Source organism: Polyodon spathula, chromosome 34 (assembly GCF_017654505.1).
Source record: "Polyodon spathula isolate WHYD16114869_AA chromosome 34, ASM1765450v1, whole genome shotgun sequence".
Taxonomy (NCBI): Eukaryota; Metazoa; Chordata; class Actinopteri; order Acipenseriformes; family Polyodontidae; genus Polyodon; species Polyodon spathula.
In genome coordinates, this window is record NC_054567.1 from 5,860,211 (window position 1) to 5,932,299 (window position 72,089).

Here is a 72,089-nt window from a genome sequence, read left to right on the forward strand (position 1 = left end):
CAGTTTTGGCATAACAAATACATTGTTTAGTTTTTGAAACTCTTAGAAATGCAACGGCACGTTTATTTATTATAAATAATTAAATGTTTTTGTAACATTAGAAATGTTATCTTTACAAATAGTTATAACATAATATGTAATTATCCTTTATTAAAAGTGAAAAAAAGTTGTACATTTTAGTTTTGCTTCTCTGAGCTAAGACAGAGCTTATCACACCCCCTTGCTGATCCAGGTAGTGGCACAGGGTTAATCGGGAGAGTGGACAGAATGCTTCAAGGAGAATCTTGTGAGCCACAAAGTACCTCCAATAACGTAAACAAACATAGAATTCAACCAGACCTAGTTTCTGAGGGAGCAGAAAAGGCTATGGAAGAATAAACATGCACCAATTATTCTGCTCACAATCAGGTGACACCGTGACCTTTCAACTCTGCTGTCTCCACCTGCTCTTGTTCTTGTTGAAAGGTCACTTAGAGTTGCCAGATTTAAAAAAGGGGGGGGGAGGGGCGGGGGGTTAATGGGATTTAATTTTTATGATCGGGGAAAATTTGTATTTTTAGTTTTTTTTTAAATAATCTCGTTTAATGGGTCACTTGATTTTCATTCACCAGCTCTACACCCCCCTGATTCTGTTTCAGCAGCTCTACGCCCCCCTGATTCTGTTTCAGCAGCTCTACGCACCCCTGATTCTGTTTCACCAGCTCTACGCCCCCCTGATTCTGTTTCACCAGCTCTACGCCCCCCTGATTCTGTTTCACCAGCTCTACGCACCCCTGATTCTGTTTCACGCACCCCTGATTCTGTTTCACCCCTGATTCTGTTTCACCAGCTCTACGCACCCCTGATTCTGTTTCACCAGCTCTACGCACCCCTGATTCTGTTTCACCAGCTCTACGCACCCCTGATTCTGTTTCACCAGCTCTACGCACCCCTGATTCTGTTTCACCAGCTCTACGCACCCCTGATTCTGTTTCAGCTACGCACCCCTGATTCTGTTTCACGCTCTACGCACCCCTGATTCTGTTTCACCTCTACGCACCCCTGATTCTGTTTCACCAGCTCTACGCACCCCTGATTCTGTTTCACCAGCTCTACGCACCCCTGATTCTGTTTCACCAGCTCTACGCACCCCTGATTCTGTTTCACCAGCTCTACGCACCCCTGATTCTGTTTCAGCTCTACGCACCCCTGATTCTGTTTCACGCTCTACGCACCCCTGATTCTGTTTCATCAGCTCTACGCACCCCTGATTCTGTTTCACCAGCTCTACGCACCCCTGATTCTGTTTCACCAGCTCTACGCACCCCTGATTCTGTTTCACCAGCTCTACGCACCCCTGATTCTGTTTCATCAGCTCTACGCACCCCTGATTCTGTTTCACCAGCTCTACGCACCCCTGATTCTGTTTCATCAGCTCTACGCACCCCTGATTCTGTTTCACCAGCTCTACGCACCCCTGATTCTGTTTCATCAGCTCTACGCACCACAGTTCATTCATCAGAAAGCATCTGGTGCAGTCTCTTTAGTCCTCCCCTCCTTCTCTCAGGTGTGATGGACAGGTGTGAATACCAATCATACTTCATTCCATGTAGTTCACACCCTTTTGCCTCTACTGTCACCAGAGTAGGTGGAGGTGGAGTTCAAAGGTCTTATTAAAATTTTTTTTTTTTAATTGGTTTGCTGAATTTCTTTCATGACATCTTGTTTAACCTCATACTGCTGAAAGCTGCCCACTAGTTTGACCTTATCACCGGCTTCTGAAATGAAATTGTCTTCTGAATAAATCAAAAGGAATCTTAAAAACACAGGCACAATTTAACTGAGGCCTAGGCAGTCCTAGGAATGCCTAATATTGTCAAAATGCCTATAATTGGGCTTTGCCTTTTAACTCTAAAGCTAAACCCACCTTAAATATATATATATATATATATATATATATATATATATATATAGAGAGAGAGAGAGAGAGAGAGAGAGAGAGAGAGGGATGATGGGCAAGTAAGAGACACCTACAGGTGAGATATTTAAGGTACATTACTCCAGTGTTTTCTTAAAGAGAAATTCAAATTGGGTGAATTAATGTTTCTTGAAAGGTTATGGATGTTTTATTACAAATAGTATCAAAGGTAAAATAAATATGACTAACCAAAGCCTGTGATATTTGACGGATGCTTTTCTTATATATTTACCTCAGTATTTCCTATTTTACTGTGGAATTTTATTGCAGAATTGGTTTAAAATACAGAACACAGCAATGTAAAACACACTCCTGCAATGTGCATACTACTCTCTTACTGGGATTCTGCTGTATGCTGGTCAGGGTTGTTGGTTCAGTCGCTGGCTGTCAATCTGTCTGCTATTAAATTCTCTGGCAGCATCCACACTTACACCATCTGTTGTGGAATATTATTTCAATTGTACAAATAGGACTTTTGTGACTTTAAGGTTAGCATTAATATGATTGTAACAAACAAAATGATTCCATCAGTCTTACCTGTGGAGTGCTTGCATTCATTACAGACATCTAAAATGTGCAGTTTTGAAAGAACCACATAGTTCTATTTTGAAACACAATGGCTGGTAGTGTACCAGCTTTTCAGATATTGTTGCACTATCTTGGTTATTTCAATTGAAACTGCCCCCACCACTTCCAGAACGTATTTCCTGCCATTAACCAGCCAGATGCTGCCCTATCGACGGGAATGATTTTAGCCAGTAACTTGCTTTGACCCAGAAGACACTGAGGTGAAATGCCCTGAAAGTGTAAGCCAACATATCCTGAGAGAGACTGAGAGAATTCATTACCCTAAGAGAATACCAGATACCGGGTAAATCATGTGTGCTATAACGTCTCTTATGAAGTTTACCATGGTTAATGAAAGTCCATGTGTGCTATAATGTCTCTTATAAAGTTTAGCATAGTTAATTTGCGGATGGATTTGGTAAAATGCTTGGAGAATCTGTTTCTGTTTTGTTCACAATGGGACAAACAAAATGAACTTCACACTCAATGATAAGAAGTTCTGAGGTAAAACTGTAAGATGTCGGAACACTTAAACATTGCAATGATGCAACACAGTTAGAAAGCACTGCCATTCTGTATCCTGGTTATGTGCCCTATTAGAAACATGGGAAGCAATTTGTTTGAAGAGGACAGAGAGAATCAGCAAAGTGGAAGAGCACTTCTTATTCTATAAACAGCTAGTCTTTGTGCACTATGAACAGGAGAGGAGGCCATGCATAAAGGATGCAGCTGGTCCTACTGCTGAACTCATTCCAACCCATTATCTGTCAAGAGCATTTCAAAATGTTATCAAGTACCATTATCTCTGCAAATATCACAGATAATGTTTATACTAAGATGACCTTTATCCTACATATTTTTTTTATTATTTTTTGGACAAGCCTGGTGCCTAAAATAACTATGCAAAGATGTAATTTGCTTTGTCAGCTTTTATACCCCCCAATAAATAATGTGCAGGGGCCGGGGTCACGGCCATGTGTTCCAAAGCAGTCGGTTTTGAAGTTTACTTTGTAGCTTGAGAAATACAAACCAAATCGGTGAAATGAGTTATTTTAAGTAAAGGTAATTAAGAATTAGAAATGAATGACGCAAACTAGTCATATACATTTCCAGCACGTCACACTGTGCAGCAGTCTAAACTGTCTTTCATTTTCAAGTTGGATACAAAAAAAGGGGCACATTTTGGCCGCTGTACCGACACATTGTGTCCACTTGTGAAATCAATTGATCATTCGCCAATTCTGAAAAATGTAGGCCTAAAGGTACTTCTGAGACAATGATCTATTCATGGAGCAAGTGGCATGACAGGGGTACAATAGACAATGAAAACTGAGTATGTGTACGCCTGTCCGTGTTTTAAGTACACTGTTCATTTTCCAACATTTAAACATGTCTATGACTTCACTCTGTGTTATTTTAACTGATCTAATTCAACTGCAAATGGTGACTGGTAGCCACCAACATTTGTATGGTAATTTTTGAGATTAGTAATATATTTTCTGTGATAAACAGCCCTAGTAGCACTTGAAAACAATGGATAATTTTCACAGATTCAGATAAATTCCTTCTAGTCTTCTAGTGTATGGTTATCATGGAGATAAATATGAAAAGTGTGTATATCCCCTTGCACCTACAAATACAGCTCAGATTAAAACTTTTAAATAAAAAGACAACACTTTGCATAAGATTCACATTTATTTTTCAAGTTCTAAGACATTGTAAACATGCTTTTAACACTTATTGGTCATATATCCCACAGGTAGTTAAGCTACAGTTCAGTGCCCACAGACATTCACAAAGCCATCATTCTGGGATATTAAAAAACAAACAGTGTTGTTATACAGAACATTGATTTCAAAGGCAGCAGTGACAACATATACAGACAACCCCAAAACCACACCCTACATCAGTGCAGAAACTGAAGCAATGAAATAGATCTGCTTCAATGTTTTATTGAAATACGTTGTGTGTTGAGCATTATCTTCCACAACTGTACATTCAGCCATCGTAGAATTATGAAGCAGGACATAATGTTTCCCTGAATTTTACAAGGGAACATGAGAAATCCTGACATTGTTGGTGCTGTTTAACTGACTTAAAAAGACACACCCCTTCCCTGTGACACATTCTTCAAAGAACCAATCAGCGTACCCGTAACAGTTTAGAAAATAAATGCTGGTCAGTCAGGCTGTGTCACACGAACAGGTTAACATGTTTTTAAATATTTTTAAATGTAATTTCATCACGAGTGACTGAACTGCCTAGATAAGTTAGAAGTCTTTACAAGTAGTGGTACGGAGAGCAAAGCTTTCAAAAGCAATATAGTATTTGTTACTTTCAACAAAGGTTACTGACAATTTATCTAAAAAGACCTACTTCGAAAGTGCCAATTGACACAATGAAATAAAAATGATTTAAAACCCGTTCTAGAAATGTTTGAGTGATGCGCCTGCCTGCGTGAACCGAGATCACTACAATATATATATATATATATATATATATATATATATATATTAGCAGATTACATGTGTGGAAGTATCATATATGAACAACATCATACACACCATATACAACAAACGCAGTGAGTTACACACACATATTCTCATTTGTTGCAGCTGAAGGGTTTGGTGTAGTTTCGAGTTCAATTTCAGTATCTGGACATTAGGCAAGGTATATGTATGTAATATTTCATTCAGTTTACACAACATAAGGAAATATGAGCTGACAGCAGTATTGGATGAGGTAGGGTTATAATGTGCTTTAGAGAGAAAATAATGTTTCTACATTTATGTATAGGGAAAGCTTGATACCAAAATTAACAGGAGGTGAATTTGACACAGGAGTTTCAATAACAGTGAAAATTCTCAGCATTTTTCACCTGATCTCTTTGTGACAATAAATAAAAAGATGCCACATTAGAGGTAGTTTCGGAGTTGAAATAGGAATCAATTTACGCATCAACTAGAACAACACATTCCACAATTAATAATACCGGTAATAATAATAATAATAAAAACAACAGGCAATGTCAGCTGACCTGGGACTGCATGCCTGAGCGCTCATTTGTACACACATTGTACTTCTTTCATTAACTTTTAAGGAACATCATGTACAATCACAGAAAACGGCAGGACTATTCAGCAAGACTAAAGAGGGAATTCTGTTAAATAAAACTAGAAAGCAATGTATCTAACGAAATTGATCTAGGGCAAAATTTGAAATGTGACAATTTTCTTTTTTTCTTTTTTTAATAAAATCCTAAAATCAAAACAATGGACAATTAGCCTGCGATAAGCTAGATTTCACTCATTGACAAAATGACAGTTTGTTTGGGAATTCGGTCCGCACCGAGCTGCACAGACTCCTATAATAAACTTGCATCCTGGATTTGGACTGCGGTTCTGATGTTTCTTAAACAGTGCATGAAAGAAGCTATCAACCCAAAGCTTTGCTCCCCAGTGGACCAGTACAAATACAAATCCCTGAGCTACAAACCCACCCTGCAAGCAAGGAGGCATGGGCCCACTGGGAACCAGCCATGGGACTCTTCAGCAATGTAGCATTACTTTGTTTTACACATAATCTTATACATTCAGTTCAATAGTTTTAATATACAGCAAGTCTGCCCCCCTCCCCCCACACACACACTTTTTTCTGCCCTCGGCTACATGTCAGGAATGATTGCTGTTTACCATCCTGAGAAAAACAAAGAGATACATCTTCACAGTCACCCAGCTTTAATTAGCAAATTAATACAACAAAAACGACGACAGAAATAAAACCCTTCACTTAACAAATGAAAACAAAAAAGTAAAACAAAGGAAATAAAGCAATTCAAGTTTAAAACAAGTCATGGATTTGAAGGACCGGATTGTGTAAACCCTTAAGTTAAAATCGCAATTCTACAGTACTTCTGCTTGTACATTCTTGAAGCATGCAGCTATGCAAGGACACTGGAAATCTGTTCTACAAAGTGGCAGCGGAGGCTTTCGTAACACAGTGAAACATCTTTAGCAGCTGTAATGCCAGCTTCATCTTAGCGACCATGTCTGTGCATTAAAGATGTGCATTTATCATTGTCTGGTGCAAACATTATAATTGTAAACACTGTGCTGTGCAACTCATCTTCAAAACTCAATATTTCCTCTTCCCTCTACTATCTAGACCTGTATTATACTGTTCATAATAATTAGCACAAACCCTTGGCACCCAAACCTGAAAACACATTTTATTCCCATTGTGAAATGTTAACCAAGTTTTTCTTTATAAACCTCAAGACCTAAATACCCTTCAAACCCATTTTAATAAGAAATGCCTACAACGTGACCTAAACGTCTCCAAATCTAATCTATCACTACTTAAACTACTGTACTTCAGCAATACAATACCTGAGTAAGAATGCAACACAACACATTCACTTTACCCTGTTCAAAACACAAGTCATAAAAAGGACTTAAGAAAGTATAAACAAAAAAAACAACAAACAACTGGTAGGAACCAGTTCCTCTGCATAGTGTACATGAGTGCAACATGCCTTCTTATCTACCTCCTTGGATTCACTCAGGAGCTGGATACACAATGTTACTGTGAACTTGGAAATGCCTGCTTTTTACCGATTCCTAAAAAGAAAGGCCTGTACCACACTCTATTCAAATCATCACTGTGATTCATGAGGTTGCAAAGCACAGCCATACTAGAACAGGACTAAAGCCCACCTACAGTAAGAGTCTGAAATAAAAGGACGACAGCAGGGCTGAAACAGTATTTTAAATGCATACAAGCCTTTGCATTCTTTCAACAAGGTCATTCTGCAACAGCACCACCTTTAAGAACATACTTCACTTCTGTTAGAACACGGGGCATAGCATTTTCTAGTTGTGGTTAGGGAACATCTTTTTCTTTTTGTCTTGTGGACCCATCAAGTTTTTTTTGAATACTCGTATTTATTGGTCCCATTTTGTACTCTGCCTTTCTAACAGCTCAGTGAGGTAGAATTGCACATGGAGGGATTTTGCATTTGAATTCTGCAGTGAAACTGATAACAAAACTACCTTGTAGTTCATTTTTATTATTATTATTATTATTATTATTATACAGCATTAATAACAGGCAAACTAATAAAACAACAATTGTTACCCATAGAGTAATGATTTCAGGAACTCAAAGGATTTTCTTTTAAATGAGATTGTAATTTTTAATTAGGTTGTAATAAACAAAGTTTTTTAGGGCAGTTTATTTAAACAAATTAAAATTCTGATCAATCAAAAGTAAAATTTACTTGGGGCGTCATTCGGCTTTGTTTGGTTTTCCATACAGACCAAAAGTAATTAAAAGGTGCAGCGTCCCCCAAATATTATTGACATATTTATTTTAAATATCTGTCTAGGTGTTGCCTGTAACATGATAAAAAGCAACACAAAACACCAAGCAGCTTCCTGAGTTAAAATACAGCTTGGAAACACCCTCCTGCTTGTGCGAGTGGCCTTCTTGACATGCCAAGAAGCTGGCAGTCTACGAAAGTAAAGGAAGCTTGTATCCCCACTGTTAGAACTACCGTCGTGGTAGGTAAACAAACTGGACATCTGCAGACACACATGCACTTCTATTGATCAGGACTGTGGCAGCTTGAAGCCTCTTTGTGTAAAGAGGAACGACAGCTCTTCAGAATGAAATCTTCAAAACTAGAGCACTTACTATTCCCTTTTGAAAGACAACTTGCTGTTTGGGGGGGGGGGGGGGGGGGGGGGGGGGGGGGTGGGGGGTTCAGCCAAGTGTACCAGCAAATGATGCAAAAGACAAATATGCAAACAACAGATAACATTAAACACATTCTGAATTGGTCGAATTGCAAAGATTGTAGTATCTTTGGCAAATAATTAGCTGAGCAATGGAACTAGCAGAGGGCAGCTTTCAAACACAGACCATGTGATAGCGGAGAACATACTTGACTGGGAAATGTTTAAAAAGCAAAATGGTAACCAAAGTAGCAGCACCATATTCCTGAGGTAGTCTTAACAAAAAAAACAATTCCAATATTTGTCTCAGCCCCTACTCAGAAAGAAATAAAAATCAAAAACAAAAATATAAAAGAATAACTAGTCCTAAAAATGGCAACACTGTAACAATTTAACACTGAACACACTGTAAACTGCAAGAACGATGCATTTCTGCATTGTTTTGTTTTTTTGTACAGAAGCATGTGCACTGTGTTGAAGATCATACATTCAACTCTGTCGTGAAATAAATATATAAGCAAAAAAAGTAAAAAAAAAATAGCTGCTTGTCACATTCCTGGGGAGCCCCCCGTCCCTCCACCTTCAAGGTTAATTGCGGCCGTCCATTCGTTCCCTGCTGGAGGCAGCGCTGTGAGGCAGAGGAACTGGAGGCCTGGAGGCCGGCCTCTTCACTCTTTGTTAATGCTGGACTTGCAGGAGTGCAGAACGGCTTTGAACAGGAGAGGCAGCTGCTCCAGGGGAACATTTACCATTTTTCCTAAGGACAGAAAAACACAGAATTAGCAACTGAGCTGACAAAAGTTACACACACTAAAGGACAACCTGCAAAACTGAACATTAAAGGATATCACTGCCTAACGCACATGAAAATGTACTATCCAGACTGTTGGCCCACATGGCAATTAAATTACAAAACAGGGACAAGCAGTAATAGGGAAGAGATTACAGTTTTTTTTGGCAGTAATGAGATTACTGCTGAATGACTGTTTCCTGTTTTTTATTAATTTAAAACACAGCTCTGGCCAGTCTACAGGGGTCGCTGGTGCGCAGTGAGCTAAGAACACCCTGGCTGACCTAAGCTCTCCCGCCCCGGGCGGCACTTGGCCAATTGTGCGCCACCCCCTGGGAACTCCTGTCCACGGTTGGCAGTGGAATATCCTGGACTTGAACCGGCGACCTCCAGGCTGCGCATCCTGCACGCCACGCGGATCGCCTTTACCGGAGCGCCACTCTGGAGTCGTGCTTCAGTTAGCTTTGAGCAGTGAGGGGAAGCGTGAACACAGTCAGTGCTGTTGCTCCCCAGCCTCAGTGCTCTCATTAGCTTTGAGCAGTGAGGGGAAGCCTGAACGCAGTCAGTGCTGTTGCTCCCCAGCACCAGCGCTCTCATTAGCTTTGAGCAGTGAGGGGAAGCGTGAACGCAGTCAGTGCTGTTGCTCCCCAGCACCAGCGCTCTCATTAGCTTTGAGCAGTGAGGGGAAGCGTGAACGCAGTCAGTGCTGTTGCTCCCCAGCACCAGCGCTCTCATTAGCTTTGAGCAGTGAGGGGAAGCCTGTACGCAGTCAGTGCTGTTGCTCCCCAGCACCAGCGCTCTCATTAGCTTTGAGCAGTGAGGGGAAGCCTGAACGCAGTCAGTGCTGTTGCTCCCCAGCACCAGCGCTCTCATTAGCTTTGAGCAGTGAGGGGAAGCCTGAACGCAGTCAGTGCTGTTGCTCCCCAGCACCAGCGCTCTCATTAGCTTTGAGCAGTGAGGGGAAGCGTGAACGCAGTCAGTGCTGTTGCTCCCCAGCACCAGCGCTCTCATTAGCTTTGAGCAGTGAGGGGAAGCCTGAACACAGTCAGTGCTGTTGCTCCCCAGCACCAGCGCTCTCATTAGCTTTGAGCAGGGAGGGGAAGCCTGAACGCAGTCAGTGCTGTTGCTCCCCAGCACCAGCGCTCTCATTAGCTTTGAGCAGTGAGGGGAAGCCTGAACACAGTCAGTGCTGTTGCTCCCCAGCACCAGCGCTCTCATTAGCTTTGAGCAGTGAAGGGAAGCCTGAACACAGTCAGTGCTGTTACCTGCAATGTAGCGAATCTCAGGCAGACACATCATGAGCTCTGGGAAGCGCTTGGGCTGGTGCGGATACCTGAACTCCGTGCAGTCCTGGCACACGTACCAGTAACGCTTGTTCAACTGCTCCAACTGAGACACATTCGTGAGGCCTCGGATATCTGCTTAGAGACGAAAAACCATTGCTACAATTAGCATGTAACATCACAAACGCTATCATGGTATATCATTTACTAACAGTACTGCTGAGTTTGCATCACTGGAATTTAGAGCTTAGGGAAGCATCACTCCCCTGTTCCTGTACTTTACATGTATTTAAAGTGTGTTAATCTGCCACCTTTTAGTGAGAAAGCTCTTTTACAGCAAATCCTTTGCACTTGTGCTCAAGGGGCATTTAGACCCATATTCCCTGACATTACAATGGAAAGTATAAGTGAAAAAGATAGGGAATCTTAAACACCCCCACTGTAACTATGTTTGAATCAATTAATACATGTCTCTGTATGTTTGTGCAACCAAAAAGGAAAGCATATATTTTATAAATCAGAAAAGCAGTTATATGTTCCTTAATTCATCAGTGCAGCATTTGCAGCTTCCCTGTTTGAGGTGCTGGTTTGCAAGGTGTGTGTAATAGAGCACCTCAGTAGAAAGAGAGAGGTGTTTCTATAGAGTGGTATCTATACACTGGACTGGATACGAATCCCTTCATTACCTTGATTAAGGAAATTAATGGCCTTCATGCAGGCATACTCTTCATTGCTGACCTTCAGCTGATTGAATTTCCGAAAGAGGTATATCAAACGCTCCATCACCTCGATGCCATCCTCGCTAAACCTAAACAAAGAAAAAGAAAAACTATTACCAAAAAGAGGCATATCAAACACGGCGTCACCACCGTGCCACCCTCGCTAAACCTAAACAAAGAAAAACTATTACCAAAAAGAGGCACATCAAACACGGCGTCACCACCGTGCCACCCTCGCTAAACCTAAACAAAGAAAAACTATTACCAAAAAGAGGCACATCAAACACGGCATCACCACCGTGCCACCCTCGCTAAACCTAAACAAAGAAAAACTATTACCAAAAAGAGGCACATCAAACACGGCATCACCACCGTGCCACCCTCGCTAAACCTAAACAAAGAAAAACTATTACCAAAAAGAGGCATATCAAACACGGCATCACCACCGTGCCACCCTCGCTAAACCTAAACAAAGAAAAACTATTACCAAAAAGAGGCACATCAAACACGGCATCACCACCGTGCCACCCTCGCTAAACCTAAACAAAGAAAAACTATTACCAAAAAGAGGCATATCAAACACGGCGTCACCTCCGTGCCACCCTCGCTAAACCTAAACAAAGAAAAAATATTACCAAAAATGTTTAAATAGGAAAACCCATATTGCCCTTCTTGGTGTTTTGCTACTCCCTATACAACATTAAAACACAGTGTACTTAAACCCCCTTAAAAGAAGTGTTTCACCCCTTTATTAACATTTAAAAGAAAATACAGTATAAGTTATTGGTGTAGCTGTATTAAGATCTGCAGCTAGGTTTAAAGGAAAGTTATTTGGGATTGTCCTGCAGGTGCAAAGCTGCAAGGACAGTCCTTCTAATGAACCAAGTGGAGAGATGCAGTCGGCAATAATAAATTCAACCTAATTGCAAGAATTAGCTACTTTTCAAAATTCATAAAGTATCTGTCCAAAATATTTCCATGTCTTTCTATTCTCATGTCTTCCTCCCTTCCACTCAACAAAGCTGGTTTGTTCATTTCACCCCAGACCTCACTCCTCCACACCTCCTCTCTACGTGGTGTTAAACAGCTCCGGCCCTACAACTGTAACACAGTATTCCACACGAGGGAGGAGAAAGCTGCATTGGAAAAACAGGGGCCTCCTTTTATCACAGCTGAAAGGAAAATAAAGCTAGCAGTGTTTCTGAATTAGTCTGAAGCAACGCAGGTAGTGAATTTAAGGACTACAGTGTCATGTTTTTGGCTTGTTTTTGGGTTGTATTCAGTTAGAAATTCTGTATTTATTTTCAGTGCAAAATGCTCAAAAGCTCTCATAACAGCCTTGTCTTAAACGTATTTCAAATAAGTCTTTAGCAGTATACAGTAGTAATCAGATAAACCAGACTGGACAGTTTCCCACTATATGAAGGAATGCAGCATTAAATCATTTCCAAACATACAGATTAGCTGGAGAAACAGAAGCCATAAATCTGATATAATATTAGGGGCAGAGGGTGAAAGAGATAATTCAGACATAATTTACCGTGAAAGAAAACATTGATCTAATAATTCCAAATGTATGTACATTTTAGAAGACAGCTATTGTCCTTGTTCCTGATACTGGTGTTCTATTAAACTTACACTGTTTCTAGTTTCTCCCTTGTACAATGCTTCCAGTGTAAAAGGCTTTTAAAGATATAGGGCCCTGTTCAGCCAAAGGAACATTTTCAGACAGGAATAAAACTAAAAACAACTGTTTACCTGCTCGCTCTGAAACAAGAGGGTTTTTATTCTTTATTCCTATTTTAAAATGTGAATTCTGCCTTTGCTTTGAAATGTATTATAATTACATGAGACACTGATAGGTACTTTTCTGTGCTAATTTTGGTTTTGTGCTCGTTTCACCATTTCTTGGATGTAATGTTTTGCATTGTTTTAGTGGTGTTTTGGTCACTCCCTCCTTAAAATAACAAGCCCAGCTGTTGTCCTCAGAGAATAGTTCCTTATGGTCACTTACTTGTAATCAGCGGGCCCTCATAATCACAAAAGTAAGAACATGAAGGAGCACTTGCACTGGTTCAGATATTTGTATAAAAGTATCATATTCTAGCCAATCACTTTGAAAGGACTATGCGAGGCTAGGGGTGTATGATAAACGCTGGGTGAAGACTGGGTGAAATGAAGCCAGTTATAGTGCCCCTCATGTACAGTGTGACAGGCTGAGCCCAATGGACACAGACACGATTACACGAAACTGTGAGAGAAAGGCTCATGTGACAATGAGGTGTGTTCCTGTCAAAAAGCAGCGTTACAGTTACCGCTAGCAGTTCAAATGGTCCTTCCAGTTGGGCATATTTGTTTATAGGCATAAATGTTATATCACTGTAACATAGACAAATATATACAATATTGTATAATGAAAGCTTACTTCAGAAGAACATGTACAGTAGAAAAACACTTTTTTCTTGATAACAGTATTTCCGAAAACTTTTGTAATTCTGTACGGTAACTGCAGTTGTATTAATTTTAAACAGCAGGACATTCAATTAAAGCTACGGACATCTGTTTTTAAATCACATGATTGAAGGTAAAAAAAATCCATGCTTCTGTTTTCTGCATTGATTTCTGACGGCTTGAGGTAAATTACTTTTCAACTACAGTAGAACCTGTCACATCTGACTGAACTGGTTCCAGGGATCCAGCGATATTTAAAAATATCCTCAGTGAAAGTCATTATATTACACTGCAGCTGCTTTATTAACATCGGTGCATTACAAACGGAACATCAGTACAACACAGTACGGGACAACACATATACTGTGAAACAAAGCACTGCAATACAGGATCTGGCCATTTACAAAACAGCATTGCAAAAACAGTTCTTACTGTTCTCACAGTCTATACAAAAGTAATCCCACAGGTTTTTGTTTTTGTTTTTTGCAAAGTGCGTGTTAACCTGAGGCTTAAACAACAAGAAAACGTGCACACCAACACAAACTGGCTTTAGAGGTTGGCGAGAAAATCTTGTTTCAGCTTTTTAATGGTACAGTATATATTAACCCCTCGTTTTCTTTTATTGAACAGGGTTAAACTGGCCAGGTATGGGAAGTGACAGCATGTAAAATGTGAAACTGAAATCCCAAACAAAGTCTTTTTTTTTTTTTTTTTTTTAATTGCTGCAACTGAAGCTATATTGTCTGCTAAGAGCTGAATTTACTGTTTTAGACCCAGAATACCGTGGCAGTACGGTTCAGTTGGTAGCAGCGAGTGTAAATGACACGTGCTGGAGGTCTGTCAGTTAATAGCGTGTATTGCACCTTACAGGACTGGAGATGACAGGTTCTACTGTAGCTTGGTATGGTGGGTAAAACATCAGAGGTAATTCGTACTGGCCACACCCACTCCTCGAGGTTCTGAGGCTGAAAATGTAATCGACTTTGCAAGAGCAGGGAAGTTTTAAATGTTCAAACTGCATCCACAAAGGAAGTAATGGAAAGCATGCCAGCCATGCAGACGTTGAAATATTCCCTTTAACTGCGTTCTTAATAATCGTATAGTATGAAGACTGTTGGTTTTTGCACTTTTTTGTCCTAAACTTTACATTTAAATGGATCCCTATAACCTTAAGTAAACAAATATAAAAAAGGTTGCTTCCTTTTACGACTTTGCTTTGAATGCGGAATGATACTTATGACCATTAAAAGTGGACTACGACTTGTTTACACTGGGCAGCAATATGTATATGTGTATTTATTCAGAACCATGTCTAGATGACTGCTATAAATACACTTCACTTTGTGAAAAGAGTGAATGGTCAGATAGCAAAAGTCAGACAGGGCATCTGATAATGTTGTTTCCTGAACATTACATCTTCCACACGCCTCTAGAATATCAACTGGTGAAACCAAATCCATCTTTCCTGAGCGTGTGGTCACCACTGAATGATGTGGTGCTCCCCTGATAGTGCGTTTCAGTGTCATGGCCAACGCAGTCATTATTCTGAGTCAACATGAAGCAGGAGGTCCTGATGAAAAAGCAGTTTTGCATCTTAAATGAATGTGAAGGGGACAATGCACGCCATTCGCTCACCCCAAAGAAATACAAGACAGATTGATGTGAGCCTGTGATAAGCACAATAGCATACTGTATATCATTAGATTTGTATCATGTCATAAGTCAATGCTAAAGATTAGCCAATTGCAAACATAAAAAACGTTTTCCAGTGAAAGTGCCATTGCTTGAAGATGCATTATTAATCACCACCTACTAAAACTGTGTTTTTTAAAATCTAGTTTTCTAATTCAACGTGAAACACACACTTAATACATACATTAAGAAACTGTGTTTTTATTATAAACATTGTCTCAAAATTGTATTTAGCAATTTAAAGAGCAATCAAATATATAGATAAAGATTTTTACTTGTAACGTTGCAATCAGCATTTACAAAACTCAGGTACAGTGTTTGTACATTGAGAAAGATGTTTGCCCTTCTACTGATTCCGTTTCTAAACTCAATTTGAATTGCCTGTGTTTACCTGTGCAGCTTGTTGGAGGAGGAGGGGTGTGTGTATTTGAATTGCCTGTGTTTACTTGTGCAGCTTGTTGGAGGAGGAGGGTGGGGTGTATTTGAATTGCCTGTGTTTACCTGTGCAGCTTGTTGGAGGAGGAGGGGGGGGTGTATTTGAATTGCCTGTGTTTACCTGTGCAGCTTGTTGGAGGAGGAGGGGTGTGTGTATTTGAATTGCCTGTGTTTACCTGTGCAGCTTGTTGGAGGAGGAGGGGGGGGTGTATTTGAATTGCCTGTGTTTACCTGTGCAGCTTGTTGGAGGAGGAGGGGTGTGTGTATTTGAATTGCCTGTGTTTACCTGTGCAGCTTGTTGGAGGAGGAGGGTTGTGTGTATTTGAATTTCCTGTGCTTGCCTGTGCAGCTTGTTGGAGGAGGGCATGTATTTGAATTGCTTGCCTGTGCTGCTCATTGGAGGAGGGCATGTATTTGAATTGCTTGCCTGTGCTGCTCATTGGAGGAGGGCATGTATTTGAATTGCTTGCCTGTGCTGCTCATTGGAGGAGGGCATGTATTTGAATTGCTTGTGCTTACCTGTGCAGCTCATCGTCAGATGGCGTGTATTTGGAGGTGACGGCACCCAGGTCTCCAAAGATCTGTGTGCTGTACACTGTGAGGCAGGACAACAGCAGCAGCTCCTGCCATGTGGAGCTAAGCAGGCAGGTGTAGTCTTTGATTGACAGCTCGCAGAAAAAGGGCAGCTTCTTAATCCAGGCGATCTGCCTGAAGAGCAGCTCATCCGCCAGCCGGCACAGCAAGGCAAAGAGCTCAGCCTGCGTCACTTTGTAGCTGTGACACAGAATGTGCATTATAAAACAGCAGAAAGTGCTTGATTAGTGGATAGCTTCGTCAGCTTGTATGGTCTATTATTATACCTAGATACCTTGCACCTAGATTACTTTGTTGGATGTATAAAACACAGAATGCTGCTGGTACTTTGAGCTACATTCTCAAAGTTTGTTAAAGGAAAAACACACCCAATATATATCATAAAATAAAATTGATTATGGCGCCCTTCATAGTGGACCACCATCACAAAGCACTTTACAAGATGCAGTAATACTCTTACTAAACCAGAAATAAACAATTCAGACATTTAATTAGAAGTGTTTCATTTTTGTTTAAGAATTGTATTGGGGTTTGTCCTTTCAGAAATACATTTTGGCGTATAAAGCTTTGAACTATATAGAAATGTACAGTGGCTCTCAAAAGTATTCACCCCCCCCTTGGACATTTTATTGTGTGACAACATGGAATCAAAATGTATTTAATTAGGAGTTTTTGCCACTGATCAACACAAAAAAAGTCCATAATGTCAAAGTGAAAAATAAAATATACAAATTGTTCTAAATAATTACAAATACAAAACAGAAAATAATTGATTTTGCATAAGTATTCACCCACTTTGCTATGACACATCTAAATAAGCTCTGGTGCAACCAATTGTCATTAGAAGTCATATACTTAGTTGAATGGAGTCCACCTGTGTGCAATTAAGGTGTTTCACATGATTTCAGGTTAAATACACCTGTCTCTGGGAGGTCCTACAGTTGGTTAGTACATTTCCTAACAAAAACTACATCATGAAGACGAAGGAACATTCAAAGCAAATCCGGAATAAGGTTCTTCAAAAGCACCAATCAGGGGTAGAATATAAGAACATTTCCAAGGCACTGACTATCCCCCGGAGCACAGTAAAGTCCATTATTAAGAAATGGAGAGAATATGGCACAACTGTGAATCTGTCTAGAACAGGCCGTCCTCAAAATCTGAGTATCCAGGCGAGAAGGGCACTAGTCAGGGAGGCTAAACTCTAAAGGAGTTAGTCTTGCATGGCTGAGCTGGGAGACACTGCATACAGCAACAATAGCACGGGTGCTTCACAAAACTGGCCATTATGGGAGAGTGGCAAAAAGAAAGCGTTGTTGAAAAAAATCCTAGCTAGAGGTTGCCAGAAGGCATGTTTGAGACTCTGAGACCAATTGGAAGAATATTCTATGGGTCTGATGAGACCAAAATAGAGCTTTTTGGCCTCAATGCTAAGCGCTATGTTTGGTGAGCACCATCCCTACCGTGAAGCATGGTGGTGGCAGCATCATGCTATGGGGATGCTTCTCTGCATCAGGGCCTCATGAAGATAGAGGGCAAAATAGATGCAGCAAAGTACAGAGAAATCCTGGAGGAAAACCTGTTGAAGTCTGCAAGAGACCTGGGACTTGGGAGAAGATTCATCTTCCAGCAGGACAATGACCCCAAACATACAGCCAAAGCCACACTGGAGTGGCTTAAAAACAAAAAGGTCAATGTCCTGGAGTGGCCCAGTGACCCAGACCTCAATCCAATTGAGATAATGTGGAAAGAGTTGAAAATTGTTGTTCACCAAAGGTCCCCATCCAACTTGACAGAGCTTGAACAATTTTGCAAAGAAGAATGGGCAAAAATTACAGTGTCCAGATGTGCAACGCTGGTAGAGACTTATCCAAATAGACTCATGGCTTTAATTGCTGCCAAAGGTGCCTCTACCAAATATTGACTCAAGGGGGTGAATACTTATGCAATCAATTATTTTTCTGTTTTACATTTGTAATTAATTTAGAAAAATATTGTAGATATTATTTTTCACTTTGACAGTGTGGACTTTTTTTGTGTTGATCAGTGGCAAAAACTCCTAATTAAATCCATTTTGATTCCATGTTGTAACACAAAACGTGGAAAAGTCCAAGGGGGGTGAATACTTTTGAGAGCCACTGTATATTCCATGTTGCCATGGAAACAAAGCTATATTGAAAATATATCCTTGTAATCTTGACGTACATATCTAGGTACATGCAAACAATATAAATAGAACAATGCATGGGTCAGAATATATTTACTGCATCACCCTACAGAATTAATTAATTTTGCTTCATGAAGTCAAATAAAACCTGCTGAATAATGTTACATTGATATATTCAATTACATATCGCTTTGTAGTTTTCCACATACTTAATGGAAAAAACTGACAAACTGAAAAATGTGACATTTTGAAATCTAACATACATGGAATACTGTATTACTATTATATGTCTTTTGCAATATAATTTTTTTTGTTTCTTTGATTACACGATGTAAATAAAAGATTTTGTTCAATCCTAAAATTCAAGGTGATGCCATAGCTGTACGTCTCGAGTTGATTTAGGGCAGTGATGCACGATTGGCGCTGTGCTTGAGCCACATGGCTATGCTATACCATTGTGGGATAATTAGAGCTGGCAGTTAATCACCCTTCTGCGATTAATGTGTAGATTTGTTTAGATGCATTTTTTTAACACGCATTAATTAATGTCTGTCTTGACCCGCTCAGCATATCTTAATTCATTCCCAGCGGCACTATTTTAATATACCTGAGTGCACGCAGCGCAGTAAGGGCACTTTCTATTTTAATATACCCGAGTGCACGCAGCGCAGTAAGGGCACTTTCTATTTTAATATACCCGAGTGCACGCAGCGCAGTAAGGGCACTCTCTATTTTAATATACCCAAGTGCACGCAGTGCAGTAAGGGCACTTATTTTAAATTCAGGATCTCTGTAAGCCTGTGAATCAAGCTGCATCATGTCACTACGATACAGGGTGTCCCATGTGAAAGCAGCCCTGTAAGTATTTCAGTTAGAGGTTGGCATTCAGTCCATTTTCACGTTGGGAGTGATATTCCTATATAAAGCATGTTTGTGATAACGAGTATTCCTGCACATGTCTGTGCTGCTCCATCATGAGATTATGTATTTATCATTTATGTGCTCGTTGCAATACATGTATTACTTACTGGCTGTTTTCAGTGGGACAGCCTGTATAACCAATGCTGTTGAAATGTGGGTAGCTACTGATTTTATTTCAATGACCACATTTAAAAAAATAAAATAAAAAATTAAAATGCTAATGAAAAACAGTTTATGAGTATATGAGGATAATGGACACCCTTTTAAAGGAACCTGATAATATACAGTTTAACTGGAAATGAATTAAGGTGCGTAAAACTAATTCCATTGTGGTTTAACAGTTGGTTCAAACAATTTAATGTATAATTCTGTGTAAATAAATATAAAACCATAAAGAGGGGCCAACAATATGAATCCAGAAATAAAAAAACAGGGTTTTTACGATGGGCTGTTTTTTGAATGATAATAATAATAATAATAATAATAATAATAATAATATCAGTAATATAACACATCTGAATGAGATGAATGCAGTAATTGTTTTTAATTGCTCGACAGCCCTTGGGATAATATATTCTGACTCATATATTATTATATTTATATAACTCTAACCTACTTATATAACCTTAATCTACCCAAAATGTAAATTTAAAAGGTTCCAAACATTTGAATTCATTAACCGCACAAAAAATGCTGACATTCTTTTAGTTTACAATTTCATTCCTGCTTAAATGACTATTGTCTATTATAAAGTGAAATGTAAGAACCACAGTGTTACCTGGGTTGTCTCAAGAGCTGTGATCATGTAATCACTTTGGCAACACAAAAAGCATACTTTGAAGTAAAAAATAAGAGCTAAAAAATGCTAGTACTAACAGACACCGTCACACACACACATACAATAACTTCAGAATCACCTTGAGAATACAAAACAACTGCAGAATCAAAGCCGTCGCGATTACAGATTTCATCATTTCAACCCTTCGTATCAGTGCTGTGCAACTGTGGGTCCACTAAACACAATAGGAAGCAAAGAGTCCCAACAAAGAGTGAAGATACTTACCCGTCTTCTATCAGCATCGGTGTGCAGAGAGGCTCCAGGTCTTCAGACGCCACTAACTGAGTGACTAGAGACTGGGCCTGGGGGTCCAGGCTGCGTGACTGCTGGGGCAGCAGGCCGGACTGTGCAGCATAGCTCAAAAGGTGCGGCAGGTACTGGTAGTGCGAGGACACTGGCATCCCAATGTACTGGTCCCTGAGTGCAGTGGTGTACCCATTCAGCTCCACTGACCTACTGGAAAAGCCAAGTCCACACATGTTAGATTCTAGCCACCACTGTATCACTGAATTACTTCATCTTACACAAACTTAGCTTCGTACGAATAAACCACTTGGTTCACAACTGTTGACAGGGCTCTCTTATAAATGGGTTTCAAAAAGCTGACTGGTGCTAAAACTAGACTTTAGTATGAATTTGACCCCAGTACCAACTTTTTATTTTCTTTCTTTTTAGTGCCATTCAGTTCTCTCAAGTGAGACTGCTGTATTATGTATTGGATTTGTTACGGGGGCTAGACTCAAAGCACTGACCCTGAGCTGGATTCAATTCCTCCAGGGTCCTCTAGGCCTGCTGAATTAGCCCCCTGCACTTTTCACTGGATTTGGCCCTATATCTAAATTGAAGGTTAACATCACTGTGAAGAGACGCAAGTTATTTGTGAACTGTGTGTGTGCATATTGGTTAAGGGTGCTGAGCAGGGAAAGGGCTGCAGGCTCGGGCTCGGAACACCTCAGTGCGACTCCCACCTTGATGATAGAGTGGAAACAGGTGACGGCTGGTTGCCCTCGGAAACCCCATTGCCTGGGGAGCTGTGATCACTGTCTCCATTATTACTCCAGGGTATGCTGGCCTCCTCCTCAAATTCTTGCCCAGTCATAATTCTCTCAATCTCCTCGTCTGTTATCTGCAAAGCACAAAGAAGGAGTCCAATTCAACCCTGTTTCCCTCCCTCCTCCTCTCAGGAGTAATTCAGTTAAACAGAAAACTCAAACTGGTGATGGTACAGCACTAGGAAGAACCACCTGAGGTGTGTATTTTTCATCTGATCATCAACATTATACTCTGACGACTGAACACTGTACATATTTGTATTACATTAAATATAATTCCAGTCTATTAATTGTAGTTAATCTAATTGTAATTCATATTCCCAAGTGCAGCAGTATATATCTGCAAGCCTTTTAATTTGTGTTTTTCATGTATGAAAAAAAAGCAAACATTTTGGCAAATTCTACTAACAATACATACTTTGTATATTGCAACAGGTCCCCAACATTTCTGGAGCAAAACAGGTTTTATTGGTGTGATTTGCCAGATATTTTGGTTGCAAATATTGATGGCTTTATAGTAGTTAATATATAGTAGCCCCGACTGGCTGGGAGGAGTGCCCAGAGAGCTTACACTCTTTTAAGAAGGCAGCAGAGCGAAAGTTTGCTGTGTTTACATCAAGGAGGAGAGCGTCCACTTCATGGAGCGAACAACTAGATCAAACTCTTCCACTCCAAAATGGTGCTCGTGAAGGCAGTGCCCAGGCGAGCTGTCAGAAGGAGTCGCCAGGAGGACGCCGGGACTTCACTGGGTCGGTTTAGGGGATCTGATCCCAAACTAGAGAGGTTTTGTAGTGCAGTAAGTTCCTGGAGCAGGATGTCTCTTCTAGTGAGGTAAAATGTTATTTTTAGCTTTGTTTGTTTTGTTTTCTTTATTAAGTCCGGTGCTAGGATTACCATTGTTGGTACCCTAGCGTTGGGCAGGTGTTGTTTATTAATTCTGCACGCCTGTGTGGCGTGTCAACACCCACTGCTCTATGTTGGATTCAGTATCATTCAGTGACGACCCAGGTAGGTAACATTACCCTGTCAAAGACCCCTTCCAATCCAGTTACTACACTGCAGTTTACCTAAACAGAGTAGATTATATGAACCAGACAAAGAATATATACACTAGGTCAGAGGGCAAGCTTTGTGCCCTGTAGCAATGTAACATAAAACTAAGAAAGATTGTAAACACGTTTTCCATTTTGAAATGGAGTTGTTGTCTTGTACTACCTGGCTTTCATAAGATACATAATGATGAGTCAGCACATACATCAAAAGGGACATTTAGTGAGCGGTTCCCTTTCAATGCATTAGAGGCTGTCGTGTACAGACAAGTCGCATGTTTCTTTAGTGTTTTCAGAATACAATGCTATTTTGACACTGGATTGTAGCTTCCACCCCAGTCAGCAGCACAAAGAACAATAAAACCTGTTTTATCTTGTGAAGTGACTGTCCCTGAAACATCTCTACTGGTTCCCACACATTGGGGTTTAATGATTTTATTCCATAGGGATGGGTCTCAGACACAGGTGTATTTGTATCTGCCGCAGATAGGATTATTAAAATAGACTCCATTCACTGAGTCACGTTTTTCAAATTAATTTAATCAATAACCAGGAGTGGGAATGATGGGTGAAGTGTTATTTAATGTGGTCACTGCGAGGTTGACAGCATGTAGGAGTTACCTGGACAGGTCCAATGCTTTTGTTTCTACCGCCTGGCATCCCATCTTCCCTGATTGCTGCAAAATAAGAAGGGAACAGGTAAGACAAGTTCCATAAGGGCTTATGATATGAAGATCTGAACCTATTTCTGAACTTCTGCAACAGTAGCCTCCCAATGTTTCTTTTATAATTTAATATGAATGTTAGTTCTATTTGCTGGGTTTTATTTATTAGACGTCAATGTAGAATAAGTGCTACTTAATTGTTATTATTAAATGTGTAACCCTGTTCAACAATCCATAATTCAGAAACAAAAGTGAATATGATGGCTCCTTCTTGTAGTTAGTATCTTATAGAGGGCACTATAATACTTCTGCTTGTGAGAGCCTGGGTCCCTCTAGTGTTGATCAGAGTGAACTCTCTACACAGAGCGATTCTCACTGCACTGTAGTCACTCCAGACGGGAGGACTGGAGCAGGAGGTGCTTACTTGAGCAAGGCCACTTTCAGATAAGATAAGGACACAATAAACGCTGTCTTCTAATGTATAGTAACACGAGCTGCTGTCTTTCACGGTGTACCCCTATGTTTACTGAGGTTTACCAAGGTTAAAGCATAGTGTAGGAAAGCATAGACAAGCAAGGTAACAAACAGAAAAGTAAAGCATAATGGAACACTATTGAAACCTATAGTAATAATATATGTTATACAAAACTACTGTGAAAATTGAAACTGGCAAACTTATGTGGAATCAAATTGAAATATGTTGGCCTACGGTAACATCCATCTAGGTTAGTTTAGAAGCTTCACAGAAAGACTACCCTGCTGAGGTCAAGGAATGAATACATTTTAGTGTCTTCTACTAGAACAGAATTATGAATGGGCAAATAAAATCTCATTAAAATCAAAGCCATGTAAACCTCAAAAGAACATATACACGGATGAAGGCTATATTTGCATCCTGAGCCATTGGAAAAAAAAAGGCATAATACCACAGTAGCGACGTCAAAAAGTGATAATGTTAGAGATAACGGATAACACAGAACGTCTGTACAGCATTGAAAAAAAACTGAACTGTACTGCTGAACCTCATCTTTAACAGTATCCATGTATTATAAAATGCATATTATATATGTGTACATAAAAAATAATAGATGGGCTTCTTCAGTGAGTTACAGGAAAACAGTTCACACAATAAGTTAAATGGAGTCCATCTGTGTGCAATAAAAGTGGTTCACATGATTTCAGATTAAATGCATCTGTCTCTGTAAGGTCCCACAGTTGGGTAGTGAATTGAAGACCAAGGAAACCAATTTGTGGAAAGGCACAGATCAGGGGAGGGATATAAAAAGATTTCAAAGGCATTGCATGTCCCTTGGAGCACAGTCAAGTCGATCATTAAGAAGTGGAAGGTATACGGTACCACCCAGAATCTGCTTAGAGCAGGCCATCCTCCCAAACTGAGTAGCCGGGTAAGAAGGGCATTGGTCAGAGAAGCAACCAAGAGGCCAATGACAACCCTGAAAGACCTACAGCATTCCATGGCTGAGATAGGAGAAACTGTCCATGCGTCAATAGCTGAGGTACTCCACAAATCTGGCCTGTATGGAAGAGTGGCAAGAAGGAAGCCATTTCAGAAAAAAGCCCATATAAAATCCCATCTGGATTTGCAAAAAGGCATGTGGGAGACTGAAAAGATGTGGCAAAAGATACTGTGGTCCGATGAAACAAGAATTTAACTATTTGGCCTAAATGCAAAGCTTTATGTCTGGTGCAAACCCAACACAGCACGTAACCCAGGTAACACCATCCCTACCATGAAGCATGGTGGTGGCAGCATCATGCTATGGGGATGCTTTTCATCGGCAGGGACTGGGAAGCTTGTCAGGGTAGAGGGCAAAATGGTTGGAGCTAAATACAGACAAATGCTTGAGGAAAACCTGCTTCTGTCTGCAAAAGACCTAAGACTGGGATAGAGATTCACCTTTCAGCAGGACAATAACCCCAAGCACACAGCCAAAGCGACACTGGAGTGGCTTAAAAACAAGAATGTGAATGTCCTAGAGTGGCCCAGTCAAAGCCTGGACTTGAATCCGACTGAGAATCTGTGGAAAGACTTGAAGATTGCTTTCCACCAAAGATTCCCATCCAACTTGACAGAGCTTGAACAATTTTGCCAAGAATGGGTGAATATTGCACAATCCAGGTGTGCAAACCTGGTAGAGACTTACCCCAAAAGACTCACAGCTGTAATTGCTGCCAAAGGTAGTTCTACAAAGTATTGACCCAGGGGGGTGAACACTTATCTACCCAAGACAATTCAGTTTTTAAATAACCCTAACCCTAATCCTCGGATTACTGCAAAAGATTTGACACAAGAATTTAGATAAGATGTTCAAGAAAGTCACGCGCGAACAATTCAACGATCCCTTAAAAACAATACACAAAAGAAAGAGATTGGAGTTTTCCATTGAATACTTGAAGAAGCCTGATGATTTCTTCAACCAAATTTTATGGTCAGACGAATCCAAAACATAACTTGTTTTCACCAAGAAAGCAACAATATGTTTGGAGGAAGAGAGAGAGAATTTAAAGAAAAGTTCATCGTGCCCAGTGTTAAACATGTTGCAGGTTGTGTGATGGCATGGGCTTGTTTTTCTTCCTTAGGCACTGGCAACCTTTGTATTGTAGAAGGATCAATGAATGCTAAAAAATATCAATACATTTTGCATTCTCATTTGTTACACACAGTTCTAGAAGAGGTATTGAACAGAAGTTTGTGTTCCAACAGGATAATGATCCTCAGCATTCTGAGAAGTATAAAAGGAATTTGTGGAGAAAAAAAAGGAAGATTACAGTTAGGGATTGGCCATCTTAGTCCCCAGAGTTGAATCCCAACGAGATGATGTGTATCGACTTGAAGGCTGCTGTTTGCAAAAAAGAAACCAGTGTCGATTGCAGAACTCAAAGCTGTATGTGTTGAAGAATGGGCAAAAATATCTCTGGAAAGATAACAGGAACTGCAAGCTGTAAAGGAAGCTAACGGTAGGCACACCAAATACTAATGTAAGGGAGCCCAGATACTTCTGTCAAAGTATGAAATTAGTTTTTACATGTTATTTTTCATTGTAAGTATGTTATGTCATAATTTGTTGTTTATTATAAAGCTGAATCTCTAATTTATATATTTCAAAAGAATAATTAGAAATTATAGAAATCACTTTCTTTATGGTTTTTCTCTTTTTTTTTTTTTTTTTTTTTTTTTTTTAACTGCCCAAATACTTCAGTCTGTAACTGTATATACATTGGTATATTTGACTAGTCTACTGGTCTGCAGTTTCGAGTGGTGTTATTGGTATACAGTTAAGCAGTTAGTGGAATCTCTCTCACTGGTAGGATAGAGGAAGCTGGAATACAAACCTACAGTCTCCCGTCTCTCATTGCTCCAATCTTCCCTCCCCCACACACCTCCCAGATTTAGGATTTATTCACCTTACAATGTGTTGAAGGTATTATCAGTGAACAGCAGAGGGCGCTCAATCACTTCTACAGAACATTCTACCTCAAATTTAACAATACTGCACATGCCTAATAATCTAAACACACAAACTGTAATTAGTACAGTGCAATGTGAAAATCTGGTTTTACTCAGGGCTTGGTTTTTAAAACTTTCCTTACGTATCTCTTGATAAATAAATTCAGAGAATAATTAAGTATTGAAAACTATACTGAAATGTACATTTTAACTGCAGAACAAATAAACTCACTCTGTGCTTTTACCTCCTTGTGTAGTCTCAATAGCATATCCAGTATAAAGTATATGAGACAGCAATTCAGAATATGCCTTTGAAGATTGAAGCTGAAAGTAGAATTTTGAGTACATGTACTGAAATGACCTTTGTTTTCGTGACCCTGCAGCAGGACAGTTTACATTCTCTTATTAATAGGGGGCGTTCACATCTAATTCTCACAGGGCCTAATACCCCATCTAACACAAAACAGCACCCTTAAAACATTGCATTTCTGACTTATATTTAGCACTCTAGATATTTAAGTCCACCTATAAAAACCCCTGCCAGTATGAGTGCCACCGGCAGGGTTTCACCTCTGATACTGCCATCACTGCTGATCACACTACTGCAGACTAACCACCGCTTAATGGTGCAACAGCACAGCAAATATCATTGCCATTCAGATCTTTCAGCAGTGAGCCTGTGATATAAGCTTGGAGCTCAGGCTAAGATGATTTAATCCGCCGGCTTCTGTTATAACAGCACACTGATGCAATCTGATAGCTTTTCTAAGTGTTGGCTAGTATAAATAGGGTAAAAGATTTAAAACCGTAATAATAATTGTACATATCTTTGCTGTCAGTACAGGGCTGATTTAATAGCTGCACATATTTTCAGGGCACCCCGAGCAGATGAATCTGGGAGACTGCAGTCCAAGCGATCTATTCCTTGGCTAGTGCATTCTGCAGTTGTGCTGGGGTTTCTAAGCAAGCAGATCTGAGCCTGACACGCTGTTCTAGTTCAATCTAGCTTTTCAGCCAGCCTGATCCAGATTAGAATCTGCCTTGTGGGGCACTTTGTGCAGGTCAAACAGAAAGGCAAGCAACTTAGCAACTGGTGACTTCCACTTGCCCACACAACAATGCTAAACAGTTGGCTTTGGGACAGAAGCAAGCTACATGGTTTAAAAAGCTTTGCAATACAATATTGGGAAGACTACAGAATGCAAACCAGACCAGCTAATGGTCTCTACCACAGCGAAAGAGAATCCCTAATATTTATAGGAGAGAGTGTATATTGCACCCCCATAAGCCAGACAAAGGCACATTTCAACTGGAACTAATCATTGTTAACTGCTTGGTAATTTCAATGCTGTGTTTGCACATGAATGTCAGTGTGGCTTTGACAGGTAACATCAATACATTGCTTTCTGTGGTGATGGGAGATCCCAGTGGAATATTTTTTGTCTTGGATTTCTCCTGCTTTAAGACTCAAGGAAGCTGCTTGAAATGTCAGAATACTGTACTATAAATAGGATGCAAAGCAATTTCATTGCAGGGTGGTCTGTCATGCCACTGGAGACCAAATCCATTGTGCTAATTATGCAGCAGCCTGTCACCCACATGCAGTGAGCAGCTTCCAGTGGAGAGAACTCTTCAAACCTAATGTCTTCATTTCCAGCTTGAACCGGTACAGTGTGAGCCATTTGACCTAGGGTTCAAAAGGCTTTACAAAGGGAGCACCCAAGATCTAAATAAATATACAAACAGCTACAGCTAGTGCCTGCGAGTGAATCTGGAAGAGATTCCACCCATTACTATAAACACTCAGTCTAACATCTGAATCAACTAACAACAACACTAGCAGGACAACAGGGGAAACAAAACTAGAATTCATTAGATTTAGTATCTTCATTGTCTGGAAGGTACAGTCAAGGTACAGCACAGGAGTAATCGCTCAGTAACGAGGTCCAAACAGCTGATTGAGCAATCTGTCACGCTTTTTTACTACAGTAAAGTGCCACCTTTTGTACTGAAATCTATTTGAATTTGCAAGCTAACGAGGTGAAAACAGCTGATTGGTGGATTAGTAAGAGAGATTCCTACGGTAATTAGTGTGTTTATTATTTAATTCTATGTGAATTGGACATAACAAGATCCAAACAGTTTGCCCGAACTATACGCGTGCTTAACACGGTATAAATGATGCTGTTATTGAAATCAATGGGAATGGCAAACTATTTGTCCGATATAAATGGCTGCCCGAAATAACCCTGTACAGAATAAGTGGTGGATGCTGTACTGAAATATTCAAACACTGTATTTAAAATGATCAATACAGGGCTGCACCAAAATACTAGAGGCCTGTATTTAAATTTCATTCAGTGATGTTAATAAAACATCCCCCAGGGGAAAACACCAGTGGAGCTTCGGCAGAGAAGGTGCTGTTTGATCATTATAATAGACCCTAGTGTGGTCATATCTAGGAATACATTAGCAGAGTTAGCTTTTTGGACTGCAGTACTGGTTTGACATTTTTGAGTTAAAGCAATCCATATTGACATATATGTCGAATTAATTCTGTGCCAGTTCTGTGGTAAGTGTGCAGAACAATGACGACTGTCCAAGTATTTTTTTTCAAAGAGTTTTTAGTGTTCAAATATCTTTAGAGTGGTACAGATTAGGATTAGGAATCACATCTGAGCAGCCGTGTTGGTTGGTGAGATTCTACTGTACTATAACAGTAGTTGAGAGAAGACTTAATAAATACTGGTATATCAATATAAATGGCAAAGATCTACATTTACACTGCCACCTCAGACCTAAGCAGACTCAGGTCCGACTGATCGTTGAGATTCTTATTTTCCACGTAGCTTTTATACTATGAGCTGGCTTAGGTCCAAATGAGCGCACATACCATCTAAAATTACAACGGGTGCTCGGTGACGTCATGACAACCACTGGAGGGATGACAAGTTTTCCCCTCCCCAAACCACAAAAGGTGGAAGAGGCAGAGTGGTATTACAAACAAACACCACAGTGTCGTGTTCATATTGCAGGGGCTCATCTTAAATATATAATTATCTTGCAGTCTACGAGAAACATGGTTATTCGTTTAGACAGTGTCTGACACAACATAGCGGTTCCTGACCCATGTGTTATTTAAAGGATTTCACCTCAAGTAGGATGAGTAACTTTGCTGTTTATTACTGTAATAATAAAGATTGTTGTTTTCAAAAACAACTCTATTCCGTTTCTTCACCAATATTATCTCACCTTGTGTGTGTGTGTATATATATAATGTACACACACAAAGACGGTGTGTAAAAGTGTGTTTGAAACTAAACCAGTAACTAAGAGGTTTACAATAAAATAACTGGGAAAAATACAATCCAGGATAGTTTTTGTATAAAATTATTTTTGATAACTTTTTTTTTTTTAATAATTCTCACCGATACACTCAAATATTACACTTTTGTTTCGCTGACGTCCTCCAGGGTCTGCACCTGTTTAACAAAGCAAAAATGTTATTGTCGAAAGTTTACATAGCCCAATGTATGGATATTTGGAGTATGTACACTTTTGACGACAACTTAATAATAAAACGTAGATATTTACAAATACTCCCCAATAGAAACAGTTAATAAATTCAAATCTTCAGGACGCTCGTGCCTCAAGCCGTTCTTCTCTTTTTGTGACGCTGCAACGGCACTGCAGCGTCTTCCTGTTTCGATTCCGTGGGGGAGGAGCCGAGTGGCACTCACGTTGTGCGTGTGCTGTTCTAAAGTCCGGCGAGTTTACTCTGTCTTTCCGACGGACCGACGCTGGCGCGGCGTCACGTCTTTAATTGGCCATTTCTAGGGTAGCTGAGAGTAGGCCGTGTGTGTTTACACTGCAGAAAAATGACCTGAGACAGCCCGTCCTAAAAAAAGCCAGTGTAAACGCACCATTGGTTAGGGATTGTTTGTAGGGATTTAAATGCTTTAAATCAATAACTTCTGAAGTTTACTATGCAATAAATCATGCTAGATCTTGATTAGGTACTCAGTGATTTTCTATTCCAACCAGCAGAATTCTTAAATCAGCTGTAATCAGTCTTTTGCATATCAAACAAGGTCTGGAAATAAATCTTTGTCTTTGCATAGCAACCTTATCTCTGTCTTATTTGAATAAAAAAAAAAAAAAAAAACCCCAGCAAATTCAAGGTGTGCCTCTTCTGAGCAATTTAAAAATTACATTAAAACCCACTAAGATAAGAAATCAATTTTATAAAAGTGCTTTTTTACTCTTGACTTGAAAACTGTAATGGTCCCAGCTTCCCTGACAAACGAAGGCAGAGCATTCCATAATTCAGGATCTCTACAAGAAAAAGCCCTCCCTCCTCCCGTGTTGCTTTTGTTGACCCTGGGAATAACCAGCACCTGTGCCTTCTGCCAGTTCTGTTGTCAATTCAACACTGGTCTTTTTTCTGTTCCTTAAGCATATCATCTTCAAGTATTGCTCGTCCTTGTTAGACAGCTTTTTGGGTCTTCCAGTCCTGTGTTTGTCAATTACAGATGATGTTTCTCTGTACTTATAGATTATGCTTCGGATCCCACACTCAATGTTTTTCCTTTATGCAAGTCAAAGTTGTTATAATAGTAGAAAACACTAGTGGAGGCTTTGAGTACATTGTTGCAACTCATAATGCATCAGAGTAGAAAAATGCAGCATGTCTACCACTTTTGCACAGCAGTGTATACAATTTGTAATACCTTGAATCTCATCGTTCTTCCAAAACACAGTGCCACAGATAAGTCAAATAAATCCACAAATTAAGACGACACCGGAACTGTGTTGCTAGACAATAATCCTAACATTTTGCTCGCTGTGCCGCCAGCTTCTACAAAGGAACACTGAAGCTTTTAACAAATCCTATGGGAAAGAATGAGCGTAGAGAAGCAGGGTTTATGTATGGTAGTGAATACATTCGTCATCTTGTAACACTACAGAACTGCTGAAACACGTTAAAACATGTGTTACCAGTTCAGTAATTTGTGTCCAAAGCAGTAAATCACTGTAGAACTCCATCAGCCATAAAGCTAAACAAATACTTTGTAGACAGCTGTTTAATATTATTTATCAATACATTATTTATCAACGTAAATGCTGTACATGGTCATTTTCTTTTTTAGTTTGTTTTACCCCCCCCCCCCCCCCCACCCCAAAACAGGGGTAATATGTTCACTTTTCCTGGTTTTAGTCAGAATTCTTGCGCCAGTATTCTGAACAAGCTGCAAGCGGGATACTGCATGTTTTGGACACCAGAAAAAAGTGCATTACAATAATCAATTCTAGATGAAACAAAGGCACGCATTAGTCTGTCTACATCAGATAAGGAAAGAATTGGTTTAAGTTTGGCTATATTTCTCAAATGGTAAAAAGATACTTTAGTAACTTCCCTAATATGAATCGCAAATGATAGATCAGATGACTCCCAAACTAATTTCTAGTTTAAGTTTTGATGAGAGACTGCAAGGGTCGAGCTCATGTAATCCCACAATTCCTTTTAATTGGTTCTGTGAACCCATTAGCATAACCTCGGTTTTATCTGAATTCAACATTAGAAAATTCTGTGACATCCAATGCTTGACATGCAGCTAGTTTTCACACTGTCAGGATAAGCCACAAGTGGATTTTTTTTAAAGCATTTTACAGCATAAGGGAATCCATCTTGATTACATCAATCACTTCTTTTCAGGAGGAATCCTAGAATAGGCACAGGCGAGTGGTTGATGCTATCCAGTGTGATGAGACCCTTAGTTTCTGAGAAGTGTTATTTTAGATTTCATAAGATACTTCAATCTTTACAACAGGATTTAAAAAAGACATGAAAATAAATCTCAATATCAACATTTCCACTGAAGTTAGTTTTTCCAATCAGCACTCGTTTATATGCCTCTCATGAATCCCTTGTAACAGATTGATTGTATTATAAAATGCTAAAATGTTTTCTGACATGCACCTGGGTCAGTAGCACAGAGGGAATGCATAGAGCATGTCAGTATTATTATTTGTTTATTTATCAGATGCTTATCCAAGGCGACTTACAGAGACTAGTGTGTGTGAGCTATGCATCAGCTGCAGAGTCACTTACAACAACGTCTCACCCCAAAGACAGAGCACAAGGAGGTTTAGTGACTCGCTCAGGGTCACACAGTGAGTTAGTGGCTGAGTCAGGATTTGAACCAGGGGCCTCCTCGTTACAAGCCCGTTTCTCCACTGGCCCACACAGCAACGGCTGAACTCTATAAAGCCTACTGTGTTTGTTGATTTATTATGTAGGTTTTACTAGTTCTAAAGCTATTAAAATATTTTTTTTGTTAACTGACACTGCATTTGATAAGTAAAAGCATGTGCTATCTACCAGTACTGCTCGCATCATAAGGGTTGATGTTTATGTTTTAATGCATTCTCATTGCTTTTTGAATACTGTTTATATACAGTACAGACCTTTGCTGCAAACGTTGTTTTCCAGTATTGTACCTTATATTGCAATATAAACTGCATGCATGTTATTGTACGTCTGATGTTGTTTGAAAATGTAATTTTTATATATATTTTCTTTTAGTGATTATTCTGTTATACTGTGTTGGAAAGCTTGTTTCACAATCTAGTGTGTGTTTCCTAAAAGCGCCACTCTCATTTATCCATCAGGGGAGCTTGTGGCAGAAGGGCTGGATAAACCTGACTGTACCGGTTATCCTGGTCGGCCTGTGCAACAGTTTAAAAAGTTACCGTGCAGGTGTGAACATCGCGCTTATTAAAATATCACATCTCTGTTTTTAACCCTTAAGCCATCTGAAACATGACCTTGTCTGAAAGTGGTAGAGGATACAAAGACCTCACTGTTACTGAATGTTAATTATGTTGCTGAAATGCTTATCAAATAAAATAAATAATGAGATGAACATAATTTATATTTATGGATGTTTTTATAAGCAGGTGAACTTTAACAGCTTTTGTAATAATTAAAACAATCATAGCCTGGCCATGACCCTTTCAGAAAGCTTGCTGGCTTCATGCTTCACAGAACAGTGTGAGATACACTAACCACCTCAGATGTGAAAACTCCCTGCAAGAAGGGTAATTACATTTAAAACTGCACTGCCAAGGAATCATGGCCAGTTACCAATATACAGCGGGCTACATTCTCAAAGCTGTATACTCTGAATCGTTACCAAAGAATTGTAAGTAGTCGAATGTTGTTTCAAAGACAATAGGTGAAGTTGCTGCCACTTCCTGGCACTTCGTGTGTTGCAATTCAAACTTGCTGTGATCAGACCTTGTGATCCATAGCAAGGGTCGAGGATTGAGCAGTTTATATTTGAAGCTGTTACATAAGACTGTCTGGTTAGCTAATATTACAAATTAGCAAGGTGGCTTTGTGGTTCATGCCTTAATAGGTAACAAAGTCAAAGAACTGTGAGTATCAGTACTTCTAATCCTGCTCTCTACCCCTGAGTTTACCAAAGAGACAGTTGGTGACAGAGAGTCAAGATGCGCTGCCGCTTAGTGGGCAGGAGGGCTTGCCTGGAGCTGAGCTGATCAGAAGGTCCTGATTGGCTTTGGGGGGGCGTGCCCGGAGCTGAGCTGATCAGAAGGTCCCAATTGGCTGGGGGGGGGGGGGGGGGTTCCATGGAGCTGAGCTGATCAGGCGCCCAGGGAGCCTATGCCTGTTCAAGAACACAGCAGCACCACTGGCAACCGCACGGCCACAGGCATGCAGACAGGTGCTGAGCGAAAATCTGCTGTATTTACATCGAGGATGTAAACGGAGGAGAACGTCCGCTCCGCAGGATAACTACTACGGAACCCTTCAACTACAAGATGGTGTCTGTGAAGGCACCACCCTGCCAGGACCATCAGGAAGACCCAGAGGCCAGGACTTGGGGAGCAACAGTGGTAGGTCAGTTTAGGGGATCTGATCCCAAACTAAGTATAGAGAGGGTTTAGTAGGTTCCTGGAGCGGGACGTCTTGTTTAGTGAGGCTAGCGCTCGCCTTGTGTGGCAAACCTTTATTTTTAGCTTTGTTTTCTTTTCTTTTCTTTATTAAGTCCAGTGCTAGGATTACCATTGTTGGTAACCTAGCGTCGGGCAGGTGTTGTTTATTAATTCTGCGCGCCTTTGTGGCGTGTCAACACCCACTGCTCTGTGTCTGATTCAGTATCATCAGCGACGACCCACGTAGGTATTTTCAGCAGCATTCTTATTCAGCACCACACCTTATCCACAAACATCTTAAAAAAAAATAAACTGATCTACTGTTAATCAACAAAACTAACAGGTCACCAGAACATCAAATCACTATTAAGGTGAATTGAAGCCTCAAGCCTAAGAAAACCGACTCTTCATCATACCAACCCTGCCTGCGGTGGTGTAAACACAGAATTTCATTGTTAAATGAGATTACTGGCCCAATCCGGGTCCCATTCAGGTTTTAGTAAGATGAGATTCAAATTATTCACATAAAATAACCAGTGGTGTTATAGTGGGGGTTGTAGCATCCCAAACACAGTACAAATTAGAACACAGTCAAAAAGCATACCACAAAAAATGTTTGTAATATTGTTTCTACAGTACTCGATAATGCCTTATTAAGGAATTGAAATCTATTAGGCATTAATAAAGTGTTAATGGGGGGAAAATGAGCTAGTCCAGAGCGTTGTATGCACACTGAAACTATATAAGCAGGCCCTTGTCCCCGAGGTTTGCAGTTTGGAACCACTGCATGCATCAACAATAACGGTGTCTCGTTACCTTTCCGGTTCATTCCCATCTGTAAACACTTGAGCAGCCGGCAGTACTGGCATCTGTTCCGCTGCTTGCGGGACATCTCGCAGTTCTTGTCCCGGCTGCAGCGGTACACCCTCTTGTTGCAGATGCTGCGCTTGAAGAACCCCTTGCACCCCTCGCATGAGATGATGCCATAGTGCAGCCCAGTGGCTCGGTCCCCACAGATAAGGCAGGTTCGATCAGCACGGTCATCTGGAAAGAACAAAGAAAAGGGCTTGATTGAACTCCTTGGCTGGCTCTCTTTATATACAGGGAAGAGACCCCATGTATGCTGGTCAATAGTGAGGTCATTCCTGAAGCTGAATTACTGAGAAATGTATACATATGTCTGTGTTTAGAAATCAGGTAGTAATTGGTTTTACATCTAAAGCAGTAGCATACATTTATGAGATTCTTAATGCTAAGGCTGCGTTTACTGTCATACAGAGATCAACAGCATGGGCTGATAGAGGGTATTTATTAGAGCGAAAGATGCTACTGTAAATATTGTTTTCAAAAGAGTCCTTTAAAAAATGTATTCGACAGAGCTTTAAAAGAAGGGAAAAAAATCTCCATTCATTATTTTCAAGTGAAAATAGCACGCAAATGATTACATTACTTCAAGCAATAGAAACTGACACATTACTCTGGGAGACTGAGGCACATTTTAACATCCTCGTCATGACAGGACAGGGCTGGAGAGCAGCGGATCTGGACTCTATCAACGACTAAGGCATTTAATAAGTAGGATTATCACGCAGAATGGAACAACAGTAAGAGTCCAAAGAGACTAACTCAGGTTTTCTCTACATTAGTTTGCTTTGATCTCCATGTATTCCAAGCTGCAGTACATTTATTTTTCTGCTGAATTTGGTGGCTCCCATAAAAAATAAATAAAGCTGAATCGAGATATGGGACACGCTGCTAAATGAGTAAAAGGTACCAGTATTTGGTAGGCCTCAATTTGCAGCTCTGAGTGCCTGTGTGAGCTTGAGCAGAAATCCTTCACATCCAAGAGGCGAGAAACAGTAACATTGCCAGCCCTCTGTTTGCTTGTTTAGATGAGATCAGCTTGAACACAACAGCAAGGTTCAATATAATGACATGCTGAGATGTACAAATAAAAAGAATCAGAAGAAATCACACTAAACACAAACAGATGCAAGACCATTTGAAAGTTCATGGGCAGGGTTTATGCTGGAATGAAAAGTAATGAATAGTCACTTAAAATAGCACACTGAATTACACAGTATTACAGACCTCGCTTTCCAAATAGACCACACAAATATAGGGCAACTATATACAAACAGCTCTGAATTTAAAAAAAAAGAAGAAGTTACAATTGGCACAGCAGGCAAAAGCATCCCACCCCATATTAATTCTAGGATGTTCTCCAAAGATTCTAGAACATCCTTGCTCTCCTTGTGCTTTCAGAGAATGACAAATAAATGCCTTTTGAATTTCACCTTAAACAGTTAATAGTCAAATATTATTTATTTATGTCACTTTTTCAATCCTGTAATCACTGTTCTGGGGGATTACAAATATTTTTGTACTGCAGTTTATTTTAGTTTTAAGAATTATTTATCACTGCTTTACACAGGCCTTTAGAAGGACAATGTTTTCACTTTAAATACACTGAAAAATAAAAGACTGAAATAAAATGTACCAGTGTTGGTCCTTCCATGTTTAGGTAAACTAATCTGATTAATAAAACCCCCATTCTGTGGCAAAAAGAAGGGTTCTTTTATTTTAGAAAGGGTAAAACAATATTTTTAAATAACCATAAAATAAATCTGTTTTGATATGCTCCCATTAGAACAGATTACTGATTATCACTCTCTCCCAGACCGCACTTCCTATTTGATTATTTGCATTCATCTAAGATTTAATTAGTGACATCTAACCCCCTTCACAAGAAGATGAACTGCATTAAAAAATGTTTTCATATATATGCATTCATGAGCACTACAAGGGATTCTTTCTTTATTCTGTGGACATGAAATCTAATGCAATCTGGGCTGAAAAATGCAGTCGCCTAGGTAACAGCTGACAAAACACAGCACACACTTTAGGATGAAAAAGCTGCTTCAAATCTTAAATAGCATAATCCCTCCCTTTAATTATCAGATGAAAATACACAAATCTTAAATAACATAATCCCTCCCTTAATTTATAAATGAAAAAACACAAATCTTAAATAACATAATCCCTCCCTTAATTTATAAATGAAAAAACACAAATCTTAAAATAGCATAATCCCTCCCTCAATTTATAAATGAAAAAACACAAATCTTAAATAGCATAATCCCTCCCTCAATTTATAAATGAAAAAACACAAATCTTAAATAGCATAATCCCTCCCTCAATTTATAAATGAAAAAACACAAATCTTAAATAGCATAATCCCTCCCTCCCTTTATAAATGAAAATACACAAATCTTAAATAGCATAATCCCTCCCTCAATTTATAAATGAAAAAACACAAATCTAAAATAGCATAATCCCTCCCTTCATTTATAAATGAAAAAACACAAAATCTTAAAATAGCATAATCCCTCCCTTAATTTATAAATGAAAAAACACAAATCTTAAAATAGCATAATCCCTCCCTCCATTTATAAATGAAAAAACACAAATCTTAAAATAGCATAATCCCTCCCTCCATTTATAAATGAAAAAACACAAATCTTAAATAGCATAATCCCTCCCTCCATTTATAAATGAAAAAACACAAATCTTAAAATAGCATAATCCCTCCCTCCATTTATAAATGAAAAAACACAAATCTTAAATAGCATAATCCCTCCCTCCATTTATAAATGAAAAAACACAAATCTTAAATAGCATAATCCCTCCCTCCATTTATAAATGAAAAAACACAAATCTTAAATAGCATAATCCCTCCCTCAATTTATAAATGAAAAAACACAAATCTAAAATAGCATAATCCCTCCCTCCATTTATAAATGAAAAAACACAAATCTTAAATAGCATAATCCCTCCCTTCATTTACCAGATGAAAAAATGCAACACTGGGAGAGTATTAGCTAAGGCCTCTTAAATTTCTTTTTCTTGTCCTGTATAACTTGGTGGGGACTAAACTCAATCTAAACCCTACCCCCACCCTGTCATAAATCCCTAACAGATGGGAAGATGCCATGGTTACCATGAATAGCAGAGCTTTGCAAGCCTTTGCAGCGCAAGAATGCAGTTCTATCCAATTTACCACATTCATGCTTCAGTAATTAGCAAGGGTTATAAAAACACACACACACACACATATATATATATATATATATATATATATATATATATATATATATATATATATATATATATATATATATATATATATATATATATATATATATATATATATATATATATATGCTCATAATTATGATATCATCTAACACTGTTTGACAGCAGACCAGTGAGATGCTATATGGTATAGATATTTTAAATTCCAGTCTTCTGGCCTGTTTAAGGATTTATAATTGTGCAAATAGTGTAATCCTCACGATAGAAGTCCCTTGATATACGATTATCACGTGGTCTGAATATTGTCCTCCAGCCTAAATGCAAATCGTCATAATTAAATGATTAGCCTTTGCCATAAATATTAGGTCATGAAAATAAAGAATCTTTGAAGAACAATACTTATTTGAACAGAGTGATTTAAGAAGGCTGTATAATAATAAACCTTGGTGACCTACTACAGGATCACAGACTATCTCTCCCCCCTCTACTTTAAAGTCAAACTGCTAGTTTTAAGCCCAATTAGATAACTGCAGAAGCACAGCTACTGGCTCCTGCTTCGAATACCCCTAAAGGATTTCTCAGTGAACCCTTTCAGGAGCCACCCTTGCCTAATGGTCACTGACTCCTGACCTTTGGTATTTGTCACTAATTAATGCAAGCCTGTTGTATAAGAATGCTGGCTTCAGCAGGCTTGCACTTGAGTTAGCAATGACCTTTACACCCCCTCCCCTGCTTTTCATTTTATGAGAAATAGTTTTGTGGTGGGACAGACCTCATCTGCTTCTGGGGGATGTGTCAACAACATGTCAAAAACAACAAACTCTTCTTACACCTCTCACTTAGATCGGGAACGGTCATTTTTTATTGACATTTGAGATATTTGTCCAAACATCAGCCAGCTCCTTATCTCCTTATGTTTCATTAAGTGCTACTACATAGAGTCTAAAAGACTGCATTTACAGTAATCTCTTTAATAAAGCTGTTACTTCAGTGCAAATATTTGTTCACTTGTTTAACGCTAGTAAAAAGGTAACATATTTGCAAGTAACATGATAATTGATTACTGTTCTGTTACCGTTTCATAAACCTTACTAAGTCCCACCTTTAAAGTGTATAATTTGAACAGTTTTGTTTAACCAGAATTATTTGCGCTGGTGCAAAGACTGAGCTTTTGAATGGCAAGTAAGAGCAAAAATTGTATTGTTTCTACTTTTTAATGGTGCAAAGACTTAAAACCATGGTCTGCTATTTCACACATGGAAGTAAAAGGATGACCCAGATGTTATCAGCTAGGAGACAGCTTGGGGGCTCATGTATTGAATGCAACGAAAGTGCAAGGAATGCGCATTACACAGACACTCACACACATGTGCTAAATAGGGAGTAGAGAGTTCTAAAACTCAGGGCTGAAGTGCAAACAAGATCAATATGACATGTGATGTGGAGTCTGCAGAGCTGAGCTTGTGAATGGAGTGTTCTAGGAAGGAACTATGTACTGTACTACCAAGAAGTCTAAACCATGCTTCAAATCTATTCCAGTTTCCTACAGTGAAAGCTTAAAAGGCATGAAAGAAAATGTGCCCAAACTAAAATGCCGAAGCAGTTGTGGTCAATTCCAGTGTAATTAAAGACGTGCAGTCTTTACATTGTATATAGCATGCTTGTTTGTTTGTTAACACTGAAGTGAAGAGCAATTCAATCAAAAAAAATACAGCACTTTGTGACCTGTGTTTCCTATTCAATCAAACAAACCACTGTAAAAACTAGCTAAGTGGCACAAACTAATAATAACTCCATTTAGAACCCATATTGAGCCACCAGAACGTTTAGTTGAACTAAAACAATGTGCAGGTTGTTGTGCAGACTCACATAACATTAGCGGATTTGTGTTTCATAATCTTGATTTGAGTGGAGTGAGTTTCATGTATTTGTTGTTTGTATATTTTAAACAACACCAAACAGTATCTGCTGCTTGGGGAAAGACAATAATTACTATTTTTTCTTACTTAAATGTTTCACTTAAAATATTAATTTTTGTGTAGTTTAAACTACATTAGGGTCATGATACCTGATGCATTGGCTTTGTTCCGCTAAAGCTATTGTAACAGTAGTGTTAACTCAAACACTGGTGCCACTGCAGTGGTGTGTGAGAGTGAGAAAGCAGTCACAAACTCAACCTCATCTTGAACTCTAAGCATTTTATGGTCTTTACCTAATAATCCCTCCCCCATGGCACATTAAAGGGACATTGTTCCCCAAAGGTCACAGGAGGTTTCATACCAGATTTTAATACAAAATGAAAACACAACTGGCTTTTTAAACCCTTCTGGGAGAGATGTCTATTAATGTAAGAGTCATAACGTTGAGGGGTGGTGTGATCTTATCTTAACATGCTTCTGCTGTTATTTTAAAGTTAACAATGCATTCAATCAAACTGTTGGAAGGTGTAATAAAATTGCATCCATCTGTAGATCATCTTTCAAAGTTTTCCCCGTGGCTAGGGGTGGATTTCATTTAAAAACAAGCTTAAAAAAGGATTCTCTGCATATTACCCATCTCTAAGGCGACATTCAATCAAGAGTTTCAGACACACAGTGCAGGTGTTAAACGAAGGGCTTTTTGAATGTTGACATGAGCTTTGTGTTTTTTTTTTATGTGTGGAAGTTCAATTAGCAAGTGCCATAGTACAATGAAATAATATGGGTCAAAACATGTTGTATTTTCTGATTTAATCCATCTACCAAATACATGCAATTTATACACCCAAATGGATTTAAATATTGGGGGGTGCTGTGTGTGTGTGTGTGTGGGGGGAGGGGTTTTTGTGTGTGTGTGTGTGTGTGTGTGTGTGTGTGTGTGTGGGAGGGATAAGTAGTAACATTTCCCAAAATTAGTCAGATTCTTATCTGCTGGTATAACAATGAATGTACCATGTATTGTTAATGGAAAAATCCCTGGGATGCAGTTTTGTGTGTTAAAACAAAACAAACAAACAAATAAATAAACATAATATATATCTTCTTTATGTGAGGCCAACTTCAATATTGAAGTTTTCTTCATAAAACTATTACAACAATATTAAAACAAGAAGCCATGTAAGAAATGTATATATGTTTTAAATGTTGATTGTGTTAATTTTTGAGAAAATTATCTTGAAACTTTTCATTTTAAAGGAAAAGCACATTAAGATACAGTCAGATGTTTTTCTTAAATTATACTTGTGATGGTGTCAATTTGAGGGTAGCAATGAAAATGTTAATTGAGTACATGTATGGGTGTTACGCACCCCGATATCCAAGAATTCATGGTAATACTTTAAACACAGTCAGTTTACATTTAACCCTTTACTGGTATCACAGATTGGATTCAGTCTGTGTTTCCTGTTTGTTTCCAGGTAGCTTTCTGTAGAAAATTGTTTAATTTCCGGTTTGCTTGTTTGTTTAAGAAAATATAAATACATGCAATTAACAAAATGCATGAGAGACAGTATTCATTTTCACTAAATCAACACATCATCACTACTGATGCTACATGAAAATAAATACAAATTGAAAGCATGTTTTACTAAACACAATTCTTAGCTAAAAATGAATTGAATTGGTCCTTACAGAAAATAAATAGATCTAAATACTTTTCTATTTACAGTAGAAGGATAACAAAGTGAGTGCTTGGGTTTAAACCAATCACAATGTCAGAAGAAACCCATGCTGATCGCTGGCTAAATATAGCCTCCATTGTTGTGTGCAAAGCCCTGACCTTACCCCCTGTTATTGATCTTCACACAGGCTTTATTTCCCTCCCCCAGCTACAGCAGCAGCCCCATCCCCCGTCACAGGGGATCACTAAAGAAATAGCACTTCCTGCCTGCCGAGAATAACATGGTGAAAGACCAGATTGTACTGCCTCACAGATATGACTCAATAGAATCAGCTAAAACCAAACCCTGTGTGTGGCCGGCTGCAGCAAGGGTTCATTCAAAAGAACAATACCACACAGTATCAAGTGGCATTCGATCCCATTCAAGTGGGGAAATAATATGAAACACATAGAAATTAGATTGAAAAAAATAATGGTTTTAAATTTAACAAAAAAAGCCCATTACAGATTAGTAGGAGGTAATATGATTCAGAGAATCAAATGTAGAATCGAAAATGGGCAGAAGACAAATTACTGTACTCTGTTTGTTTTGAGACTTTACCAGTAGTTTAGCAACTGCAGATGAATTGCTTTACTAAAGAAATGCTTCTCCTTAATGGTTAATCCTAATCGTCTTAAACTCATCCCCAGCTGTTAGGCACAGAAGCAAGGAAATCTCCCGTTTCAGCTGATCACTGCAGTGAAACACGTCACCAAGGCATGTGATGACAAAAAACAACAACAACAACAACAACAACAACAACAACAACAACAACTATCACACCGAATAATACATACAGAGAAGCCCAACATACAGACATGCATGCATCTCACTTTCACAAGGGCAAGCCAGTTTGAATTGGATTTCTAAAACAATGCACAGACATCCCAGTGCAAACATTTCCAGCAGAGGCGTTTCAACTAGCTGTGTTTAATTCTCACATCTAAATCCTTATATAAACAACAGTATACACACACTGTGAACAGGCTCTTGTTTTCTCATATCAATTCAATTCAAAGTTTTGAAAATCTGCTCAGCGGCGCAGTTCACAGTCATTTATGGAATACTTCCTCAAAACAAATCTGATGGTCTGAGCGCCCATGATGATAAAGAAAGATCTCAATTAGAGAACAATGTGAGTTCATTACACAAGAGAAGGGAAATACGAGTTTGACTGGAGCAGTGGGGTGTCAGCCCCAAGCTGAGGACTGCAGGCTTTATGATCATCAGATGCTTTTAGCACTTCACTTAAACAAGAGAAAATGAAAGATGCAGCAGCACAGGTATTGAGACAGCAGATTTAAGATTTAAGCCTACACCCCACTACCACCTTAAGCATTGTGCTTCCATGCAAACTAAATATAAAAGATGTGAAGTGCAAAGCAGCTGTGGGGCAGTATCAGCCCCTGGGGGGCAAAACGATCTTATCTGGAGCCACCCTGACCCTGCTGCTATCAACAGAAAGGGGATCAACATTTCCCAGGTGGGTCAGCGAGTAAGAAATTAATAATACACCACTTAACCCCCAAATGCAAAAAACAAACAAAGTCTTAAAAACACAAGGATATTGTAGCTTGTTCCCCACTTAAGTTTAACAAACATTTAAATTAAACAGAATATTTAAAAAAAAAATGGAGGTCCCTCTCAATAAAGACACTCACACACTTTCACTTAAGAGGTTAAGAAAACAAAAACCATGCCATGACTGTACCTTCCCATGTATCCATTTCATGCTTCTTCCAGTTTGCCAGTCACTTGCCTGGCAGCCATTAAAACATATATCTGCTACAAAACAGTCCCAAGCAGCAGCAGCACCACCACCTCATGTTTCTTTCTCTCACTAATGCCAACCTCTTTCTGCTAGCTGAGCTTGGGATGCAACAATCAGTTTACAAGCGGTCATGTGACTGCAGAGTTCAAGCCCTAAGGTCACAACTTTACCGAAGGGCCACTGCTGGCCAGGGTTATCAAAGTGGAACTGATAGCACTATTTTCTCCACTTAATGCTACCCCCACCCAAATGAACCCTGCAGCTTCAATTATAACATCTGGTCAGACGTGTTCAAGTATATACACATACATACATAAACATTGGATTAAATCAGTGATAAAAACCAACACAAACATACAGCTGCAATGCATTAATTGCTGAAACGTTTAAAAAATTGATTTACTAGGCTTTACTATGTATATAAAAGTCAAGACAAGAAACTACTGCTACATAAATCGCCAATGAAACATAACTTAATACTCAACCATAAAACTGTATGTGGTCAAGCAGACAAACATTTTGGCAAAATGTCTTCAAAATGTCATTTGGCAAAATAAAATCACTGATAAAAATCACATTTTTTTTAGAAAGATTAACTCGTTTTTTATTGTTTGAGCTAAGCAAGGCCACCCATTAAGGTCTACAGTAACCTCCCAGCACGACCCATCAATTCCACTGTTGAACCAAGGACTGGAAATGAGCACAGTTCAATGAATGAGTTTCAATCACCCTATACTACAAACACAGAAACACATCCGAATCTGGCTGAAATCTGAGTAGAATATGCCATGTATTACAAATGCTGACCAAAAGCCAGCTGGCAAGCATTGTAGGCATTTACCTTCCATAAAGTTTGTCCCTTGCTTCATCCCAGGAATATCACAGAAGCCTTCAGAAAATCATGTTTTGTTTGTGCTCCTGATCAGTTAGCCATGTCCATAACACTGCAGGAAGCACATCTCCCTCAGCCTGCCACTATGCTGATAGCAAGAGATCTGATCCTTATGCTAATGAGCTGTGAGGTCACAGATAATGGGCTTTTCACATTCAAATGCAAAAACTTGAAGTGAAGGATTTAAAAAAGAAGGTGAATTTTAGATCAAGAGATTGCTAGCTGCCGGTATGACAATGAGAGCTGTGGGCGGAGCTCATTTGCAGCTTTTTTCAATCCTCCTGCATTTGCAGAATGTGTAAACATGGGCCGCTCCTCTCCTCATGGATGTCCCTAATGTTGCACCTCTTGAAGCATTCCTCACCAGCAGGGCCCTCATTAAACCAGGGTCAGTGATTGATCACTGTCCTCTGATTGGAGGGCAAATATTTGCAAGGGCCAACCATCAGTGTTGCCCACCCCCAGAGGACTACCCTGCCTCTATATTGTGTAGCTGATCAGCTGACCTTAACATCCAATTCATAAGCAGTGCATCACCATATCTGTACTGATAAGAGGTTAGCAGTGGTAGATGCTTTTTACTAAATTAAAACCCATACCAAATACTACATTAATCTGTATGCTATACATTCCACTCCATGCAAGTATGCTCCTGCATGCTGTCTCGCTATACCTTAAATCAATACTCTGTATACTGTATATAATAAAAGCATTCTTTCAATACCGACTTTTTTAACACTCAGTAGCTTTTCTGCACCCTATCGATAAAAGCAACTTGGATAACATTTTTAGGCACATACTGGTATAGTGCTTTCTTTAGCCAAATAATTTCTTAAAACCATTTTTTCACTGGGCAAAAACAACAAACACTGGGTATACCTCAAAAGAACTCCTGCTAATAATCTCTTTTGGAACAGTTTCTATCTTCTCTTCAATGGTTAGCAGCCTGTTACAAAACACAACAATACAGCACATACTGTACAGACTTTAAAATAACACATGCTGTTCTGTACTTCTTCATTTTAAAAGTCATTATTATACAGAATATGCGGCAGATCGTTTTGCATTATTCACCAGATACTGTTTAACTACAGAGACATTCTCAATCTACTGTAAAGTGCTACATTAAAAAATGTTTGTTCTTAAAACATACACAATTCACACCAACCCCCTTTGTTTCCCTAAGGCACGCCCATCCTTAAGAGCCACATTACTAAAACGGGAAGTTTGCACTATTCTATTTAGTGGTTTGCCAAATTACATGCAAAACAAACCTAGTGACTGTCTACCTTATGTTTTTGTGGCATTGAATTTACACAGAACTTTAGTCAGAATGAGATACTCAAGTTAATTTGTATTACTTATACTGCAAAAAGATAATTACGTCATACTAATAATTGTTATAAATAACACAAAGTATTATTAATTACATTTTATTCGCTTTATATAAAAAGTATATATATATATATGGCTAAATACAGCAAATTAAAACATATTACACTGTACTAAGAATTTAATAAAATGATATAAAAAATTACTAAATGGCTACATCAGATATTACAGTAAAGCAATTTGACTAGTTGCATTTTATAGTGTACCTAATAATATTTTACTGTCAATGTAAACTCTGGAAACGGCAAGGAGGCTATTGTTTGTATGTATTTCTGGATGCAACTTTCTGTGATGTGTTTGGAACAGATACTCAAGGCATTCCACTCTGAATCCACTATGAGGCACTGTAGAGCAATGCCATCAAGTTAAACAGGCACTTTACACTTCCATTGACAAACCAAACAGAATTTGCCTAATGTGACAACTTGATAATGTACGCAAGCTCATTAGAGTCACAAAGAAAAACATATTTATTGTGTTATTATCAGATAATATTGCGTTATTTTGCAATAATTACTGCGCTATTATGAGTTAATATGTTATTTTGCAGTAAATATATAGTTTGGTAATTCACACTACTCATGTTGTCCCCATTCATTTTGCTTTAAAATTGATTGTTTGTATTCTATGCTAAACTAACTGATAAAGCCAGGAGGGGGTCCCTGCTGTTTCTTTTTTGTCTTTAGGGGTCCGGAAAACCCCGAGCCTAACCCATGTGATCATGAAATGGGCTGAATGAAAATGTGTATTCATTTAACGCAGTAACAATATTATGTATTAGTGCAGTTTTTTTTCACATTGTTCACAAACATTGTTTCACATTGAGGGAACTGTAATAGAGGTGCTTCAGAGTCTCAACTGTTCAGCTGCACTATGACATCTGTATCGCTGATGAAAACTATCTTGTAATAACACATTTACTGTGAAATAATGCAATATTATCTCATAATAACGTAATACTGTGTCGCTGACCAGCTTTCGTAAAAATGCTTTGTGAGCTCGTTGTATCTTGTTATACCTTTTAAACAACTTCATTTGATTGAAGTCTAATGCAGAAGTAGAATGCCTCCCTGAAGAGCAGATTAACATTGTAACTCTGTAATGTAAGAAGAATAGTGAAGACAAGGGTTTCCTCCCATCTCTAGAATACAGCAAGGTAAACAGTTTGTTTGTTTGTTTATTTGGTGGAACAAATGGTTAAAAACAGCTGCTTTTTTATAACTATGAGTCATAAATGAAGACCTTGCAATGCAAAGATTTCGAATGACCTTTAGCTTTAAGCAAATAGGAATGATACAGTAAACACTGACTGTTTGGGTAGCCGATGGAACAGTTTTCATTTTAACTTGGACATTTTAAAACATTCCTCAGCTGTAGCCCAGCTTTCTACTTCAGACACTTAAAGCAGTTCTAGCCAAAGTTTTCAAATCAATGACTGGTACCTCTTATCAGCATTAGCAACATTACCTACACCTTTTCTTCTGCATATTTTGGTGCTACCAGGGCAGTCGTTTTAAATATATATTTGCATATCCTTAATTAACCTGAAAATATTCAATATAAAAAAAAGTGAAAATGATCCTCAGCACAGTAAAAAGGGAACCAGTTATAATCGTAATACAGGTAATAAGAAATGCGTGGACTTTAAGTCTTTGTTTAGCTCTTTAAGCGTGTGAGATGCCAGTAAAACATAGATATTCACAAGCATTTAGACAGGCTGGCTGATAGAGTGATAGACCGACAGACTGTTTAATGTTACTCTGTTGGTCTCTGTCATTTCGTTTTTTAATCTGGAATGATGGGGCTTAATCCTGCGAGAGCCAGGAGGAATGTTTTGCAAATGAAACAGCCCAGGGATGGGTCTCATTCAGGTTCCCAGATCCACTAGCTGTGCCAGCAATCCTTTTGTTCAGTCAATGGGATCACTTGCTTTGATTACAACAACAGGGCCATTTAAATGGCAGGAGGATAGTTTAAATGTGAATTAGCTAACTATAGTTTGCATTAAAAAACAGCATTGTAAGCCTAACAATGCACTGTCATGGGTTTGGCAGCTTGACACTAAATATGTAGTTCAAACATTAAGAGGAAAATGCCAGCAGATATCTCGGTCATTTTTATGTGCAGTGCCTCTTGCAAAGTTCAAGCTTCCACCTCACAAAATGCCTAACCTGCTGGCTTCCGTTCGGCTGTCTTTCTGACCCGATAAAAAAAAAAAGTGACATTCTTTTGGAATATATGTGGGTAGCACATGTGTCAGATGTTGTTTTGACAAATTCAAAGGCATGTGTTACTTCTAAGGTCATATGTTGGCAAAGAGATGACTGAAAATGCTATTGATAAATACATTCCTACTGAATATTCACTATGTACATGTATTTAAAATCTAAGAGTTATATACAAAAAGGAACAGATGCTGCATCTAATCAAAAAGACAGTACACAGAAATGTAACAATTGCTGAGTAATTCCCATTAGGTACATTGTTTAGAATGTTCTCACAATCAGTAACAATCCCCAAATCCTTACAAATGTAAGTCCCACTTTGCATTGCTTCTGCAAATCTGTTTTACTGGAGACACTGGCTTGTCACTCTTCTACACAGCTTCAGGCCCATTGTCTTAAACGAAGCTAAGAGGGACTGCCCAGGGTTAGCAACTCTGTCTCGCTTTTTGATTGATGCTGACAATGACAGAATGACAATGACTCAACTTAATCTTATTTGTGTGGATTTTTTGTAAGCCAGCATTAAGTAGTAATTGATTTTTTTTCCTTAAATAACTTTACTCAGCTAACCACCCAACTGCTGTGGACAGCAAAACTCTTGCCATGACCAATTTGTAAAGCAGTTTTTGTTCCCCTTATAAAACTGCCCCAAAGTGAAACATGGTATAGTGAAACCATGGTAAAGCACGAGGAAGCCTGGCAAAGCCCAGAAAGGTATGGTAAAGCATATTAAATGACAAACCATGGTAGACTACAGTAAATGCATAGTATAACCATGGAGGGGATTGCAAAATAATTGTAACGTTACTGTGGTAAACTTGTAATTAGATGATGCCTAGTGGTACAGTAAATCACAGCTTTAGGATATCAGGCACCAAATAAAACAATGGTGCAAATTGTATTACCCCCACTTTGATGCTCTCAGATTCATCTGCAAACTGTGCATGGGCCATTGATGAGGCTGCCCTCGGTTTCTGATTCACAGGACAGGAAGGCAGGGCTTTAGAAGTAGTGTTATGCAGGGCCAAAATGCACAAAGTGAAGCAGACAAACATTTTAACCAGTGCTTTCACCAGTGATACAATGAAGGCATTGCTTATACTGTCAGCAACTAAGGGGATAAGTCACATTGTCTAGGAATGCAGATTTATTTTTAAAACATTTTTTCGAGGTTAATCCATTAACAGATAGGTGGTTTATACAATGCAGAGCTCTGACAAAATCCTACTGTTCTGTACACATGTATGCAGATCACACTGTGCTTTACAATAGCTCTTAACATTAGGTTACTGTCATAACCCTGGTTCCCTGAAATAGAAATGTCATAGATCTCTTTAGCTGCTCCTTTAAGAGCCCTGTATGCATCATTTATTTATTAATTTGCATTTATATAGTGGTTTTGATACAAAAGCATAGCAAAACACAAGCAGAAAAAACAACAAACCAAAACACATGTGTATAACATGCCACACATACAACTGCCACAGTCAGACAATTTTAAAAGATACATTAAAACCCATTAAGAAAGCCATTTTATAAAAGCGTGTTTTTAGTCTTGACTTAAACTGTAACGGTCCCAGATTCCCTGACAAACAAAGGCAGAGCATTTAATAATGTAGGAGCTCTACAAGAAAAAGCCCTACCCCTCCTGTGTTGCTTTTGTTGACCCTAGAAAAACCTGCAGCTGCTGCAAATAACTAGATGCTAATCCATTGAGGGCCTTGTAAGTTAACAACATTTAAAATCAATTCTGCACAGGGAGTCAGTGTAAACAAGCCAAAACAGGGGCAATATGTTCACTTTTCCTGGTTTTAGTCAGAATTCTAGCGGCGGTATTCTGAACAAGCTGCAAGCAGAATACCACACGTTTTGGGACACCAGAAAAAAAGTGCATTACAATAATCAATTCTAGATGAAACAAAGGCACGCATTAGTCTCTCAGCATCAGACTCTGAAATAATTGGTCTAAGTTTGGTCATATTTCTCAAATGGTAAAAAGATACTTTAGTAACTTCCCTAAAATGAGTCTCAAATGAGAGATCAGGATCAAAGATGACCCCCAAAATCTTCATTTCTGGTTTAAGTTTTGATGAGAGACTGCAAGGGTCAAGCTCATGTAATCCCACATTTCCTTTTAGTTGGTTCTGTGAGCCCACTAGCACTGTCTGAAGACCTTAAATTCTGTACTACTAGACTAAAAATACCCCTGCTTTAAACTGGAAGACTGAAAGGGTGTGGCGCCCCTTGCTGCCAGAGCTATACTAATGACTTCTTTACCAGGTGTCTATAGCTGTCAGCTGTACCTGTGCTCTGGTAATGGTATGCACAGATCTTGGCATGGTGGTTTAGGGATTTGGTCTTGCAGTGCACCAACGAGCTATTAACCTGAACATGTATTTTATAGGTAGCAGTAAACTAGACTGTTCTTCATGAAAAACCACAACAAATTAAACAGCTCTTTGATAGGTTTGGAGCTACAAAGTGCCTACTTGGTGTGTTTTGGCCTCTGCCCATATTTTCATGATCAGCTGGTGGACAAGATGTGTGTTATTCAGTGTCCTTTGACGAATGCCTGAACAGAGTTTCTCAGAATGAGCAGATGGACCTTATAGACAATGACACTGATCAAGTGGCTGTAAGGTATCTTGGATCAGAGTTTTTGGGTCATGCCACTGCAGCTGACCTAATGGAGCACTTCAAACAAGGTATAGCACAGCTGGATCCAAAGTGCTTATGCAGATCTCAATGGATGGCCCAAACGTTAACTGGAGATTCTACCAGGATCTTGTGCAAGAGCGCCAGACACAGGAACTTCCAGAACTTCAAAATATCGGAAGCTGTGAACTCCAAAGGGAGCAAATAAAACTAGGTGAAAACTGTGACACCTAATGAGGTCACTCTGGCAACTTCTCCATGACTCACCAGCAAGGATTTTTTTTTTTTTTTTTTTTTAAGGTAACAGGGAGCACACTCCATCCTCTTCGGTTTTCAGATGGGTGGAAGATGCCAAAGTGGCTGTCCGTACTCTTCAGATGTGGCCGAATGTGAAGAAATGTTTCAAACTTTGGCAAAGATCCAAAGGCGGCACCCAATACAGTCTCATTCACTACAGTCAAAACAGCCTGTGATGACCCACTGACAGGTGCAAAGTTGGAGTTCTTCATTTCTGTAGCCAAGCAGCTGCAGGCCTTTCTCGTCGAGTTCCAGACAGATGCTCCTATGGTTCCATTCTTGGGACAATGCTTGAAAGATCTCCTGACAAGCCTGATGGGCTGTTCATAAAGAAGGAGGTTCTTGAGAAAGCAGACACCTACCAGAAGCTGTTGAGATTGGATCCTCAAGAAAAGAAGGACCAGATTAATGTCAAGCATGTGGACTTGGGGTTTGTGTCTATTAAAGTACCCTCTGGTGCAATACCTGGCTTCACAAGTCGATTAAGCAAAATTAAAAACATTTCGCACTTTACTGACGTTTAAATGTTTAAACTCTAAGTGATTAACACCCCTAGTAGCTACCGAGACGCGTGCAAAATGCTGAGGCCACATAGTCTTTCTTCAGCATCATCTCAATGGTGCATCATTGCTTACTGGGACGTGAAACGTCTCTAGAGAGGCGATGGAAGCCTCAACAGTCAGGATCTGGGCCAGGCCCAAATTATCTGCGTCGTGCACCCTATAAAAAGCTGTCCAATGACCTTGGACGATTGCACCTCGTTTGCAAAAAATCTGTGAGAACCTGGGGGCAGGGCACTGGTGCACAGCAGTGAGCACTCTATCAAATATGGTGTTTAGGCTCATCTTCCACGGTCCAAGGCACTGGAGGGCCGTGGTAGCACGGCAGATAAGAGAAGTGAGCTCCTCCGACAGGGAGGGGTTTACCGTGGGAGCCACGATATCTGATTCCACGTCCTCAGAGGGGAAGATTAATTCTTGGGTGTCCATGTCCAATGGTGCCTGAACCCTGGCGACTGAGACAACTAGGAGACAGTAGCTCGATCAAAAGGGACTGCTCCAGAGGCGCTGAACCCCACGATGGAAGCCATGCAAAGCCAGCCCTAACTGCTGCTAGTTCATAGCTTCAAAAAGTTTTCCATTTGCCCCACAAACCAGTCAGTATTGCCAGAATGTCTGCTATGGCAGCTTCTGTTCCCCTTCCTTTGGCAGAGGACAGGGGGAGCCAGAGGACAAAGTGTTGGATTTAGGGAGCACAGGCTCTTAGTCCTGCTCCTACCCCTAGAGAATCGCAATCTGTTCCTTTGCATTTGGTTTGTAGTGAGTAAAAGCCAGGAGGACAGTAAAAGTATATTGTTGTTAAAAATCGTGAGTGTTGTGTTTTTGCTTGTTTGTAATAGTCTTGTCTTGTCTTGCATGTTACCAGACAGTTAACACAGTTCCGGAGCTGTCGCCAAGGGCAGCACGAAACTGGACAACACTGCACCTTTGTCACAAATAAAACTATTTGCACCACTAGCACTAATTCACACACTAACATGAATTTGTGTATGTGTTTTGTGTGGGTGTATAATAAAAACAGGATTATTATTTGTGGGTCAACACAGGGATTATAATTTAAGCAATACATGCTGCTGTATTACTCACCTCCATTATTATTTACTGTTTGTTTTGCAATTAATTATAAATATAAAACGGAAAATAATTGACTGCTTAAGTATTCACCCCCTTTGCTGTGACACACCTAAATAAGTTCTGGTGCAAACAATTGTCTTTAGAAGTCACATAATTAGTTGAATGGAGTCCACTTGTGTGCAATTAAGGTGTTTCACATGATTTCAGGTTAAATACACCTGTCTCTGGGAGGTCCTACTGTTGGTTAGTACATTTCCTAACAAAAACTACATCATGAAGACGAAGGAACATTCAAAGCAAATCCGGAATAAGGTTCTTCAAAAGCGCCAATTTAGAACAATTTGTAGATTCTACTTTTTCACTTTGACATTATGGACTTTTTTTGTGTTGATCAGTGGCAAAAAGTCCTAATTAAATCCATTTTGATTCCATGTTGTAACACAATAAAATGTGGAAAAGTCTAAAGGGGGTGAATACTTTTGAGAGCCACTGTAAAAAGAAATAAAACAAACCTTTTCATCTGGATTACAATCGTCTGTCTGTTCTTTAATCACCTGCACACTATCAACCACTTTGCCACAAGGTCACATTATCACTTATTATTACTTACTGTCAATTAAATACATCTTTCTGCTTCACTTAATATCCCTTTGGAAATAAAAGCACAGAACGATGTTCTAGGTTATATGGTTACAATATGGTAGTTAGTACTACATGAAAACAAATGACATGTACAATACTGTAATAAATGCATGTATTAACGCATTTACAAATAGTAAATCTTTTTCTTTATTACTCTTATCTAGAAATGCAAATTTTGCCAAGGGGAATTATTGATAAATGAGCTTTGCTTTAAATTAATGTGGATTTTTCATGTTTGAGTGTTTTTCAAAATGTTTTTTTATTATCTGGAAAACAAAAGTATAATAATGAAATGTAAAAAATAAATAATTAAAAAAACAAGATACCACATGAAATGTCCTTTAAAACACTGCTCTGCACAGCAGAATGTGTGTATGTTTCAGACATGGTTTATTTATTGGATTAGCATCTTTTTCACACTTAAAGATTCTGGTGTATGAACCAATACAAAAATGATTATTTCTGTATATTTAAATATTTGTCCAGCACTATATTAATGTGACCTTAAAAGGGTCTGAGTGCAGCTTGTAAGTCTAGTCTGTGTATTGCATTCATATGGATCTTCTAGCTTTAACCCAGGAACCTGGCCTGTAAGCAATGCTTACACAAGCACGTCCTAGCACTGAAACGTTTCTAACATCTTCAGGAGCAGAACTCCACTGTGACATTGCTGACCTGACCTTTGATTTCACTCTCCAGTCAATATGAAAGGCAACGGAAATCCTTCCATTGGGCCAAATGTCATACAAGCTGTCGGGTGGGTGTCAGAGGGATCAAAGTCATTCTAGATCCAGCCCCTTGATGGGTTTACAAGTAGATTTGTAGGACTACTTGCTACATGAACACCCTCTGGACACTGTATTCAACTATTGCACATCTTGGTTATTCGCAGATAGCAATCTTTCATCTTTATATTCAGATTAGAGAGACCGTGAAAAGGACTGGGTAAGAAATGATATATTTTTATCAGACTTGTAGGACTCAAGTCCGGGACTCAGGTTGCATTTTTCATGACGCAGACTCGATTCACGATCGTAAAAGACTCGGACTCTACTTGGACCCTGTGTGACACGGATTCAGACTCAAACATTCAGGCTCTGTGACTCAGAGATATTAACAACAAGTCCTTTTTTATTTTCTATTACACAAGTAATATCACAGTTACTAGGAAACTGCACAATAAAAACCCACCCAACAAAACATTATCCAATCACTGTTGAATTTGCAGCCAATCACAGTAAGAATAAGACATTTGAATCGAGATCGGTTGTAGCGTAAACACCCCCCCCCCCACACACACACACAGATCCAACTGAAAACATCGCAGACCTTTTTTTTTTTTTCTCTCTTGCATTAAGTTTTATGAGGAATAAATAACGTCAGCACGGTAAACAACTAATCATTTGGCTTTTAACAAGCTTTTCTCTTTACTACTTAAAACCGAGTTTTTTAAGCACTGTAGAAATGTATTTCTTAAACTGCATTCCTAAAGTGTGTAATTTGAGTTTGTTGAGCTCCTGAATCTCTGGAATATTATTTATTTGCACTGAAAACAATAGAATATTAAAAGAATAGCTTAATACCACTCCATTTACCAAAATGAAAATAATTTATTATGGATGAGGGAAAAACACATTAACAATACGCTGTGCACAGCCAACCTGTGAACTTTTTTTTGTATTATGAACCTACACAAAGGGGAAATACATAAATACATTATCTGAAATCAAATTAACTGAAGAACAATCTTGTAAATGCATCACTGTATTACAGACTACAGGCAAATGCAGTAAAACTGAAACAATGTTTCTGTTTTGCAAAACAATTAACACTATGTTAAGAACACGTATGTATACAGTTACCTTTCATTTTGAAGATCACCACCAACAATACTTTTGGGACATGCCTGTCACAGGTCAGGTATTTATTGAGCATTTTAAATCAGAGCTGCCGATTGGCCCCTCCGGGGAGCGAGGTCCTCGGTCCCGCCTTCCGAGGGAACAAACTGTCACTCCACGGAGCTCACTTCCTCTTTTGCTACTAAGCAACCACTCGAATTTTACTGGAGTTCCACTGCTTAATTATTATTATTTTTTTTAATATTACTGGAAGTCCATTTGCACTTCCCCAGAATCAGTAACTCAGCTACTATCGTTGCGCTACTGCACTTCGTTTTCTCTTTTCACCAGTCTGCATCACCTACTCTGCAAACTGCTTTCTAACCTACTATTATTTGTAACCTGCTACTTGCAGCTTAAAAAAAAAAAAAGAGAGAGAGAGATGCGAGATTCCTCCACCAGGCCCGATGACTCGGACTGGAATGACAGTCACTCGGACTGGGACCCCTAGGGCTCGGACTGGAATGACAGTCCCTCGGACTGGAATGACAGTCACTCGGACTGGGACCCTGATGATTCACACTGGAATGGCAGTGACTTGGACTCGGCTACAAGTCTGGTATCTCAACTTCCACTTGCATTTTGCTGGAATTTTCTACTTTTAATGCAGTTGCTATTTTAGGAAGTTCTCATCAACATTATTTTCACAAATGGTGTTATGGGTAAAAAAAAAAAAAAAAAAAAAAAAAAAAATATATATATATATATATATATATATATATATATATATATATATATATATATATATATATATATATATATATATATATATATATATATATATATATATATAGTGTGTTCAGGAAACACTGTAATAAAGTATAGCTTCAGTGCCATTCTCAGTGCCTTAACAGTGTATGTTTGCACGCTGAGCATTTATTCGTATACATGTTTTGTTTTACAAAAAAGAATGGTCACAGAAAACCTGGAATGTTTTTTTTTTTTTATGTTTTGATTGCATGCCTTTCTCATAACAACACAAACATTTTCACTGGCAAACACAGCATTCACAAACACACACGTTTTATTTTTTTTACATTTGCACAATCACAAGAAAACACTCAGACAGAAAATGATAAAATCTTGGCAAGAGGCACGCCCAAGTTTTAAATGCCAAATATGTAAAGTATTATCATCTGAAGTCTGGAGACATGGCCAAACCTGTACCAACTTGCCCGTTACTTGACTAACACACACACACACACACACACACACACAGACTGACTCAGATTCCCACAGGAATTCAGTCCCTTTAGCATTCCGGTTCTAAACAGTATTACATCATTTCCAACAAACTCCTGTGGTATGCTAAAGTGTTTGGCTGTGAGAGTTTCCTAGTAATTGGGTTGAGCAGTTAGGATTGCTGCAGTAGCCTGGGCCACACCACCTAAAATACCTCTGTGGAGAGGAACCAGCTAAAAATAACTCATGTATGTTCCAGTAGCTGACTCCAGCAAGTCTATACTGGCAAAATATAATGACAGCTTGTGCAGCAGCACTGTTCTTCAAAAGATAATATCTGTTATAATAAATGAAGAATGGAGCCATGCAAATTACAGTGTGCCTGTTGTGTTATGGCGTCTTTCAAGAAGTCTGGGCAGTTACCAAATTGTCTGTCGCTGGCTGATGCCTCTTTATAAACTCTCTGCTTCTCGATTAACCCAGGGATCCTGAAGGTACATAGGCCTCAGTGAAGCCAGCAGGAATCTTCAAAGCCAGGTTTCCAAACAAGTGGAAGCTTACAGTAAAGTGCAGTGGCTGAAGAGGGAAATGTGTTTCTTTGTATCTTTTTTTGTGAACAATTCTGGATTGTTTTCAATCGCTGCAGAAGAATAATATTACCAATCCAATAAACCAGCAAACTATTGTTTCTTTGTATCTTTAAAAAATGAAACTAATCTGGGGTAGAGGATGGATTACAGATGCCATGTGATCTGGTACCCTGTTGCTATATATGGTGTGTGCTTTTGGTATGTGGTGTAAAAGGTTTTAGAAGCTCAGTTACTTGCAGGGCTGGCTATGTTCATTGCATCACTTTACATGATCCAGGCTATCTTAAAATGTTTTAACCTCAGTATGGCTCAGCTGTTATGGCTTTCTAGGATATATTGTTTAACATATTTTAATATGTTACTTTGTGTTTGCTATAGTGTGCATTGAATGTGAAAAAAATAAATAAAAAATGGCAAATTATGTTTTCCATGGGCATCGTCATTGAAACAGTTCTCATATAACTTGAGTATTCTGGGGCATGACCTTTGTGCTTAACAGTTTGGTCTGCCAGCACCCCCTCCTGCACCTGCTTCTCCCCTGAAGGCCACCAAGGGCTTGCTGAGCTTCTGAGAGTTGAGGGCCAGACTCCAAGGCGCTAGAACTGCCAGCAAGTACTGGTACTTTTTGGTCAAAAGGGCTACTTTATTGCAAATAATGAATGAAGGCTTTCCTCTTTGTGCTCTCAATAGCTAGTGTACTCAAGCTGTGGAAAGTGCAGTCATCTGCTGAACAACACTGCAGCTCAAGGGCATTCTATAACCTTTAGGTGGCTAGAAACACTATCTTGCAAATGTGTTTCTCTGCTTCGTGCAACACTCTCTCTCTCTCTCTCTCTCTCTCTCTCTCTGAAAAGCAGCATTAGCAAGGTCTTCCAAAGGGCGAGATCAGCCATTTTCAAGAGGCTACAATGATTCTAAGAATTTATAGTGAAAATGTTTACATGTTAATAAGCTGCGTGTCTGTTTCTACTTACAATGCACAACGCAAAGGACTAACAACAACAACAACAACAACGTTTTCTATGTACGGAATTCTCGTGGTGGTGATAATCAATATTGATACCACTGCATGCACACTAATTATAATATTAGGGTAATTACATAGGCACATCAAATTTCACTTATACACACAATTGTTTTTGATTATGCAGTGATATTGTATCTATCGTGAATATTAGGGGTTAGATTTTTTTTCTTGCAGTACCATCACTCTAGCACAAGGAAATGATCGTACGCATGGTTCAGAGTGTGCGTGAGTCTAGAACATTGTAAGTTGTATGTTGATAAATCTCACACTTTGTTAGACTGCACTTACTCACAGTTTATGATGACATTTGTGTGTACGCACAATTGATAAATATAGCATCAGGTACTCAAAACCTTTTTTATCTATTTAACATTTTTGGTTTACATAACTACTTTTTATTCTTACTGACTGCATTATTAATGTCATAACTGGTCAGGCTTCCTCATTTTTTTTTTTTATCAATCCAGACTTTTTTTGCTCCAGATCTGTCAGATTTCATTAACACCCTTCATATCCACCGCCTGCAGAAATAACAAACATTGCTGCACAACCCAATTCTCTTGCTCCAGTTATCTTTTAGCAAAACAGATTTTGTGGTCCACAAGTTTGCAATACACCACACTAAATTAAAAAATTTATTATGGAATTGGATTATTTCTTAATGCAAATATAAATAACAAAATTATTTGATTACAGCTGCCTGCCAGCTATCTTCTGCTGAAGAAAGTAGCTTGCATGTGATGACAAAAAGCGACATGATGCAAGCAGCACAAATATATGATTTGAGAACCTGCTTATTACTAACCAGACTGCTAATTCTACCTGCAGTGCCAACAGATCCAAAGTTAAAAAAGGAAACTTAACCACAGCATCATAAATGTGCCCTTGGAACTGAGATCAACATTTACACATGTTAGGTGTGGTTGTATTATTATTTGGCTATAACGCTAAAGGCGGCTTATCATATAATTCAATTATCATCACGCCCAGCTGGGGATGGGGGTTGAGACAGCGTCCATGCCCACGTCACACTTCACATTGTTCTGTATATCTGGAGAACCGCTTATCCACTTGTCATGAAAATTGCTAGTGACATTATTTAGCAGAAGTGACTGAGAAAACCAGATTCGCCATAGTCTGTGATCCTGGAAACCAGGGTGTTCTCCAGATAAGTATCTATTTTTACAGTTTTCCTATGCTTTTCCCTTGGATATACTATACTAAGTTTACCCCGGTTTGCCAAGTTTATTATATATAGACATTACAATGCCTCACTATTCCTATGCTTTACCATCCTTACTACACTTTGCTATGCTTTTACAATGTCAAACGTTTACAAGGGTTCGTCCTTGTCGTACCTCTATGGGGCTTCTAAAAGGTGTTTTAATATCACCATCCTTTAAAAACTAAGCAGAACCCTCCCTGAGGTTTTACACTTTGCACAGACAGAAATGCACCGAGGGGTAAATGCACTAAAGTGCTGTGTCTGTTGCAATAGTCGCGAACCAGTTTCAAACGAGTCGGAAGTTATGGAACAATATTTTAGGATTTAGGATTGTTACAACATTAATTATGTTTGTATCATTTTAAATAAAAACACATGCTATTTAATGTGTATGTAATTGATGGTGCTTGTGATATATACAGTAAGCTTGCATTGCAGCAGCACCTTATTGCAGCCAACTAAAAGAACTGCAGGGGACTTAGGCAAAATAAAGCTTTATTTAACAGTCCCCACTCCAAGCAGCTTATCAAGCACGGTCACATTTTACTACTACAAATAAAAATAATGAGAACTTTCGCTTGTCAAGTGACCCCGCGGATTGGTTGTGCCTCCATGGTGCTTCAACAGTCGCTTGCACAGTTTGCATTCAACCTTTTTTTTTTGGTCGTCTGGGCATTTAATAAAAAAAAAAACCCAAACAGCAGAGGAGTTTCGCTGTACTACGCTTTTCTGTTGAGGGTGAATGAAGAAATTAAAGTTCTGTCTTTGGATAACACGAGCTGGAGGGGGGGAGGGGGGGACGCTGCTCAGTTTTCGAAATTAAAATTATTAGTGTTAATGTATATTTTGTATGTTTCAAACATCTTCTACCATAGTACATCTCTTACACTGTCTTGTAAACTAGGTACTCTGTACATATTGTATTGAAGCACTACAACTGCTATAGGCACCCCCACTCCAAGTGCTTTAGCATAATATACCCTGTTCAATACACAGCAGCAGTGCCATATAGAGTTGCTCCATAAAATGATTTGATATTATGATTTTAATACAACTTTTGTCAAACTAATATGTCTTATACAAACTATTGTCCACCTTTCACTGCCTTTGGGTCTTTTCAGGGGACTGTGGCAGCTGTTGCTGGCATCTCCCAGTGTGCTTTTATTGTGCGTTGCCAGTTGTACTCAATGCATTTTTGAGGCAAAAATCCAAATATCCATTTTTCCCTAAAAGCAGGGTGTACTTACAAGCCTTGAAAACACATTTCTATGACATTGCTGGTTTCCGCAACATGTTGGGAGCAATAGACAGCACACATGTGCCACTAACCCCTCCAGCTCATTGTGAACATCTGCACAGGAATAGGAAACACACCTATTCTATTAATGTGCAGGTGGTTTGTAACTGTGCGCAATTTAGCACTGCACCCCTGACTAACGTAAATACAAACTGACAGTATACATTTGGCTTATAGGTTTATTAGTGGTATAATGCAAAATGTGTTGCTGGCCCCTTGAAATTGATATTTTTACATAATGTAATGTGTAGCCTACCCAAAACCTGTTAGTGTTACTTCAGCGCAATGACTTATATATTTAAAATACATTGAGTACTATAAATGTATGTGCAATTTTATTGCTTCTTTTATAAACCTGACACCACCTTATGTCAGACAAACATGTCAGTTTAGCAAGGGGCTACTGTATGATTCTGAAAAGCTTTCTGAAGGTGAAGGTGGGGCCCCACTATAGAATCTGATGGGATTAAACTGCCTTTCCTTATTCAGTCTATTCGCAATGCTAGAGATCTCTGCCTAAGAGGACGCAACACATATTTAAACTGGTGTATTGCAGCTCTCTTCATTAACCTATTCTCTTAGTACATACAAAAAAATGCATACTTTGTGGTATGCTTGCGCTGCGACTGGTCCATCTTAGCACATCTACCCCTCAGTGTCTTAGGAACAATGATGTCTTTACTAGTCGAACTACTTTCTTTTGCAGTCTAAGTTTTTGATTTCAAATAAAACCTTGCTTGAGGGATGTTTCTATGTTACTTCTCTGTAGAAAGAGACAGACACATGTTGAACCTGCCTTCCCATTGAGTGTTCGGGGACTGCCCAGTGTAGATCTTCCAGGCTGTCTCTATCGATCTATATTTAAGCAATGTGTGATTCCATTGTCTGGCCAGTACGTACTAAATCAATCAATCAATAAACTTAAATATCATTCCTTCCTTCACTGCATTTCAATCCCCCTCTCAGAGTTTGCAATGGTTCCTTCCGGGGGTCAGCATCAGTGTATCCTCCTCACCTGAGATGTCCCATCAATGCTCTGGTCTCACCTCTAGAGGGCGCCAATCTGGGCGATGGGCTAAACTGAGCGGCCCGTGCACAACCAACTCCCCCTCCTTTACTGTACTAGATATGTGTTATATGTGTTATATGTGTGTGTGTTTTTCAATAAAATATATTTGAATGCTCTATTAGCATTTGTATACATCCCAAACAATGAGAACAGCTTGCTACAATAAGGAGAGCTCTTGATGCTAGCACCAGCGTGGACTGCAATTTCAGTTCAATTACACACAGTTGATTCTTGATGCTAGCACCAGCGTGGACTGTAATTTCAGTTCAATTACACACAGTTGATTCTTGATGCTAGCACCAGCGTGGACTGTAATTTCAGTTCAATTACACACAGTTGATGGTGCAGCTCTGGGTGGAGTGGTAATAATACCTTGTGCAATATACCTATTAGACAACCTCTAGAGCATGAAACCCTGTCATTAAAGCAGTAAGCATTATAATCTTATAACCCTATCACACTCCCCATTACATGAACGCGGTTACGATGTGCTGTGTAGAAATCATGTCTTAGTGTTTTTAACACAAGGAATGAAGGTGTGTGACTACCAGCTGATTGCATTTGAAAGCCTGATCGGTGACTACACCACCTGCAGAGGACTCATTACATCCTGAGATTGAAAAGCTGCAGCATGTTCCTGATTATCAGTCCGATAATCAGTGAAGCTCCCCATTATCTCCATATAGAATGTCTTCCTGTCTGTGCTACAAGGGTGCTACTTCATGCACAATAGCCTATACAGGACGACTAACTCAACAGGCTTTGATTCTCTAGAAGTGCGAGTTATTATGATAATTCTTACCTCAGTTACGTATCTACTTATTAAAATTGTCAAAACCAGTATAAGATTTTTTAAACTCAGTTACTTTTCAAAGATTGTTCTGCAGTAGCTAGTTGAACTGAGGATAATTAAAAGGTGTACTAGTCAAACATTCAATGGCTTCATAATCATTTTCACTTCTCCAGTTGTCCAAGAGGTATGGCAACTATGTCAAACCATGGTAACTATGTACATATATTATATAACCATGGTAACTATGTAAATATCATAGTATCCTCGATATATCCCTCTCCAGTACACAGCTAACCTCATTAGTGGAGTTGCGCACAGTATTCTATGAACATTCACGCTGTATCCTCGATATATCCCTCTCCAGTACACAGCTAACCTCATTAGTGGAGTTGCGCACAGTATTCTATGAACATTCATGCCGTATCCTCGATATATCCCTCTCCAGTACACAGCTAACCTCATTAGTGGAGTTGCGCACAGTATTCTATGAACATTCACGCTGTATCCTCGATATATCCCTCTCCAGTACACAGCTAACCTCATTAGTGGAGTTGCGCACAGTATTCTATGAACATTCACACTGTATCCTCGATATATCCCTCTCCAGTACACAGCTAACCTCATTAGTGGAGTTGCGCACAGTATTCTATGAACATTCATGGCACATCCTCGATATATCCCTCTCCAGTACACAGCTAACCTCATTAGTGGAGTTGCGCACAGTATTCTATGAACATTCATGGCACATCCTCATTAGATATGTGGTTAATTTAATGGTAGCAACACCAATATGAATAATTATTATTGTTATTATTATACTGGACAGTCAAACAGGGCTCCTTTCTATAAAAAATATTTAATTTAAAAACAGACATACCCACATGGTTTTCCTTCATCATTCCATCTGCAAAAAAAAAAAAAAAAAAACAATGTAATTAAACAGTATTTAACATTCTTATGAATGTTACAGGAATGTTGGACATTTGACATCAGGCATATGGTAGCAATTGTGAAGAAAATTTAAGTGGAAAAAAGCACCTGTACCTGGGGAATTAATGGAGCAGCAGCCTGCAGAATATATCAACTGTCTGGAAATAGTTCAATGACAGGGCTACATGTTGCAACAGGAATTAACAGTAAGAACAGTCAAGTAGAAAGAGATCACAAGCTGTTTTAATAGGTGCCAAGGCTGTTACTACGTTTTAATGTCCACATAATGTTAACGAATTACAACTTTAACCATATTATTGAAGAGGTATAGAGACTATTTATGGTGCAGGTGTAGCGAATGTTTGAAGTGGGCATTTTGTGCTCGTCTTCGTCTCTCCAGAGTCGGCTCGGGGGTCGCAGCGGTGAGCCAGGTTCAATAATAAACCAGGCATTCCAAAACTGGGAGAAAATTAGAAAATGAATACAAATAAATTGTTAAAAAAAATAAATAAATAAAAATAAGCTGCAAAATGTAGACCTGCTTAGAACGTATTCATGTCTATGATTCCGCAACTGAAACACTGTATGGGTATTCAAGTTAGAATATTAGTAACACAAGAATGGACATGCACGAGATATTCACATACGCAGAGATATTGAAATATTGCAAAAGCCGTTCAAAAAGCGGATATGGCGGTGTGGTGTTAATCTGGGAGGCCTTGCTCAGCAACGTGCAGAAATAGCAGAACTGCACAAATGGACCGACTTGAAGAAATTGGAGCGTGAAGATGATCTCATTCTGCAAACTTGAATGAACTTCCACTTCCATGCAGCACAAAGCCAGTTAAACTCTCTTAATCATGTCTGGCTCCACCTACATGTGTGAACAGGCATTCTCCCACTCACATCAAAAACAACCTGCGCTCAAGATTAGCAGAAGAAAGCCTGAATGCTTGCATGAAACTAGACTTTGCCAGCTATGAACCAGACTTCAAAGAAAAGAGCAAAGTGATGCAGCAGCAGGTCACATTAAAGAAGTGCAAAAAAAAGAACAAAGAAAGAACAAAAAATTAAAAGGTACATAAATTGTGTGCTTATGATTGGCTCTCTGCAGACCACATGCTCTACATTTCCATTTAGCTTGTCTCTCTCTTGCACAAAAAGGTTGTTGACCCCCTGGTCTAGATGGACGGTGGGTTTTCTGTCGTAGTTGCCTTTTCAGTATGTACACCACTAGAAATGCATCCTTGGTCTAGAGCAGGGTTCCCATCATTTTTCAATGTAGGGACCACCTTGGGGTTTGGATTTTCCCACAGACCACTTGCCACGCATTTTTTCACAGCAGCGTTTTGAAACTCATTTGTATGTGTGTATGTGTACATGCACTAAGTATTTATATAACGTACCTCACTTAATGAGATTCCTGTGCTTGAATCTTCACTACCACGTCAGCAAGGAATGTAGTCACTTTACACATTGAAACTTGCTGATGGCAAAGTTCCTGGCAAAGTTTCTTTTGTTTAAATTTTATTTTTATTTTTTTTTCACATTCCGAATGCTTTGTAGATAAAAGGCATCTCAGTTTTGCAGGATTAAGAGTTTTGTTTGTCAAAACCTCCTGACAGATATTAATGCACTGGAGCTTGGGTAGTCATCGATTCAGTAAATGTAAATACCAGCGCTGGTCCCTGCAATCGTTACCTTACATAGCAACTTGAACTCTCCACTTCTAACTTACTGCTCTCAAGAGTCGCCAACTTCACTCGATGTACATATAAAAAACACACCGGACTATGAAGACGGGGGTGGTGGGGGGTGGGAAGCAATCAGAATAATTTAAACATGCACAGGACATTTGAGAAGGGGAGCCCCTCCCTTATGTTTATTTGTGCACTGTTTTTATGATTTATAGTATTATTTTTGTGTTTGGATTATGATTTATATTATATATGGCGAAGAGAAGCCGTGTTTTGATTTTTTAGCAGGACGAGTGAGGTGCCCGCCAGTTCCTGTGTTGTGGTTTGTTTCTGGTCTGATGTCACCCCTGCAAAGCCATCTTGTTCACAGTGTTACGTACCACTCCTGGTGGGCTGTGATGTGTAAATTAAATGGGATTGGTGGCGCACAGGCCATGGGATTTACAGCATGTTGGTTAAATACAACCACATCAGAACAAACTGTACACATTATTCCCTATCATTAAGAGAATTTAATTTTGGCATATAGTTTTATGAGATGTTAAACCTGGCTTAAAACTTATTTAAACTGGCATTTTTTTTTTTTTTTTTAGATTTAATGCTTGATATTTTTCTTATTGTTTATTGTTATTTTGTGTTCTTATGTACAGCGCTTTGTAATGACTTGTCATAAAAGGTGCTTTATAAAATTATTATTATTATGCCTAGAAGAGCAATTAGGCGAATTCATGCTGGCTACTGAGACAACTCAAAACAAGCATAAAATGAATGACTGTGGAGCATTTGAGATTGAGTATGTCATGTTTCCATACAGAAATAAACTCTGGTTCTACAGAAGAGAGTACCGCAGAACCTTTTCAGTGGAAGCCAATGTAATTAAGTTCTTGCATTCATTAAGCTAATCTAACCCTTTTCAGTTTCTGATAGCTGTTCTGTGGAGTGTGCAGTGACAGTGTAACATGCTGTCCTGCTGGGATCCAAGAATAGCAATGCCTTAAAAACGCACAAATGCTGACATCACTGAAAAAAAAAAAAAAAAATGAGGGCACAGCTGTGGAGCTCTGTGGGCTAAAATGTAAACTCAATGTCACAGAAAGTTAAATCACAAAGCTGCATATAATTTGCTGCCCTGCTTTATGATTTAATTGTACACTGTACTGTTGCATTTTTTGTCTGAAAGCCATCAATCTGTGTTTGAAATCTTTTAACACAATAATGCTTCATTTAAAAGAGGAAATGTACAATCAGTAATGTGCCTATCGTTTTATGTACTACAAATAAATAATGAGTATGTTTTTAATGATGAGCGAGTCCCTAAAAATGGCATGTGATTTGTTTAAGTACCAAATACCAAGAGCAACAAATAATTTACAACACAAAAAACCTTTAATTGAAAATGGAATTTTAATTATTGAAGAGTGGTATACTGGAAAGGATAACTATTATTACCTAAAAATTTAAAATGTATTTTTGATGTCTAATGATAATATTCATTTTTGTAGTTCACAGCAACACAAAAGAATGTTTTAAATGAGAAATATATACTGTAAATACTGGAAAGTGCATGAATCGGTATCTTCTTTGCTTGTATAAATGCCCCCTTATAATATATATCTATATATATATATATATATATATATATATATATATATATATATATATATATATATAGTTTCTATTTCAAAATATTATATCAGTAAAGCTATGCCATAATGGCACAAGTATTTTTTAAATGTTCACGGATCCTATCTACAAGAATAAACAAAGATCAGTTTTATTAAAAACATTAAAATAAATTATATCCTGAAACACTAACTGTTAACGTATCTGTGACAGTGAGTTACCCAGCTTGAACAGAAAGAAAGAACAGAGAGAGAGAGAGTGAGAGAACACTGGGGTAGACGATGCTTGGGTGCTATATTTTGTTTGTTTTGAGTTTGTAGTGTTATAAAGACGAGAGAGAGAGAGTAGAGAACACTGGGGTAGACGATGCTTGGGTGCTACATTTTGTTTGTTTTGAGTTTGTAGTGTTATAAAGACGAGAGAGAGAGAGTAGAGAACACTGGGGTAGACGATGCTTGGGTGCTACATTTTGTTTGTTTTGAGTTTGTAGTGTTATAAAGACGAGAGAGAGAGAGTAGAGAACACTGGGGTAGACGATGCTTGGGTGCTACGTTTGTTTTGAGTTTGTAGTGTTATAAAGACGAGAGAGAGAGAGTAGAGAACACTGGGGTAGACGATGCTTGGGTGCTACATTTTGTTTGTTTTGAGTTTGTAGTGTTATAAAGACGAGAGAGAGAGAGTAGAGAACACTGGGGTAGACGATGCTTGGGTGCTATTTTGTTTGTTTTGAGTTTGTAGTGTTATAAAGACGAGAGAGAGAGAGAGTAGAGAACACTGGGGTAGACGATGCTTGGGTGCTATATTTTGTTTGTTTTGAGTTTGTAGTGTTATAAAGACGAGAGAGAGAGAGAGTAGAGAACACTGGGGTAGACGATGCTTGGGTGCTACATTTTGTTTGTTTTGAGTTTGTAGTGTTATAAAGACGAGAGAGAGAGAGAGTAGAGAACACTGGGGTAGACGATGCTTGGGTGCTACATTTTGTTTGTTTTGAGTTTGTAGTGTTATAAAGACGAGAGAGAGAGTAGAGAACACTGGGGTAGACGATGCTTGGGTGCTACATTTTGTTTGTTTTGAGTTTGTAGTGTTATAAAGACGAGAGAGAGAGAGAGTAGAGAACACTGGGGTAGACGATGCTTGGGTGCTATATTTTGTTTGTTTTGAGTTTGTAGTGTTATAAAGACGAGAGAGAGAGAGTAGAGAACACTGGGGTAGACGATGCTTGGGTGCTATATTTTGTTTGTTTTGAGTTTGTAGTGTTATAAAGACGAGAGAGAGAGAGAGTAGAGAACACTGGGGTAGACGATGCTTGGGTGCTATATTTTGTTTGTTTTGAGTTTGTAGTGTTATAAAGACGAGAGAGAGAGAGAGTAGAGAACACTGGGGTAGACGATGCTTGGGTGCTATATTTTGTTTGTTTTGAGTTTGTAGTGTTATAAAGACGAGAGAGAGAGAGTAGAGAACACTGGGGTAGACGATGCTTGGGTGCTATATTTTGTTTGTTTTGAGTTTGTAGTGTTATAAAGACGAGAGAGAGAGAGTAGAGAACACTGGGGTAGACGATGCTTGGGTGCTATATTTTGTTTGTTTTGAGTTTGTAGTGTTATAAAGACGAGAGAGAGAGAGAGTAGAGAACACTGGGGTAGACGATGCTTGGGTGCTATATTTTGTTTGTTTTGAGTTTGTAGTGTTATAAAGACGAGAGAGAGAGTAGAGAACACTGGGGTAGACGATGCTTGGGTGCTATATTTTGTTTGTTTTGAGTTTGTAGTGTTATAAAGACGAGAGAGAGAGAGTAGAGAACACTGGGGTAGACGATGCTTGGGTGCTATATTTTGTTTGTTTTGAGTTTGTAGTGTTATAAAGACGAGAGAGAGAGAGTAGAGAACACTGGGGTAGACGATGCTTGGGTGCTATATTTTGTTTGTTTTGAGTTTGTAGTGTTATAAAGACGAGAGAGAGAGAGTAGAGAACACTGGGGTAGACGATGCTTGGGTGCTATATTTTGTTTGTTTTGAGTTTGTAGTGTTATAAAGACGAGAGAGAGAGAGTAGAGAACACTGGGGTAGACGATGCTTGGGTGCTATATTTTGTTTGTTTTGAGTTTGTAGTGTTATAAAGACGAGAGAGAGAGAGTAGAGAACACTGGGGTAGACGATGCTTGGGTGCTATATTTTGTTTGTTTTGAGTTTGTAGTGTTATAAAGACGAGAGAGAGAGAGTAGAGAACACTGGGGTAGACGATGCTTGGGTGCTATATTTTGTTTGTTTTGAGTTTGTAGTGTTATAAAGACGAGAGAGAGAGAGTAGAGAACACTGGGGTAGACGATGCTTGGGTGCTATATTTTGTTTGTTTTGAGTTTGTAGTGTTATAAAGACGAGAGAGAGAGAGTAGAGAACACTGGGGTAGACGATGCTTGGGTGCTATATTTTGTTTGTTTTGAGTTTGTAGTGTTATAAAGACGAGAGAGAGAGAGTAGAGAACACTGGGGTAGACGATGCTTGGGTGCTATATTTTGTTTGTTTTGAGTTTGTAGTGTTATAAAGACGAGAGAGAGAGAGTAGAGAACACTGGGGTAGACGATGCTTGGGTGCTATATTTTGTTTGTTTTGAGTTTGTAGTGTTATAAAGACGAGAGAGAGAGAGTAGAGAACACTGGGGTAGACGATGCTTGGGTGCTATATTTTGTTTGTTTTGAGTTTGTAGTGTTATAAAGACGAGAGAGAGAGAGTAGAGAACACTGGGGTAGACGATGCTTGGGTGCTATATTTTGTTTGTTTTGAGTTTGTAGTGTTATAAAGACGAGAGAGAGAGAGAGTAGAGAACACTGGGGTAGACGATGCTTGGGTGCTATATTTTGTTTGTTTTGAGTTTGTAGTGTTATAAAGACGAGAGAGAGAGAGAGTAGAGAACACTGGGGTAGACGATGCTTGGGTGCTACATTTTGTTTGTTTTGAGTTTGTAGTGTTATAAAGACGAGAGAGAGAGAGTAGAGAACACTGGGGTAGACGATGCTTGGGTGCTATATTTTGTTTGTTTTGAGTTTGTAGTGTTATAAAGACGAGAGAGAGAGAGAGTAGAGAACACTGGGGTAGACGATGCTTGGGTGCTATATTTTGTTTGTTTTGAGTTTGTAGTGTTATAAAGACGAGAGAGAGAGAGTAGAGAACACTGGGGTAGACGATGCTTGGGTGCTATATTTTGTTTGTTTTGAGTTTGTAGTGTTATAAAGACGAGAGAGAGAGAGTAGAGAACACTGGGGTAGACGATGCTTGGGTGCTATATTTTGTTTGTTTTGAGTTTGTAGTGTTATAAAGACGAGAGAGAGAGAGTAGAGAACACTGGGGTAGACGATGCTTGGGTGCTACATTTTGTTTGTTTTGAGTTTGTAGTGTTATAAAGACGAGAGAGAGAGAGAGTAGAGAACACTGGGGTAGACGATGCTTGGGTGCTATATTTTGTTTGTTTTGAGTTTGTAGTGTTATAAAGACGAGAGAGAGAGAGTAGAGAACACTGGGGTAGACGATGCTTGGGTGCTATATTTTGTTTGTTTTGAGTTTGTAGTGTTATAAAGACGAGAGAGAGAGAGAGTAGAGAACACTGGGGTAGACGATGCTTGGGTGCTATATTTTGTTTGTTTTGAGTTTGTAGTGTTATAAAGACGAGAGAGAGAGAGTAGAGAACACTGGGGTAGACGATGCTTGGGTGCTACATTTTGTTTGTTTTGAGTTTGTAGTGTTATAAAGACGAGAGAGAGAGAGAGTAGAGAACACTGGGGTAGACGATGCTTGGGTGCTACATTTTGTTTGTTTTGAGTTTGTAGTGTTATAAAGACGAGAGAGAGAGTAGAGAACACTGGGGTAGACGATGCTTGGGTGCTACATTTTGTTTGTTTTGAGTTTGTAGTGTTATAAAGACGAGAGAGAGAGAGTAGAGAACACCGGGTTGCCAATGCTTGGGTGCTTGCTTGTTTTGAGTTTGTAGTGTTTTTGTTTAAACCTTTTTTTTTTTTTTTTCTTCCTGCAGTTCTGTGCTGGGTCAGAAGGGGGCGCTATCCCAGCACTCCCGGCAGAGTGGCATGCGGTCAAGGCAGGCCAGCAGCAGAAATAGCAAACCCCAAAACACAGAACTTCAATTTAATGCGACTTGACGTACTTTCATTCAACAAAATAAATAAAAACAGGAACAAACAAAACCCATACAAACTCTTCAAATAAACAATACATAACACCCAAGTATCAGCTATCCCGGTGTTCTCTTACTCTCTCTCTATTCAGGTTGGGGAACCTACCTTCACTGAACTATCTCCTACACACTCTCTCCAAACAAACACTCCTTTGTTCTTTTTATACTATGTGGCCAGGGGCTTGATTGACTCCAACAATCACCACCTGGCCACATTCCACACTCTTCCTCTCCATTCAAACTTCACTCAACCAATCAGACAATGAAACATTGCCATGTGGCTGGCAAGTGTGCTGTCTTGGTTCAAGTTTACTTCACTAAACTCTCACAAACCCCTGTGCACCCACATGCAGAGCCTCTGCATCTGCATCTGAATTAATTCCTTCATAACATTACTATTAAAATGGACACAAGCTGGGAAGACATTTGAATTATGTTGATGATTTACCATGACTAACCATTGCCATCGCTCTCCTACACATTGTCAGATCATGGAGTTTCAGAACTTGGTTTTCAGAACAGATTGTTAAGGTTCTTTCTCTTGCTACTTTCCCTGAATTATAATATGATCTAGTCCCAGTCCCAGGGAAGCTCACATGCTGTATTCAATTCGACTCAAACAAACCCGACAACAAAACTAGAAGCATAATATCTAGCAGTATCATGCAGATTCAGGTTGGAATTTGGTGTCCATTCCAGCAGAGCAGTGACCTCAAGCTCTCTCTCTTTTCCCAGTTTGTTCTCTGACCCAGGAAGCAGGAATCAGTAACATGACCTTCACCCCAATGTTCTCTTGTGCTCCTAAAGCACTGCTAATGTGCTGCACTCACTCAGACAAGGCAACAGAGCATAGAACAAAGATAGGCAATGACTTGCTTCAGTATTAACCCTTCAATTACTTCAAGCTAGGCCGTGCTCATCATAGTTTCCTTTAAGATTAATTTTGTTCTTGCAAAATCTCAAGTTAAATGTACAGAGGCCCCCATACATGGG

At 39.0% G+C, this 72,089-nt stretch overlaps 1 protein-coding gene across 1 annotated transcript; it reads right to left on the reverse strand.

Annotated features, from left to right (window-relative positions):
• Positions 1-8,772: 8,772 nt before the first annotated feature.
• On the reverse strand, positions 8,773-43,808 carry LOC121303639 (nuclear receptor subfamily 6 group A member 1-like). Its single transcript, XM_041234442.1, has 9 exons — positions 43,787-43,808; positions 35,160-35,387; positions 22,872-22,927; positions 21,118-21,275; positions 20,375-20,605; positions 16,149-16,403; positions 11,019-11,140; positions 10,315-10,467; positions 8,773-9,016 (listed from the first exon to the last, which is right to left on the reverse strand). Exons 1-9 carry the CDS (start codon positions 43,800-43,802, stop codon positions 8,928-8,930), a joined length of 1,308 nt encoding a protein of 435 aa, XP_041090376.1. The 5' UTR covers positions 43,803-43,808; the 3' UTR covers positions 8,773-8,927.
• Positions 43,809-72,089: the final 28,281 nt, after the last annotated feature.

Excerpts from the sequence above, each read along its gene's own strand:
- LOC121303639 (XM_041234442.1), bottom strand. Across the intron at positions 11,141-16,148 it reads TCTGACGATGAGCTGCACAG|GTTTAGCGAGGATGGCATCG; the intron begins GTAAGCACAAGC and ends TTCTTTGTTTAG. Across the intron at positions 10,468-11,018 it reads CATTAATTTCCTTAATCAAG|ATATCCGAGGCCTCACGAAT; the intron begins GTAATGAAGGGA and ends GTCTCTAAGCAG.